This window comes from Lampetra fluviatilis, chromosome 5, assembly GCF_964198595.1.
Source record: "Lampetra fluviatilis chromosome 5, kcLamFluv1.1, whole genome shotgun sequence".
NCBI classification, from domain to species: domain Eukaryota; kingdom Metazoa; phylum Chordata; class Hyperoartia; order Petromyzontiformes; family Petromyzontidae; genus Lampetra; species Lampetra fluviatilis.
This window is the reverse complement of record NC_136279.1, coordinates 995,159-1,067,247: the sequence shown is the minus strand read 5'-3', so window position 1 is coordinate 1,067,247 and position 72,089 is coordinate 995,159. Positions and strand designations below refer to the sequence as shown.

Genomic DNA, 72,089 nt, shown 5'->3' with positions numbered 1-72,089 from the left:
GCCCGACGGCTGAGAATGAATGCGCGAATGTCTTGTGAGTTGTGACCGAGTGTGGTGGAGTTGGCTACCGTAACGCGGTAGCAGCGTGACCCCTGCTGGCCACTCGGTGGAGCCGCAGCGACTGGCCGCGGCTCGCGGTGGCGGTCGCAGGGGGCACAGTCCCGGCTCCTCCTCAGTGGAATCCACTCCGGACGTTTCCAATCGCCAGCTCCTGATCCGGTCCATAACCACCACGCGTGCATGAGCAAGACGACGCGCCACAGCTTGGAGGCTGAACATAAACAGTCGATGTCTCATTACGTTATTATAAAATGAATACTGTAATAATGTTAGCGAGTAGCACCGATTAAGACTGGCGCGGCACACGAGGGGGGATGGGTGGCCAGCACCACGCCCGGTCGCCTTTGTCTCCCCAATTCTTATGTTAAAACATACTGCACCAGGTACTAATTTAAGGTTGAGTCGACCTAGGTGATGCCCATGACCGATTGAGATGTTAATCACCGACGTTGTGCTGCGAGCGGCAATCAAACTCGGCTCGCTGGGTTCATCGCGCAGTGCGCTCACTGCCGTGCACCCATCCCCACTCGCACGGGGGGGGGGAGATCCCGTTCTCAACGTGAAGCACACACACAGAAGCGTACACATTTAAAATTGCTCAAACGGCTAAAGTCTGAGTTTCATCTTTTCCTGGAGGCGCACAAAGAGACCGTTTTTCTCGTCCCTCTCCCCCCGCAGCTGCCTTCATCACTGCCATAAAGGAGCTTTAAAATAATTATATTACCCAAGGTAAACTCGTTGTTGGTATGATTAAACATCAAAGCAGAACCTAGAGGCTTTCACTTCCTCTGGCCGACGGACGCGCTCGCTCCGCGTGCCCGTGGCATGGCGACACCACGGGCGTCGTGGACACGAACGCGTGTCCACGGCCTCTCGGCAAGTCCAGGTGCCGGGTGGGGGTTGGACCATCGCGCGGGCAGTGGGAGGTGCCAGTAGCTGGGGAGGCCTTCATCCAGCAGTGGATTGATGACGATGATATTCAAGATGAGTAGCCGGTTTATAACCCTGGGGTTAACGTGCACTGCAACACGTGTTCTGGTCAGCTTTCGGGTTCGATTATCCCATCATGCCCCTCGTTACGATGCCCAGCTCAGCTTCTGAACTAATTAAGCCTCAACAATATCGCGTTCACCCGGGAAACACGATATGCCCAGTGCCTCGTGTGCGAGCGCTAAACACCCCGCGCGCGAGATGTGCATCTCTGCTCAAGGACTCTGCTGCGCGTCCTCGTTCTCTGCGACACCGTTGTTGTTGTTGTTGTTGTTGCTGTTTGTGCTCACACACCACAGAGATGCCACCTTGTAAACTCATCTTCACGATCCATGGGCAGATTGCCCGGAGGTGTCCACTGCACATTTCGTCATTTGGAACTCCGAGACAGACACTTTCCTCTGTCTTGCAGTGCCAATATGCTCACGTAGTGGCCACATCTTGCTGGCCCCAACCTCTTATATCGTCGTCAAGCTATTCTCTGTGAGGTCTCCCTCTCTCTCCTTGTAAAATAAGCAACCGGCTAAACGGGACAATCGCTCGCGGAACAAATCAAATCAACTCAACGCTCAAACCAAGTAATTCTTCTTAGGAAGTCAAGAGTGGTTGTCCTATGTAAGTCCTTGCCATAGTAACGTGGAATTTGAACCACTCTTTCATGCTCGCCAATAAAGCCTCGGCGAGTCTTGTTGGGCCACAACACCCAGACCCTGGCATGGTGGGAGGAAGCCGCGGCACCCGCAGAGAGCGCGCTACGCATCAGAACCCCGAGCCGTCTGTACCAAGGGGCCCGTTCACCCCCTGGCCCAGTGCCGCCACCGTCGGCAGGCCGAGGCCCTCACGCGCGTGCCACGCGGCGAGAGATACACCACGCCTGGCGCTCCATGCGTATGGATGTCGTATGTGCCGCGGGTGTTGTACGTGCCGTAAGTGGAACCTCTGTCGCGCAGTGCGTAACCAACCGTGCTAATCGAAGGTGCGGGGGAAGGACAGCAAACTAAACACAAAGAGCAGCTCTAAATAAATTAGTTTTCAATGTGCATTTAAAAGTGCATTGCTCAAGTGGCTTCCTAATATCAAAATAAAGTTCCAGAGGGCTGTGGAATCGTACATGAAACGCGTGATGCAGTGACCATCTATATTTGTTCGATGGTTTGCCAAAAGCCATTGCTGAGAGGATGACCGGATTTGGCGTGATGATTTATGCTCCTTGATGAGATCAGCAAGGTACTGGTGGTTCGTGTGTAGCAAGCACCTCGTGTGTAATGAGTGGCACCTCATAACGTCTTCATGTTGCAACCGGAAGCCACTGGGTCATGGCACAGTGGCTTTGACAACAGCACGTGGCTGCGGTTTGCCATGCGTGGCTTCGGCAGCTCCGCGAGCAGGGCAGCCATCGTGGTTCTTACTACTCCGCCTGTTTGCTGTCGATTGATGGATTGACCGGTACTTTTCAGTACTGGGATGTTGGCCAATACCGGTTACATTATATGGGGTCTTTTTAATCTCTCAAAGGAAAGCTGAAAATCTTAAAGAAAACTATACAACAGAATATGGGAAGAACATACAGACGCAACACAGAATGGGGACCCGAGTCAGGAATTAAATTGCGTCCTTTCTTGCTGTAAGACACAAGCGTTACTACTGCGCCACCCTGCCCTAACTCACAAAGGGCAAACATAAAACGGGTGTATTGCTTGTTGCTAAATGTGGGCACCTATCAACGTCTGTCTAGGCAGTCGGGTTTCTGTTTCACGAAGTGATAACATCTCATTTAACTCGTGCGGGTAGGAACAACGAGCGCAAATATGTGCGTGCTTTTAAAAACTAAAACAATAACTTCAGATATCTGCCAAATATAAAGCACTGTGTGTGAGCCGTCAAGTGCTACTCACAACACTGCAGGTCACCAACATTCTCTTGCATTAAAGCAAATGTTATGTAAATACAGGTGTGTCATATTTACTAAATGTGTTTTTTTATTCTCAAAAAGTATGGCGCAATACGTAACAAAACAGATGGCAAGTCAGTTTTAACCATTTTCACTTCGATGGTTGTGTGACCTTTAAAAGCCACATTACACCCTTAACAGCCACCCACATCCGACCCAGACATGAGAACGCATCGCTGCCACCAATTCGAAACCATTTGTTGGCTCTCCTCCTCAACAGCAGAGGGCTCTCTCGTTCCAAACCTCTCTTCGAAAGCCCTCTCTCGATCAGTCAACATCGACGCCCAAAGTCTCAAATGCTGCAAGGCTCTAATTAATCAGAATTACCAACTCATCACGGACAATTACATCAGAAGGCAAAATAATAAGTTAAAATAACCATGAGCAGTCACTGCTCACCAGCACTGCTAAAGAAAATGTCAGCGGTATTGGCCAAACTTCCCAAAGCTGAAAAGGGACGTGCAAATGACTCATTTGGGATCACGCACAGCAGCAGCGGCAGCAGCGGCATTGCCTCCTATAGAATGCTGAGACTCATGTGAGGCTTTCCTGGGTAAACAAACGGTAACAATAACTCAACTATAATACTATTTTATTTTACCAGGTAGGGCCCAACTGAGCTCTGCAGCTCTTTTTCAGAAGTGACCTGCCCACAAATGATAGCTGCACGTTCCCGTGCAGAAGTGTGCACTGGCCTCCGATCATCTCCACCAGCGGCTGAGTAAATTATGGAATTACCAAGTCCATAAAATTGTCACTGTAAGCGTAACATGTAGGAAATCGCGAACAATATTAAATTACCCACGATTGATTTTTTGGGACGTGCCACGGAATGTCCAAGCAACATTTTTCGTCGTGGAACCTTCCTTCCTCCACCCGACATAGCCACACATGGTGAATGATCACGCGGTACACGGTTACTTAATGAGCCAATCGTTATCGTTTCAGCTCGCCGCTCAGTCGAAGACCAATACTCACGGCCAAATTCTTAGCGATCAGATTCAACGTTTAGCTTGCGTCAAGCATCATCAGGTCAGAGACCAGGAAGTCAGAAAATGTTTGTACACCTGGCAATTTCAAATGTTGACAGTCATTCTAGATTTGAAGCTTTCGTGACTGCAAGGAATCATCTTCTTAGGTTTTTTCGGTAAAGTCACGTAGAAAGTAAAATAAAATTAAAACAAAAATCACGACGTTTCGGAGGCAACACAAGTCTCCGTCATCAGGTGGGACCGTCACAGCCAGATTAGCTGTATCAAGTGAGGCAATGATTCAAGATGTAATCCCTTAAAAGCGAGTTGAGGGGGGAGGGAGAGGGAGGGGGGAGCTCATCAGACTATGGTAGCCAATGAAAGGAACGTATCGGGAGGGAGGGGGGGCGAGGCCAAAAGAGTGGGCGATGGACGTGGAAGCGCTTGTGCCCAAGCGGCCAATTACTGCACACGCCAACACAATGGAGCGATTGTGCGCAAGCGGCCAGCCACTGCACCCGCCAACACAATGGGCAGAGAGGAGGAGGGGGAGGTCTAATACACATGATAGACAAAAGAACGAAAATGATGATGGGTACAAACTTAGGGGGAGCTCATCAGACTATGGTAGCCAATGAATGGAACGTATCGGGAGGGAGGGGGGGGCGGGGGGGGGGGCGAGGCCAAAGGGTGGGCGACGGACGTGGAAGCGCTTGTGCGCAAGCGGCCAATTACTGCACACGCCAACACAATGGAGAGAGAGGGGGAGTGGGGGGTCTGATACACATGATAGACAAAAGAACGAAAATGCCCATGTTTATACCTATGCTGGCTGAACAATGAAGAGAGTACTGTTAAAATAACTGGGGATGTTAACACTCGGTAAAGTACAGTAAAATAGTGCCTGTCAGATAAGATGGTCCAAAAAATTTGTGATTAAGTCTTTTTTGCGTGGTTGATAACATCTTTCCAATGATTACTAAGTTTGTACCCATCATCACGGTTGAAATTATGTCTACAGAAAAGCCACCCACACAGACTCCTACTTGAAACCGGATTCCCACCACCACCCATCTCAAAAGAACTCTCTCATCAAAACGCTATACCACAGAGCACATGGCATTTCTGACAAACACCACCTGACCGGTGAATTAAGACATGTACATCGGGCCCTCAGGATGAACGGATACTCTGACCGTACTATCCGCCAAGCTGTCTCTCCCACCACACAGAAACAGCCACATGAAACTCCGACCAAAACCATCACGTTACCATACATAGCTGGCGTGACCAAAAAGATCTCCAAAATTCTAAACAAACATAAGATCCAAGTCCGATTCAGTACAGTGCATAAAATCCGTGATCTGATTCCATCTGTGAAGGATGTCGTTCCTGACTTACAGTATCCTGGAGTCTACAAATTGAGTTGCATTTGTGGTGATTGCTACATTGGAGAAACGAAACGTCATGTTTCTGATCGTGTCCGCGAGCACAAGTCAGATCTGAAACACGGCAGAACTGATTCTTCTGCCGTGGCCGATCATTGCTACAACTCGGTGGGCTCTCATGAAATTGTCTTTTCCGAGACCAAGGTTCTCTGCAAACCTCCCGGCTACCATCAAAGGTTTGTACACGAAGCCATACAAATATACAAACACAGACATAATTTCAACCGTGATGATGGGTACAAACTTAGTAATCATTGGAAAGATGTTATCAACCACGCAAAAAAGACTTAATCACAAATTTTTTGGACCATCTTATCTGACAGGCACTATTTTACTGTACTTTACCGAGTGTTAACATCCCCAGTTATTTTAACAGTACTCTCTTCATTGTTCAGCCAGCATAGGTATAAACATGGGCATTTTCGTTCTTTTGTCTATCATGTGTATCAGACCCCCCACTCCCCCTCTCTCTCCATTGTGTTGGCGTGTGCAGTAATTGGCCGCTTGCGCACAAGCGCTTCCACGTCCGTCGCCCACCCTTTGGCCTCGCCCCCCCCCCCCGCCCCCCCCCTCCCTCCCGATACGTTCCATTCATTGGCTACCATAGTCTGATGAGCTCCCCCTAAGTTTGTACCCATCATCATTTTCGTTCTTTTGTCTATCATGTGTATTAGACCTCCCCCTCCTCCTCTCTGCCCATTGTGTTGGCGGGTGCAGTGGCTGGCCGCTTGCGCACAATCGCTCCATTGTGTTGGCGTGTGCAGTAATTGGCCGCTTGGGCACAAGCGCTTCCACGTCCATCGCCCACTCTTTTGGCCTCGCCCCCCCTCCCTCCCGATACGTTCCTTTCATTGGCTACCATAGTCTGATGAGCTCCCCCCTCCCTCTCCCTCCCCCCTCAACTCGCTTTTAAGGGATTACATCTTGAATCATTGCCTCACTTGATACAGCTAATCTGGCTGTGACGGTCCCACCTGATGACGGAGACTTGTGTTGCCTCCGAAACGTCGTGATTTTTGTTTTAATTTTATTTTACTTTCTACGTGACTTTACCGAAAAAACCTAAGATGTTGACAGTCAGATGGTGGAGGGCTTCGCAAAAATGTGAGCAATCATTAAATGGCCGAACCCAAAACTCAATTATGAATCTCTACGAGTGTTCAGCTCCCACAAGGTGGTACATAATTTATAGACCCCACAGGACTGATGAGTCCAGCACTGACTCGGATTTGAACGAAACGTTTACCGTGAGTCGTGCCCTCTGACCGCGACAACTCAGCGAGACTCCACCTCGAGCTCACATTGGATGTCTGATAACATCTGTTTCCACAATACCACTACTACTAGACACACACAGACACGCGTGTAGCACAAACACGCTCCGCTGTTTACCGACAAACACGACGAGTCGTTAATAAGTCATCCTTAGCAAAAAGAACAGCCGAGTGCTCAGAAACACGACGGATCGGGATGCCCCGCTGTCACATACGGGCCGATGACGCCTCGCGCAGTAAGCACCTGTGATTGTTATTGCAATGTCTTAGTGAGAGACGATGCTGCTGTGCTGTACAGGTTAGAGCATTGGCAGGGCCGTGTGGTGGGGTAAAGTGTGGGCACCGACTGCCACCTCTTCTAAATACGTGTGGCCAGCGTGGAAGAGTAGGCCAATACCACCTGGAGGGGGGCTATCTCTAGAGCTCCCTCTCGTGGAAGCCCTCTCCACCAGCAGTGGCGTGAGATAGCACTTGCAGGGCTGCGCCTTCACCCTGCTGTTAGGTCAACTGCACGCGTGTTGGTGACTCAGTGTCTCACCACAGAGCCGCATGAGGTTGCTCAAACACTCCACGTGAGGGCGGCACGGAGCCAGCGATGACTGCGCTGGGGAGCGAGGCTCGCTCGTTCCCAATGTCTCCAACTGACCACCACGTCAATCAAACAACAATCATCATCATCATCATCAGCCTCTCCTTCATCTGTAGTCCTCTGCCCATTGGCAGGCAGGGTCTTCGGCCCAAAGTCAATCTACGCTTGAGCTGTCTCCTCGGTTTCACTGTGAAGCTCCACGCCTTCATCCAAGTTAACGCACCGCGGTGGCTAGGAGATGTTTACTACCTCGCATGGTATACAGGAGGTCGTGGGTTCGATCCCGATCCTGGCGCCTGCTGTATATTTGGAGTTTGCATGTTCTCCCCATGGTTGCGTGGATTTTTCTCCGGGTCTTCCGGTTTTTCCCTCCACATTTAAAAATCAACGTGCGTAATCGATTATTTGGCTGCTCTAAATTTCCACACGATAAGCCACTTGGTTGAGCTATCATTTGTGGCCAGGTCACTTCTGAGAAAGAGCTACAGAGCTCAGTGGGGCCTTACCTGGTACACAAACAAGAGGAAGTAGCACACCATGGCGCTTCAGTCAGAAGCGTCAGCCGCGTTCCGTCCACTCGGCGAACAAAAACACTGGGACAATTGTTTTTGTATTCCACCGAGCGATGGTCGTCACGCGTTCAATCAACTGCGTAGGGGGCAGGCGCGGCGCCAGGTTTCAGCTGAGAACGCCGTTTCAGAAATTACTTTGGCCCGTCACATCCATCACGCCCCGTTTCGGCCTCGTGGGATTATACGAATATAGGGGACAATAAATGAGAATTATTACGGATAGGCGTAGCTTGCACTCTAGTGCTAGTGCCTTACGCCGATCATCCCTTCTCTCGGCCAGTCTGGCGGCAGCATTTCAGAAATGCCCGAGTGAGATATTTAAGGAAGCCCTTTGCAGGCACCACACGCTACCTCTGAGGCACATCCCCACGCAGCAGCGAATTTCACACCCACATTCCCCCACGCACCTCCATCCAGCCCAGCCGTCACCCCCCCAACCCCTCATCCTACCCCCCATCCCCTTCTACCAACTACTGTTAGCTGCTCGCAGAGTGGTAATGATTTCATTGAGCACAGAGAGATGATGGGCTGGGGCTTCTAATTAAATGGACAATGTAAATGGATGGCCTTGACGATTTTCGTTCACTTCACACCGCTGGTGCTCACAGCGGCCTCTCGCAAGAGGCCGCTGTGGATTTGCTGGAGGGCTCACACTCACGCCAACGCGGCCGCCACGGGAGATGAAGAGCGCGGACCGTGGATGCCTGCCCACAGCATCGCCCACGGTCGTCGCCCACAGAGGGCAGTGCTCACTCAAAGGGGGTGGAACGGCCACTCCTAGGTTGCCACTTGCCCTGGGTTTTTTAAAAATAGAATCTCTCTGATCATTCTTGCTGCTGGAGAGGTTTGTTGTTATTGCTACGCTTGAGTGCCCTGGGAGGCCTCACTGAGGCTCGATGCTGTTTTTCTGGAGGGTCGTGCCGAGGTCTCGCAGTAGCCGGCGCTGTTGCTGCTGCTGCTGTGTGATCCCAGAGTGATCTCAGCGATGAAAAAACAGACTTACCGGAGCCACCACAGAACCCTCCGCTTGGCAGAAACTCTCTTCACAATCCACGCTGATGAGCTTCAACTGCGGTTGCCACCTTTCCTGGTTTTTCCGCCAAGATAAATTTTCTCAGACCATGAATAAGAGCTCGTTCTTGTTTGTTGCGCAATATTAATAGTAGTACTGTAAAGCTCACAAGACAATGCATTTACGAGATATTTTTCAACTCATGACGAGTCTGGATTTTTTTTTGTAACTAGGGAGCTGGAAACCCCAGTCAATCCTGCCCTCAGGAACCGTCTAGCCCGGTGGTCCCTGTGGTGGTCAATCCCGGTTCCAGCTGACCGGCATCAACCATCATTGCCAACGAAATGTACCGCATTGGCATCGGCCAATGGGGCGATTCCACTCGGCCAGATCGGTCCCCGTGGTGCCTCCTGATTCACCCGATTTAGACAGCGGACTCTGGGCAGCCGGTCCCCACTGTAATGCCTTGATTCTGCCCATCCCACAATCCCACGAGGAATCTTATCGAGGCAAAACAATGTAATCGCAATTCCATTTTAGGGATCTTGATAATTTCCCAGCTCTTGCCATACATCGCACACACACTCGTGCGCACTGTCGAATTAATTAATCATTCATACTTCTGCAAATGTACAGAACTCAGAGAAATTATTATTTACTATACATTGGTGGGAAGAGAGGGAACGTGCATTTCCTCTCGCTGTAACTGATCCGAATTGCCCTAGAGAACTCCAGTCTGAGACGCTGGCGCGCTAAATGTGTTAGGTCAGTAGGAGGGTGACATTTCTGAGATCAGGCGAGCACGAGGACGGAGCCGATAGGAAAAGAAATTAGAAGAGACTGGAGGCGGTGGATCGAGAGATACGCGCTGCATTCATCAACTATGAGAAGCCAAACAGCGGGGCATCACCCATCTCTATCGATGGCCCTCAGCCAGTGGTGTAAACTCCACGTTCCAATAGCAGGTGCGAGTTTGTCTATTAGGGTAGCCACATTTTATCCACGCCAGAGCCGGGCCAGAACTTTGTGGGTGTTCTTTTATCCCATACAGATTAAAGGCAGAGAATAGTTTTAATTATGCAAATGATCAAGGGTTTGTCGTAATAAAAATAGCAGCAATAAAAAACATTTATCAACACACAGTGTAAATGTTGTAATTAAGCTTTGCATTTAAATTGCAATTATCTTTTATTAACATTAAAAAGTGCCTGGGTGAGAAATTCACGAAACTTTCTTCACGGCCAAACATTTCATATTCCTCATTTTGAAAGGCTTGAGAGCGCATGCATTATCAATCTGGCAAAAAACGAGTGAATACAAAAGCCTCCTCAAATGTGCCACTAATGCCATGCTATTTAACGGTTGGAATTCCAGAATTAAGTGGCTGAGAATGCCACTTACAGCACCACTCCATCTCCAGGGTCGTACCAGTGCAGTGTGTCTACCACACTGGCTGCCTCAGATGTGCGGAGGCCACCCCCTCACGAACTCGAGTGCGGAAATCACTGCAGACAGTGGTCCAAATGTCAGTGCACAAGTGCCAGTGAGGAAACCCATTAATCCTGCAGCCCCTGTTCACTGCAACCCACGGTCTCACCTTCCCACGCACTCACACCTTCCACACACTCACACCTCCCACACACCCACCCACAGACAGCCGTATCCCCTCTACGGAAACATCGCGGTGGAGGAATAGGACCAGTCCTGACAAATGTCCCGGTGTCCTCAGCGGTGCTGGTGTGGCGTGTCGGCGTGCGCCGCCACACCTCCGCCACCGACTGCGAGCAGCACCAGTGGAGCCGCCCGAGGCAGCCAAACGACGCGTGACAATTAATCCGATTTGCCGTCACGAGGACGTGCCCGGCTGCCCGCTGCCTTGATTTCTTACGTATTTTTTTTTTGCGATTTGCTTTTCTTTCTCATACTTTGCACTGCGATCGTTTTCTGTATTTTTCGTTGTAACATTCTGACCCGCCCCACTGAACATGCGTGAAAAAGAACTGCATAGCTCATTGGGTTTGTTCAGTATGAATGAAGATAATAATTGAAGTCATGTCTCCAAACACAAAAGCTGGAGGGACTAGAGATGGCCAGGGTGTTGGTGGTGCTAGGATATTTTTGTAGGATGTCAGACTGTGCAGAGGTGAGAGAATAACGTAATAAGCACAGGTCATGGTATCGATGGCTCCGGTCGATGGCTCTCGATAATCATTTTAACGTTGATATTAAATCAGTGCCGACGCAGCACATGCGTGTTCGTTTTCATGATTATGCTGATGCAAATGTATTGCATTTCTTAAATACAGTATTTTATTTTAATAATTATTGTTACGGACCTGCATTGAGAAAACCGAGCTTGTCCTCCAAGGATCGATGGCTGTGCAACTTTAGTTATGGTGTAATTTTCCACAAGTGCTATGCACACTTGTATCGTACAGCGCTTCTCAAGATCACAATGGGATTTCATTTCATTTAAAATAAAACAACAATGGCACCGGTAATGGAAGCATACATTGGCCGAGGCCATGTTTAAAATGCCCTGTCGTGCGCGACAGTCAACACAAAGTCAGCGCCGCTCTACTACATCCGACAATGGGGTGGCTTTCATCTTCACTCGTTACCCTGCTCAGGTGGTGGACATTACACATTCCCATGGATGAAGCCAGCCTCTCCATAGATCCACTACCCCTGACTACCGTAAATGGACCACTCGGAGGTATAACGTTGTACTTTATCAGCCGTGGACTGACGATTGGCTGATCCTACTCCTCCCAGACCAGGATATGAACTTGTAACCTTCTGGGTGCGAGCTAAGGGCCCTGACCGGTGCTGCTCGTCTGTGTTTAACATTCTTCACGAGGCCAGACAAGGCAATAAATGACCCTGACTGCAGACTGCTGCTGAGGCATGGGTAGGGGAGTCACACGGCCGATTCAGCACCACGGCCAGCGATTCAGCACCACGGCCAGCGATTCAGAACCACGGCCATAGGTCACCGGCAAAGGCCACCGAGACGAGACGGTGCAGGAGCCAATCAGGAGCCGCCGTCGGGAAGATGGTTGCTAGGCAACCATCATGTGACCACGTGAAATGTAGGTGGGGGGAGGGGTGGAGCAGGGTCGTTGTTGCTAGGCAACCGTCTCGGTAATGAGGAGACGATTGATGGAGCATGAGGACCCAAAGGGTAAAGGAAGAGAGGTTGGCTTTTTATTATTTATATCTCTTTCAAATCAAAAGAAATTCTCAAAGTAACAACATTTAGGTCAATTGTCCCAAGGCCATTTCCATTTGAAATGAGGCAACGCGTGGCCACTGCAGTATTTCATCAGCGAGACTGCATAAACCATAAACACTCTGCGCTGTTTAAATGGCAGCGTTTTGAAAAAATACGAGACAAAAGAAATGGACTTCCCAATGTCAGAGACACTGCGATGGGCACGGCGAGGGCAGTGAACCCAGACCCACCGAGGCGCAAGCAACACCGAGCAAAAGCTTGGGGCCCCAAGCAGCTCAAGTGCCCTGGAATCACGAAGACAATTGTTTGATCTCACATTAAAATCCTAATAAACATAACAAGCAAATGGGCACGAACATCCAATTACTCACATTTCTATCATCTCCCCATCTCTCTTCTCGTCGCTACGTGCGTCTACAATTCTCTTCTATCTCTCTCTGTCTATATTCCTTCTCTTCTGAAATTTCACTCGGAGTTTACAAAGTGAACAGGGGGAGCCCACCAAAATGTTATTTGCACGGGGACCCACACGGGACTAGCCCCACCACCATCGACTTCAGTCGCGAACACTTGCAGACATCAACTCGTCAACGACGCACTCAGCTCCCACACAAGTGGCAGACAGCAGACAGTTCCAGCTGAGACTGCCGGGCGGAACAATGGAGCGACAGAGCCAACCGCTGCCTCGCTTTTCAAAGAATCGAACAGCAGCACCGGAGCCCTTCACCAGCTCGCAGCCAGCGTGAGCGAATGGCTCAAGAGCCCAGACATCCATTTACACAACGCGCGTCGCCGCTCTCGCAGCCGCAGGCTGATCTCTGCCACGTGCCGCATGGGAGGAGGAGAAGAGCCGGCGCTGCCTGGCGCTATCAAAAGGCAGCACTGGCGCGGCGCTTCTGAGCATCAGACAATTCCTGCCCCATCCCTCCGTGAACCCGCACTCGGTTAACGCTTCTCAACACAACAGCTGCACCGGCGGCGACACTGCCGCCGCCACAGCCCCAAGGCGTTTCTCATGTGTCGAGCCACTCGCACGTAAAGCCCCCCCCCCTTCACCCACCGCCACCTCAGCCCCCTCCCCCCAAGCCCCCCTCCCCATCGGTCGTGGCAGCCGGCAGCGAATCGCCGATATTTCCCAGGGGCTACGGCAGTCCCGAGCCGTCTGCCTCTTTCGCGCAGAAATGGGATTAACTTGTTCTACAGGAGTCCCGCAATCAGAGGCCCCGTGCTCGCTGCTAAATGTGTAATCTCCCCCAGCCGGTGGAACTTGTCACCCGGCAAAAACGCGAATGCATTCGCGGCGCGTGTCGAGCAGAGCGCCGCGTGTGCGTCCGCGCGCACGCGCGCATGCGCGCGTGCGTGCGCGCGCACCGTCGTTCCGTGCCCCCTCCGGATTGCGCACGAGTCGAGAATGAACAAACCGCGCTCGCGTTCACCGAACGCGTGTCTCGTGCACCCGGCGCTCAGACTGGCACCGCGGTGCCCGACCCGGTAGCTCGTATCGGGCGGATTTTGCCACCAATTACCGAAGGACGATTTGACGCGATTGAACAAATATAAAGAGTGTTTCACGGATCGTTTCAGGTCTGGCAGTACAATAATTTGATCGTCTTATTTTACAATTAGCAATTTAAAAATACGCATGTACACAGGTGTATTTTAACAGTTGAACAGAGATCTGTGGGGGGAGGGGAGAATGGTCGCCGACTGATGCAGCTGCATCCGCTGCGACTGTTTAAAGCCCCATTTTGTCATCACGCGGCTTTTACTCGGCCAGGATCGATCGCGCAACAGCGAGGGCTGGCGGCGGGGGGGGGGCGCTCTGAGGGGCTCCCACAGACACTGCCCCCCCCCTCATCCTCCACACCCCGCCCCCACCCCTCCTTCACAGGCCATCTCGCTCTTGGCTTTATTGATTTACGCTGCTCGCAAACACGCCTTGATTGCGACCTGCGCAGAGACGAGCAGCGGCAATTGTGGGGCCGCCAAGCGGCGCTCATTCCAACTGCCGCGACACCGCAAATGGATTTGGCTGCTTACCTCGGGAGCTGCGAAAATTGTGGCGCCCGTATTTTTTAGTTTTTGTTGACGACAACCGGACGATGTTTTAATGCTTTGTCTGATCGGATGAAAGCGTGACAAAGGTTTACCGCCACACCAGGATTATTCATTAAAGCATTGTTTACTCTTGCGATTATTCATTAAAGCCTTGTTTACTCTTGCGATTATTCATTAAAGCCTTGTTCACTCTTGCGATCTGCCTTCACGAATCTCGAGCAGCTGCGTTGCGCGTTCTTGCACTCGCCAGTCAGGTGTTAGAGGAACGCAGTCTCACGCTTGACATTTTATGCTTTTTCTTAAAACCGTATTCTAGGGGCTGACCCCGGCCTTACGTAATAGCTAATTACGCTAATGACTCTCGCTCTTAATTACCGGTATTTATCGAATGGAGGCAAATCACAATACGCTTACCCACGATGCAATTTGTTTTTTAATTACGCCATCTTTGTTTATTTCTCCCCCGTCGCAATGCTTGGCCCGGGACGCGCTAATTGCCCCGTTCGTTTGATGAACTAATTATGCTAATGTTTGTTAATTTGTTTACAAACCGTATAAGCCCTTATGTAATTTATTTTGCCGGCGGTAGGCTAAACATTCCCCTCTCTCGCTGGAGTCTCATTTCTTTAATTGATATTTATGTGTTAATTATCGTCTCGTTAATTGAAGCATCCTATGCATATTATTATTATCTTGCTCCAAACATTTTTCTCTCAATAAAATCTGAATATCTGGGCTTGCAACGAGACATCCCCCTCCCCCCCCCATCCAAGCCCCCCCTCGAGCCCCCACCGCCCGTCGACGGCTGGCCAATGGGAAGGCTCGCCGTAATTATGCGGTCTTGTCCACTGCTGGGGGAAACGATCGCCCTGGCAACCGGCAATTAAGCCCTCGGCTCCGTGACACAGAAAAAAAAATAGTTCATTTGAAACCGGCTCCTTAACGACGGCGGGGATGGGGGAGGGAGTCTGGAGGAGGGGGGGGGCGACACGCGCCCCATCGGCGGGGTCCTCGCTCCGAGCCCCACTCCGCCTCCACCGCTCGTTAAGCCCCGGCGCCAACAACGTGGCAGGTAGCGAGCGCCCTAACGAAGGTCGCCCTCCCCCTCACCTCGCTGCATCGCCACGGAGACGGCGGCGGTGCCGCGAGAGAGCCTCTCGCGCCGTCGGGGAAGCGCAAGGGGTTCACGCGCCCAACGCGCGCGGCGCGCACACTCCTCACGCGCGGGTGTAACGGGCGGGGAGGAAGTCTTTGCAGGCAAGGGTTGGTGGACCATTCGACGATCAACCCAGTGGGCTCTGCGAGACCTTCCAGCCTGATGTTGTGCTGGTCCTTTGGCATTTTTGGGCAATTCCGCCTATGCTGAGCAACCGTTAAAAACCCCAAAAAAGACCCTGCCGCGCTGCCGGTTGGCCAGAATGAGGGTGGTGCGGCAAGTAGGTTCCTGGCCTGCATGCGGATATGTTCAGCATCACCCCCCCCACCCCCCCCACCCCGGGATGGCGGGTGGGACTTCGCTGGATTACGACGGTTGCCCCTCCCGCACGACGCACTTATTCCAAATTGGATATGACAACGAGCGTGGCAATGCGGCAGCATCCTCCTGAGAGGGGCGGAGGCACTCACTGACGCTCCCTTGGATGGAGGCCTCTTGGGATGACGCTGCCCTTGGATGCGGCCCGAGGCCCGGGCGAGGTACCTGGTCCTGGCTCGGTGTCGGCTATCAGATGAGCCGGACGGGTTTGACACGCGGGGGTTGACACGCGGGGGTTGAGACGCGGGGGTTGAGACGCGGGGTTTGACACGACGGGTTGACACGCGGGGTTTGACACGCGGGGTTTGACACGCGGGGGTTGACACGCGGGGTTTGACACGCGGGGGTTGACACGCCGTGTTTGAGACGCCGTGTTTGACACGCGGGGTTTGACACGCCGTGTTTGACACGCCGTGTTTGACACGCGGGTTTGACACGCGGGGTTTGACACGCCGTGTTTGACACGACGGGTTTGACACGACGTGTTTGAGACGCCGTGTTTGACACGACGTGTTTGACACGCCGTGTTTGAGACGCCGTGTTTGACACGCGGGGTTTGACACGCCGTGTTTGACACGCCGTGTTTGACACGCGGGGTTTGACACGCGGGGTTTGACACGCGGGTCCCACTGTGGAGACCACGGGCGCAGAGCTCCATCGTCGGCACACGCGATGCAAGGGGACGGTCCTCGACGCTGACACCGAAACGACGTGTCGTTCTCTTACCTGTTCCTTAGAATAAGTGCCACCTTCATACCAACCTGTGTGTATGTGTAATGTAGTAACTCCACGGGAGACGACTTCACGGGAAACACACTCTTTATTTTATCAAACTTGGTTACAGGTGACTAACACCTACTTCGTATCTCGGGTGACAAACACCCACTTCGCTACTTGGCGACTAACGCCCACTGAGTTACTCGGATGACCAACATCCACTTAGTACTCGGGTGACAAACACCCACTTAGCTACTTGGCGACTAACGCCCACTGAGTTACTCGGATGACCAACATCCACTTAGTACTCGGGTGACAAACACCCACTTAGCTACTTGGCGACTAACGCCCACTGAGCTACTCGGATGACCAACATCCTCTTAGCTACTTGGCGACTAACGCCACTGAGCTACTCGGATGACCAACATCCACTTAGTACTCGGGTGACAAACACCCACTTAGCTACTTGGCGACTAACGCCCACTGAGCTACTCGGATGACCAACATCCACTTAGCTACTCGGCGACTAACGCCACTGAGCTACTCGGATGACCAACATCCACTTAGCTACTCGGCGACTAACGCCACTGAGCTACTCGGCTTCACTAGGTCTTCGGCTCCGTCTTCGGGTCTTCAACTGGGTAACTCTCTCCGAGTGCTCTCGCGCGTCCCCCTTTATACCCCACCTGCGGACGTCGCTGCGAGCACCCACTTATTCGACCAATCGCCGGGTGCTGGCTACGATCCTCTTTTCCCACATCTCATCGTGCCTCACCACTCACTCCGCGCCGCCTCGTCATCTGTCACTCCCGGCGCGCGCGTCCACACCACGCCCACAACGCGTGCCCAACCCCGCACCCCGCGCCGCCCCGTGATCCATCACTGTCACAGTCGGCGCACGTCAATACCACCACTACATCACCCCCTACCACATAGCTCGCAGCCGCCCCGGCTGCTACAAAAATTACAAACCCTCCCTGTGTGCCCCGTAACACAACACAACAACAAGAACAACAACTAAGCTAACAACACAACACGACGCGAACACCACCATCCGCAACCCTCAACCAATGCCACCCCGACAACAGAACAATATATACAAACCGGCGAGTGACAATAGCAATGTGTATACAAAAAAAATAAATGGAAAATTTTTTTTTTTCTTTCGACTCGTGCAGTGTCCCCTTTTCTTCCGAGCGTCCCTACAACGGGACATTATCCCGGCAGAGGGGAACACCGGGCGAGCTCGGTGTAGAGCACAAAAAAAACCCGTCCTCATGAAAATTGTTGAGACCTAGCCCGAGTCCGCCTTGCCGGTCCGTCGTACGGCACCAGACGCGGTTGAACGTCCGGTGGTGCCGGCGGTTCAGGAAGACATCGGCCAGGCATCGAGGACTCGTGCGTGCCCCGGGGTTCAGGCTCTCGATGGTCAGCAGCCGTCAAGCCCGAGGCACCTGGGGGTGGGTCAGGTGGAGACACGTGAGGATCAGCCTGCGACACCTCCCTCCCCGAGTCGACGGTCACATCACACGCCCGGTCGTCACGGCACAGAACGGGGTCACACGGTGCCGCATAGGGCTTCAGTCGGGAGGGGTGCACATACCAACGGCGTTTCCCCCATTTAATCTGTATACTCTGGGGCCGTGCAACCCGCACAATTTCCACCGGTCCCCTCCAAGGTCTCAACAACTTGGGGGACGTAGCCAACGGTGCATGTGGACAATGCAGCCAGGCCTTATCGCCTGGTTTCCAATCATGCGTATGCACCCTCCGCTCATGCAATTTCTCGTTTGCAATTTGCCGCGACCGCGAATTCAACCTTGCCCCCTCCCGCGCTTCAGTCAATTTGGCGATATTAAATTTGATGTGGTCTGCCAATTTAGATTTTGCACGTGGCTGGGAAATCCCCAGTTGGACGTCCATGGCCGGATCGGCCTCCCGCCCATACATAAGAAAAAATGGGGAAAACCCTGTCGCCGCATGAGGGGCCATTCGATAGGCCGCGAGTACCCCCGGCACCTGTAAGTCCCAATCAACCTGATCGTCGCAGACCTGTTGGCACAACATAGACGTAATCGTTCTGTTCAGACGCTCAACCATCCCGTCAGTCTGCGGGTGGTAGGGGGAAGTACGCACTTTCTTTGTACCCAACAGGTCGCACACCTCGCGCAACAAAACGCTCGAAAAATTCTTCCCTTGATCCGTCAGCAAGCGTTCGGGGGCGCCCTTGTCCAACACATAACCCTGGACAAAGGCGTCCGCCACCGCCGCAGCCGACTGGTTGGCGAGCGGCCATGCCATAGGCCATCGGGTGAAGTATTCCACGCCAACCAGCAGGAACCTATTTCCCCTTGGTGTAACCGGAAAGGGCCCCAAGATGTCCAACGCTACCAATTCGTTTATACGCGAAACCTGAATGGATTGCAGCGGTGGATTAGCCGCCAATGGTGGCGGTTTCCTTTTGGCGCACTCTACGCATCCCTTAAGAATATTCGCCACGTCGTTACCCATCCCCGGCCAATAATAGTCTCGCTGGATTAGGGCGAGCGTTTTGTGAAAACCCAGATGCATGAGCCGTTCATGAGCTGCCAGAACAATCCTACCCCGCATAGCAACAGGCACCACGAGCACGTGACGCCGGGACATGTTGTCCCACCTCATCAACAGGCCCTGTCTGCACACCCAGGAACCGACCCGCGCCTCCCCTTGTTCGGGAGCGCCAACTTTCCGACGCAGCGTAAGTAGGGAGCTGTCGGACATCTGGAGGCGGCCCCACTCAATGAGGGGCAACGACAACAGCGAATCCCTCCCCGTGGGGGCGTCCTCTCCCGGGGTGTCAGTGGCGGCGAGCGCAACTCCCGGGGCGCCGGCGACCGGGGGTTTGCACCGCGCTGATCCCAACAAACATGTGCAGTCCGTGCACGGCGGCAACCGCGACAAGGCGTCCGCGTTTGAGTGCCGCAACCCTTTTCGGTAAATCGTCGTGAATTGGTAGTCTTGAAGGACCTCCAACCATCGGGACAATTGGCCCGATGGCTGCGCCACGCGCATAGCGTATTGTAGAGCCGCATGGTCCGTCCGGACCGTAAAATGACGGCCGTAAAGATACGGCCTGAATTGCTGTGTAAAAAACACAATGGCTAACAATTCACGACGAGTTACGCAATAGCGTTGTTCTGCGGGGGAAAGAACCCTACTACCGTAGGCGACCACCCGTTCAACCCCCCCGACCAACTGTGAGAGCACCCCCCCGATACCCGTATTGCTGGCGTCCGTGTCAAGCAAAAACGGTTGTGTGAAATCGGGGTAACACAAGGGGGGAGCCTGCACCAAAGCGTCACGGAGGGAGCAGAACGCATCCTCCTCCTCTGCCCCCCAGTGAAACCTCACACCCTTAGCCGTCAAAGCGTGCAGGGGCTTGGCTATGGTGGCAAATTGCTTGACAAAACGACGGTAATAGGAGGCAAAACCAATTAAACTACGAACCTCCGTGACCGAGGTTGGCGTTGGCCATGAGCTGACGCAATGCGTCTTAGCAGGGTCCGTCGAGATCCCTGAACGACTCACGATATGGCCCAAATACCTGACAGATTCCCGAAGCAGAAAACATTTAGCCGGTTTAAATTTTAGCTTAGCGGAACGCATCCTGAGGAACACCGCTCTCAGTCGCTGGAGGTGCTCCTCGAAAGTCCGACTAAAGACGATAATATCGTCAAGATAAATCAAACAGGTATCCCATTGGAGGCCTGACAAAACCAATTCCATGAGTCTCTGGAACGTGGCGGGGGCGGAATGTAAGCCCATGGGCAAACGGTTGAATTCAAAAAGGCCCCCAGGTGTGCGGAAAGCAGTTTTAGGTTTAGACTCGTTATCGAGTGGCAATTGCCAAAATCCAGAAAGCAGATCGAGTGTGGAAAAAAACTGCGCTCCCGCCAAGGCATCCAGCGACTCATCCATCCTGGGGAGCGGATACGCATCCGCCATCGAGATTTTGTTTAAGCGGCGGAAATCGACACAAAACCGCAAGGACCCGTCCTGTTTCTTTACTAGGACAATAGGAGCACCCCACGGACTAGAAGAGGGCGAAATGATATCGGCCGCCAACATATCATTAACCGCCGATTGCACATGTTCCTTCTCGGCCGGGCTGAGCCGGAAAGGATTCTGACGAATAGGGGCCGCGTCCCCTGTAGCTATGTGGTGGCGCAACAGGTCAGTGCAGCCGATATCGTACTTATGTTTGCTGAACACGTCAGCAAACTCGATGAGCAAACCCCTCAATGCTCCCAATTGCACCCCGGACAAGTTAGCAGAACCCGCACACAGCGAGTCCAACCACTCAGTCCCCTCATCACTTTGAGGATGCGACTCGACAGTAAAATCCGCTTGAGCCACGAGCCGTTCCTCAACGGGCAGCGGCGCGGCGTGAGCCAGCACCGTTCCCTGCGCAATTACGGCCGGCCGCGACCCCGTATTCAGGACCATTACGAACGGCTCACTGTCCCCTCTCACCATGGTTTGAGCAACCGCTAAGTCGAGGCCCTTACTGGCTCTGTTTGACGGCCCCAACAGCACCCCCTGTGCCTCCGCACCCACCTCGAGTGGCTTCCTGAACCGAAGGGGTACTAACATTTGCGATCCCGGGGGTACCCGTACAGTGTGAGTCGCCAGCGCCTGCACCGTCGCACAAACCGTGCGCACTTTGATAGGGCTCGACAAGAAGGCAACCCGCCGACCTGACGGAAGCTCTATGCAGGCCTGATCAATAAGAATTTTGATGGGCATTTTTGACAAAAAGTCCGTACCTAGCAAACAGGGAACGGCCAGCGATGATGATACAAAAATAGGGCCCGCTAATTTAATGTCCCCAATGCAAATAGTCGCCCGAATCTGGCCGATGATCCCCAGGGATCCCCCATTCGCCGCATAAAATGGCACGTCTACCGGCAGAAGGGGTCTACTTTGGACGGGAAGGATGTTATAAATAAGGTCCGAGATGATGGTGGCCGACGCACCCGTGTCAACAAGCACCCGGACCTCAACCCCGTCAATGAACCCCGTTACCACGGACGACCCGGCTGACGCAGCCACGATCCTGTGGGCCAATTCGGACCACTCGACTGCTTGCGGGCCGCGTACGGACCCCCCCCGCCGAATTGAACCCCCGGCACCCAGCCGCGAACCCCCCACCGCGAAGCGGCGACCCGAATGTGCCGTGTTTGTGGACCGAACGTGTGAGGTGCCGCGACTTGCCGGGTTTTGTTGGGATGACTTGTGGCCCTGGTCGTCGTCCCGACGTGGTCCTGCGGTGCGCGGACGCGGGGCCCGGCACCCGGCTGCGACGTGACCCCGAAGGCCGCAGTTGTAGCAGACGACGGACGTCGTAGGTTTCGGTTGCTCCAGCTTGCGGGGCGAACGTGTGGGCGAACGACCTCCCGTTCTCCACTCCCCCGGACACGGTGCAGCGAAGGCCCGCTCCTGCACCGCAGCTGGCTGAGGTTCGGCGATCGTGGCGGCCAGTGCCGCATTCCCCGGCCATTTGCAGACGACCCCCGGCTTGCGTTTGAGGACCTCGTACGCGTGAATGCTCGTGGCGATCGCCAGGGAGCAGATCTCCATCTCGTCTGCCACGTTGATGGGGACCCCCAACTCGTGGGCCAACACCAGCAGCTGCTCCGTCACCATGGCGTCCTTCCCCTCCTTATCCATGCGGGGAAAAGCCGCGTCCGCCAAGGCGAGCAGTGCCGTGCGGTAGGCTAGCGTCGTTTCCCCAGCCACCTTCCGCCGATCGTAGAACTGGTGGCGGCACGTGGAGGGCGGCCCGAACACCTTCGCCATCAGGTGTAGTGCGGCCTGGAGCGTAGAGCGGGACGACCTTGCAGCAGATGTGAAGGCTGCAAGCGCGTCGTCGTCAAGCATCGCTGGCAACGCACGCAGGGCAGTGGTGTCGGACCACCCCAACATCTCCTGATGAGCGAGGAACCTTCGTTGGAAGGCTCCCCAGTCGCCCCCATCCGCCTTGAACGCCGACAGCGCGGGCAATCTTTGCTGGAGGACCCGATCGTCGTCGACGTCGGAGAGATTTTCCCGCGCTCCGCTGGAGTTGTGTAAAATGTCGGCTCGGTTGTCAGGCGCAAAATGGAGGGCTCCGGCGCGCGCCGATGACGTGGGCTGCGCTGCGCGGAGGTGTCCGGCCACGTGGCGTCCGTCTTTCCCGCCAATCGGTGGCGGCCCCCCAAAAACGGCAGCAACTTCCAGGCTTTTGGCGCGAAGCGCCCTTTGGCGGGAATCCTCCACCGTCGCTTCCTCCACGACCCCCGCAGCCGTTTTTCCGCTCGCCGGAACGGAGATGTCGGCCAAGACAGCGGCGGCGGCGAGTAGCAACTCCGCCAAGCGGGCGTGCGCGTCCTGGAGGCCGGTGTCGGAGGCAAGCGGAGCGTCGGCCATCACCGCGAAGTGCTGCATCGGCGGCAACTCCTCGTCCTCTACTCCCGAGGTCGGTGTCCCCGGTACGCAGTCGTCATCCCGACCTCGCTCGTGGGTACGGGTAGTCTTCCTTGTGTCCATACTTCTTGAAGACAGGTTTACTTCTGACGCCAGTTGTAATGTAGTAACTCCACGGGAGACGACTTCACGGGAAACACACTCTTTATTTTATCAAACTTGGTTACAGGTGACTAACACCTACTTCGTATCTCGGGTGACAAACACCCACTTCGCTACTTGGCGACTAACGCCACTGAGCTACTCGGATGACCAACATCCACTTAGCTACTCGGCGACTAACGCCACTGAGCTACTCGGCTTCACTAGGTCTTCGGCTCCGTCTTCGGGTCTTCAACTGGGTAACTCTCTCCGAGTGCTCTCGCGCGTCCCCCTTTATACCCCACCTGCGGACGTCGCTGCGAGCACCCACTTATTCGACCAATCGCCGGGTGCTGGCTACGATCCTCTTTTCCCACATCTCATCGTGCCTCACCACTCACTCCGCGCCGCCTCGTCATCTGTCACTCCCGGCGCGCGCGTCCACACCACGCCCACAACGCGTGCCCAACCCCGCACCCCGCGCCGCCCCGTGATCCATCACTGTCACAGTCGGCGCACGTCAATACCACCACTACATATGTATTGTATGAACGAAAATATTTAGATAGTTTTTTTATCTATGTCCATTCAAAATAACAAATATTGAGAATATGATTTTAAAAACTCATGTCCTGAATATTTAAATGTTTTTATTAATTTAGGGTGGTGAATTGGTATGAAAGGTGAAATCGGCTACATGTGATCGATTTCATCCATTCACAGATCGTTATAATCAGCAGGCTCCCGATACAATTGTATTTGATACTTCATGGAAACCCAGTAATCATTGCAGTGGCTGATGTGGTGAATTCCCAACAATATCGACTGGCAAACAGCTTTAAATAATTCATCATCATTAGCTGTTATGAATCCACTACCCAAGTCACCAGCAATATTCCCTCCGAATCCTGATTTAAATAATTAATTGCTGTTTGTTGGTAGCATAACTGAAATATGGAGAGAGAATTACACGAATGTTAAGTGTTTCATATCAAGCGTTGTCGCTTCTAATAATTAAAAGAAAAGCTTTCCACGGATGCGCGGCTGGGTCCGTAGATCATTCTCGCGCGTGTAATGTTAGCGAATGCGCTCTGGTTTTTAACCCAATTTTCACGAAGGCTTTGACGTTACATTCTAGAAGAGGCGCCGCCGCCGTGCTCACCAAACAACGCCAGACCGAACGCGGTTCCGCGTTCGCAAATCACTCGCGGCCGCTTTCGATCGTAATTAGCCACGCGGTTTGGTCAACACCTTCACCGACATTCTACCCGCCCGCCGACTCGGCTTTACAAAACACGAGCATCGCCATTCTTCCAGCAGATTAAACAAAGCCTTCGCCAAATTCCCCCGTTACATTTCAATTGGAATGTTCGCGTTCCGCGCGCAAGATCCGTCCGCTCGGTGCACGTCAGCTGCCTGCGTGTCTTGTCTCGCAGACTCCGCGCGAGTGAAGAGACGCCGAGGAGGAGGAGGCCTCTGCGTGCCGTTCGACATCAAACATTTCTCTCGCGCGCTCTCGGCTTGGACGTCAGCGATGCAATGGCCGCATTTTGTCAACAGAGCCACAGACTACACTGCACACGGTGTTTGAAATACATGGACCCAATTTCAAAGCAGTATATTTCACGATGTCAACATGTTACAATTACACGAAAAGTTACAAACGGTTTAACGAGTTATCACGTTTTATTAACCATTTTAAAAATGCTATATGTGCCCTCCACCTGCTGTACGCACAACATCGAGACGATAGTTGAATTCGTCCCAAGCGCCTCTCTTCTCACGTTTTCCTCTGAGGTGCGTGGTCGCCCCGTGCTCTTCCCCTTACATCAACAGCCTGTTTACTCAAATTGCCGGTACCAACGACGAACGCTCTTTGACATTGGCGGATCAATGCCAAAACGCCGTTGAAACGCACGCTGCACCGCAATTACGGATTCAGTCTTGCTGAACTGCAGAACGCAAACCGCCCCTTGTGTTGTGGGGTCACACGTTTTGCGAATGACTGAGGCTAGGGGCTGTTTGTGCGCCGGGAGAGGCATCGAGCGGTAATCATTTGAAACTCTATGCCCCGCCCCCTCTCTATGCCCCGCCCTCTCTATGCCCCGCCCCCTCTCTATGCCCCGCCCTTTCAAGTGGTAAGAGTTTCATTCAAGGGCGGTTCGTGGTTGCAGAGATATAGCGATTTCAAATCGGGTCCATCTTTTTAAACACCCTGTATAATGGTAACACTGGTTAGAGGCAAACCGATACACGTTATTTTGTAAAGGCGCTCAATTATATCAGCAGTTACAAATAAGCTCGTATCAAAACTATATTTGTTATTACGATTGAACGTCATGTTATAAAACATATATATATAAATATAACACTCATGTTCTTCTCAAGCTGCAACAACAGTTGTTGTGATTCTGAACACCTCTGCCCGAATACATTTACACAATGTCATCACGCCATTGTGGAGAATGTTTATAACAAAATACGTATGTACCTACATCCTATATATTAGTCTCCCAACAAATATTTATTTGTTTACGCTACCCATCGGTCACACAGCTTTGTGGAAGTGCATCTTTCATCGTTAGTATTGGTACAATACAATGCAAGGCTGGACCGGTTTCACCATTCAGGGTCTCATCAGCTTAAATACATTTAGATCAATTGCTTTCAGGAGCTTCAATGCCCCGCCGTGACATTTTGACAGGGGCCCACCGCAAGCGTCGATAATCGGATGAGACGGTAATCTGAGAGCCGAGAGCTCCGAGCAAAAACTCTCCTGCTCACCCTGGAGGTGACTCTTCCCTTCAGCCCTTTCAAATCGTCGCGCTCACTCCATCGGGCGAGTGCGCGCAGATTAAAATTAAACTGCGCGCCGATAAATTAAATTGCCCCGTGTTTTTTGGAAGGCGTGCCGGTGGTCACTGCGTGTACGCGACGGCGACCCCGGCGCGGTTCTCCGATGCGGCGCTCTTCATTAATTACACCGACAGAAATTCATTTTTAAAATGCGATTCGTGCCAAGTTGTTTTGACATTTTATATATACCCGTGCATTCGTGGCGACACTAATTCCATCATGGCCTATGTTTGTTTTATCGTCCCTACCCTAACTACGTGCCAACATAATTGCGGTGCGCGCAACGAATAAAATGTACGATGATTAATACCTATGAACATTTTTTTTGTCAAATAAGGGAACAATAATAACGTTTGGTTATTGCGAGCGAGTCGGGTTATAATTGTAGATTGTTAATTCCCACACAGTAATTACCAAGGGAAAACGTCACTCGCTCTCAATTGTTTCACCACGACATGAAAACAATGATTCAGCAACACGCTCGGCCTTTGCTTACACTGCGCTTACGGCCAGACTGTGTGGATCCATGGCAAGAGGCGATCCCCAGGGTGCCACGGATAACGGTCGCAGCCACAACGAAAGCAGCAAAATTTCAAAATTTCTGGAAAGCGGCTTCAGATCGGAGCGAGAGGCGATGGAGAATGCTGCACGACGCGAGATCGAGCGGAGGCCAAATGAAAAACGCGGTACGATCAGGAACATCTCCCGACCTCTCAGTTAAAACCGAGTCAACAAAACAAAAAAACGCTGCTGCGGTCACGACTGAAATGGGAGGCGAGAGGCCACGGAGACTCCCTAGCCCAGAGCGCAGGGCTTAGCACATCGCTCGCGTCCGTCTGCCCTGTCACATCGTCTCAGCCATCGCCGACGACAAACATCTGCGTCCCGACAGCCGCGATCAACGTCGTCGCCGCGGCCTGCGTCTGTCGCGTCCGAGCGCTGCGCCGCCTCGGCGGAGATCGGCCCGACAATTACAGACGAGTATCACGATGTAACAACAATAATAATCATAACACTGTGCTAACAATGGTGATGACGCGGTGTAAGCCGTGGCTTGTTGTTGTTGTTGTGTTGTTGTTGTTATACAAGCACAGTGTAGTGAAGAGCCACGTTGGAATGACGACGTCGTCAGCCCATCGTCTTCGCAGGACGCTTGGGAGGTGGAGTGGTGGCGCAGTGGTGAAGCGCACCGCGCTATGGACCCAGCAACCCGAGTGCGATTCCTGCTGCACATGGCCAATGTCAGTGGCGAATTACGTCTTTAATCCGTCCTGACCACCCCCTCACTACCCCCCCCCCCTCACCACCCCTCACTACCCCCCCTCACCCCGTGACCCCCACCACGCCCCTCGCCATGACCCCATGGAGCCACACAGATCTGTTGAGATCGCTGCATTGGGAGACCATTTCTAATTTGGAGCCTGAGATCCCAGAGTCCTTCCCTATGGCTATGACCAAGTGTCTGTTTCTTAAACCTATTTTATATATTTACACACACACCCGTTCACCCAGGAGATGGAGCGATTACATCCATTAACGTGCAGGGGCGAGGTTCATCGCAAAAGGGGGTGGTGGAGGCGGCTTGGGGGGGCCTGCATCCAGCAGTGGATTGCCCACGGCTGACGACGGCGATGATACCATTGACGTGATGCACGCCCCGACGTCTGCAGTCTACGAGATGCGGTTGAATCAAAGTGCAGGAGAATCCCAAGTCTTCTTCTTTCTATATTGCACTGAAAATTATATCCAGCGGACTTCCGGCACAAATTCGGACCAAAAAAAACGATTAAAAATCACGGGTCAGCCGACGCCGCCGACGAGGCAATTGGGACCACATCTCAGGCACTTTGAATCGCTGCTGGAAGCTCGCAACAAAAGGCTGAGAAATGAGCGCTAGGGCAGACAAACAGAGAGCCCCCCCCCCTCACTACCCCCACCCCCTCACTACCCCCCCCTCACTACCACCCCTCACTACCCCCCCTCACTACTACCCCTCACTACCCCTCCCCTCATTCCCCCCCCTCACTACCCCCCCCTCACTACCATCCCTCACTACCCCCCCCTCACTACCCCACCCCTCACTCCGCCCCCTCACTATCCCCCCCTCACTACCACCCCTCACTACCCCTCCCTCACTACCCCACCCCTCACTCCCCCCCCTCACTACCCCCCCCCCCTCACTACCATTTCTCACTACCCCCCCCTCACTACCCCTCCCCTTCACTACCCCCCCCTCACTCCCCCCCCCCCTTCACTACCCCCCCCTCACTACCATCCCTCACTACCCCCCCCTCACTACCCCCCCTCACTCCCCCACCCCTCACTACCCCCCCCCCCCTCACTACCCCCCCCCCATAACTAGGTAAAGGTGCAGCCCTGCGACTGCTTGCCGACGACGACTGCTGTGGCAGAAGCGCCTACGCTGTAGAAACCCAGGCCCTGTAGAGGGTGCTCGGCCTACTCTTCCACACTGGGCCGGACGCACGGGAGCAGGTGGCAGTCCCCACACTTTGCCCCACCACGCGTGGCGAGGCGCCGAGGGGGATGGGGAAATTAAGAAACTTGGCCGCGACGTTTCGGCTGCCGCGCCGCGAGATTTAACCGCAGGGCCGGCGTGCGAGCCCCCCCCCCCCCCCCCCGGTGTGTCACACGGCAGCTCCCCCCACAACTGCACTCCGCGAACGCGCTCAGCATGCCGCTTGAGCAACAACAACAACAACAACCTGGGCTGGCGTCAGAGGCACGCGACGCCGCAAAAGAACCTAGGGAGGAGCACTTTTACACGAGCCCTTCTGACGGATGACAGACACGTGGCTCTACACACACACACGCGCACACACACGCGCGCGCACACGCGCACACACACATGCACACACACGCACACACGCACACACACGTACACGCACGCACACACACGCACACACAGACGCGCCAACACACGCACACACACACGCACACACACGCACACACACGCACACACACACACGCGCACACACACGCACGCACACACGCGCACACACGCGCGCGTCCGAGCGCGTTGCAAAACCACCCAGAGCAGTAATCTCCGTCGCGAGTCTTCCTTGGGCCGCACTTGTGTCGGTGTCAGCTGACCAGAATCAACACGAGCGCGTTCATGATAAACAGCTGTGCCGCGTGCGCCGAGTGGCTGGTGTCGGGCCGCCTGAGAGCCTCAAGGTTAAGATGAGTGGCGCTGCGTGCGGCGTATTCGGCTTGTGCACGACGCACATGAAGGGTCCAGGTTTAGCGCGCGGCGCTGCGGTGTCCGATGGAAGTGCAGATCAAAGAGTGCGCCTGTCTGACCACGCCAAAGATGCCCCGTAAAGGCCGCGTGAGCTTTCGGGGCAAGTGCTGTGATATCGAGCTCCCATGAATGCCAGCACGACCACCTTTGTCTCCACAGTGGTCGATGTTTACACGCCGTACCAAGTATTCATTTGAGGCCTAGTCAACCTAGGGGAGGACCAAGACCGGTTCAGATAACCGTCACCGCTGTTCGCCGTGAGCGGGGATCGAACTTAAGTCTCGCCGGGTTCGCGGCGCGGACGCGCTAACCGCTGCGCCGCCGCTCCCCACGCTGCCGCCGGCAGCTGCAAGGTCTGACGGGCGCTTCCACTCATCGTCGAGATGTGCGGCAACCCGCGGTGCGCCAGCCCCGACGGGGCGAGATGGATGCGACGGTGCGCCCCGGCCAACGCCCCCCCCCCCCGGGTTTAAGGCGGGATGAGCTCACCCCGAGGCGGCGCTTCTCACTTGCAAGGGAGGACGAGGGCACAGGCGCGGTCGACTCCCTCGTCGTCCTCATCGTCGTCGTCAGTAGCAGCCATGGTCCATCTACTGCTGGATGAAGGCCCCCCCCCTTGCCTCCGCCCCAAAGTCATAGCCCTCTATCGCGGTGCCGTGATTTATCATTCCATAATTTGGCTCCGAGACTCCACACTTGCTTGGCCGCGAGGTGACCAGAAGACGGCAGCACAGCAAGTTGGTTCTCGACCAGTAGGTGAAGACTTCGTGATTGCTGAGCGCCTGTACGCGTGGCTTCGCTCGTTTCCTCCTCCACCCACAGACAAAGCAATCATTCAAGAGGGAAATGGCCAAACATCCCAACGGAGAACCCTCCCAGGAGTCGTGAGACTCAGTGACGCTTTCATGGACAAACAAAACGAGCTCTCTTGCAATCGTTGGTCAAAAGATAAAAAAGTGCAGCCCTGCAATTCCTTGCAGGGGCTCCCGCTGGAGATAAATCAGAGAGCCCCTGGAGAGGGAATGCGTCCGACTCCGCATGCTGGACAGACGTCTCGGGAGCGGTGGGTGTACCCAAACTTTACCCCCCCCACTGCGATCGACCACCACCACCACGGCCGTGCCTGGCAGGAGATCATCGCGCGCCGAGCCACGGGCACGGGATGCAGGGTGCGGGGTGCGGGGTGCAGGTCCCCTCTCCCTGCCGTCACAAGTCTCGGGGTAAACGTCGACTCCGCAAGGCGCAGCGGCGCTCAACAATGCAACAGCAACAGCAGCAGCAATTTTGATTGATAGAGAGCGTCACAATCTAAGCACATCTAGAGATGCTGTGCTACATCTGCGCTGCGAGTAAAGAGAATGGAGGTGTTTTGAATGACTCAATTTTGAATGCTTTAGTCGGCTAGACACGACGGAATCGTAGAGTTCCGTTGTGCTGCATTTGAATGAGCGACGAGGAACGTTTATAACCAGCGACGAGCCCATTGAGAGCACAAGACTTCTTCTTTACTCGCAGTAGTGATGCATAGATTACATCACAAGACAAAGCTCGCCCTTATAGCCCGACACAGACTGTAGGGGCAAGTGCTGTTGGCGAGTAGCACCACCTATGAAGGCCGGAGCGGCACACGAGGGGGTCGGTGGCCAGCACCACGCCCCTGCCACATTTGTTCTCCCAATGCGGGTGTTTACACATCGCGACAAGTGCTCATTTGATGCCGAGTCGACCTAGGGGAAGCCCAGCACCGGTTCAGATAATAAACCTCACTGGCGTTGGTGGCCGCGAGCGAGAATCGAACTGTGGTCAGCGGGTTCGTAGCGCACTGTGCTAACCCCCTCCCCCTCCCCCCCACAGTAAAATGTGGTATCTGTAAAACCAAGAGTGAAAAAAGAACCCCACATTGTGACTGCAATACAAAGGCGTCAATAACGTGGCGAGATATTGCCAAAGTTTCGAATGGGGAAATTGAATGTCTTCAACACGGTGTTACAATTGTTAACATGGCATTGTCGATTTAGAGCGATGGCCCAGAAGCGTTGGATTTATACTTAACGTGCGAATGTGAAAAGCGTTAAATTTTGGTCAGATCTGCTGTCAAATTCTGTTCACATTCTGTGTGGTTCTTTCTGCTAAACCACAAGCTGTTGATGGCTATCAATGTGGCTTCTCATGCAACACTCCCTGAGCCTCAAAGGCATCGTGGGTAGCAGGCTCACACCCACACGCGTGTGCAATACGTGGCCTCCACACACACACAGTACCACACTTACACTATCACTCGCTCACACACGCGCACGTGTGCAATACGTGGCCTCCACACACACACAGTGCCACACTCCTACACCATCACTCGCTCACACACGCGCACGTGTGATACGTGGCCTCCACACACACACAGTGCCACACTCCTACACCATCACTCGCTCACACATTAAGATAAACCCACACACCCCCTTTGTACTATCACAAGCTCACACACACATATCCATACACCACCCCCGTGTTGCCTCAACAGACTTTTGGGGCAATTGCTGTTAGCGAGCGGCACACAAGGGGGTGGGTGGTCAGCACCACGCCCGGCCGCCTTCGTCTCCCCAGCGGCGATGTTTACACACCGGCTGCTCATTGAGTCCGAGTGGAACTCGGGTCGCTGGCTTGGGAGTGCCGCGCGCTACCCGCTGCACCAGCGCTGACACACACACACTATCACAAACCCACAAATACCTTTACACCATCACAAAGCCACACGCAATCTCCTTCGCACTATCACAACAACAGACACCCAGCCCCTTACACCATCACACAATGACAAAATATCCCCCGTATAGCCTTAAAAGACTGTTGGGGCAAGTGCTGTTTCAGAGCACCTTGAAGGCCGGGTGGGTGGTCAACACCACGCCCGGCCGCCTTTGTCTCCCCGGTGTTTACACACCGCGCCAGGTACTCATTTGAAGCCGAGTCGACCTAGGGGAAGCCCCAGACCGGTTAAGATAATCGTCACCGATGGTGGTGGCCGGCAGGGTTCGTAGCGCGGCACGCGCTGACCGCGGCCTGCAACAAACAGCACCGTTGGCCTTGTAACAGTGGCATTGCTGCACTGTGTAGATCGCTCCGAGTGGAGAACGAATGGCCACGTCGACGCACGCGCACAACGAGCACCGCTCCCTGGACCCAGCTGGGTCCACGACGGCGTCGTCGTCATGGGGCCTGCACCCAGCACCATTCTTCTTCTCGACGTCACCCCCCGTGACACTCACGATACGCGCGCATCGCAGCAGCGTGCACGCCACGAAATCGACTATTATTATTTATAATCGATGCAAACGCCATGGACACACGGCGCGCGTGTCTGTGTGTGTGTAGCTGTTGTTGTTGTTAGTATCGTGTCAATGCCAATATTATTTTCCGTCAGTGGTAGTGTAGCGGTCAGCGCTACGGTGCGTGAGGAACCTCGCGACCCGGGTTTCATTCCCGCTCACGGCCAACACCAGTGACGATTATCTGAAACGGTCCTGGGCCTCCCCTAGGTCGACTCAGCCTCAAATGAGTACCTGGTACGATGTGTAAACATCGCCATGAGGGAGAAAAATGTGGCCGGGCGTGGTGGCCACCCACCCCCTCGTGTGCTGTGCCGGCTTTCATAGGCGCTCTCTAACAACACTTGCCCCAACAGTCTGCCCAGGCTATACGGGGATCTTTGTCTTTTGTCTTTGTCTTGATGCCAGTTTTGTTTTCATCACCACCCACGACGCCAAATCCTAATCCGCGTTTCAGAAATTCCGTCGGGACAAATAAAAACTAAAACTGACCCATCAATTCTGTACAGCACCTTTTTTATCATACGCAAGTCTCTACCAACCAGCAGGTCAAACGGCGGTTATCCTCTATAGCTAGATTTGGCCCCTATCCATAGTAATGTGGAATTTCCATCACTTGCTCAGAGCTATGCACAGATGAATAGCACACCACGTCCAGGCTGCTTTGAGTAGCACGAACTCACGTGGACTTTTCCTGAAACCAGATGTGGCGAACCAACGGCCTCATGGGCCTTCCCGCGACCAAGTTTTTAGCGCCGCTAATTAAAACATTCATCCGTTACTTGCTGCCGCGATGATTAGAACAATCACGCGACACGTGACGCTGATTACGGGTACAATCATTGGACACCGGTGATCTCTGCGCCACGTGACGGACACGTGCAGTGGATGTACAGTCCGATCGTTCTACGCCACATCATGTGGCTATTGTTTAGCAATCATCAGGCGTGTGCATCGCGTGACGGCTTCATTGTATTTGGGCGAAGGTTATTTGTAGACGTGGCGGCTTGCGACGACGTGGATTCATTCAGCGTCAAAGTCGGAAATCAGGCCGCGGTGGACATTACACATTCCTACGGCGGGGACGAGAACATCCATGTGACAGCACGTGGCGCTCGCCGAGCGCTCACGTGGTCACACCCCCTTTGTTCTGCCAGCGTCACGTGAGCACAACGTGCGCGTGCACGCGTCTTTTGAGTTAACACATCCAGTTACGTCCCTACACTGAGATTAAAAAGCAAAACTTCGGACAGTGACGCACGAATCCTAAGTCATATAGTCGTATGCATTGACAGTATATGGAACCTCATAATCGATGTAATCGATAGATCGTCTCGTCCTGACTACATAAACCCCAGGGCGTGAACCCCCCACCCCCTCATCCCGGTGCGCACTCCCCTCGTGATTCGATGGACGATATCGTAAGTGATAATCGATGTTCATCGACGACTCGATTAACCGTTACACCCCTGCTATTGAATCCACGCAGTACACAATGCGTCGACGTCAATCAATACAAGTCTCGTCTCTACTTGATATGAATAGATAGATGTTTAAGTCCAGTCGATTGGCTTTCCAGACCAATACTCTCCAGAAGCTGCATTGGTCTTAGCAAGCAAACTCTGGACCGGTCTTGGCCTTTCTGGGTGTCATCATCAGTCCGTTTTGGTAAACAACTGATGTTGTATTATCATACATCACTGGCAGAAGCACTCCGCATACACTATGGGACCCAGCCCAAACGAGTTTGTGTGTTTGAGCGTCGCTTTAATGGGAAGTAACGACATGTGATTGTATTAATCGGTTTATTAAACGTTAAAAGTTATTATCTGACTCTTGCAGCCGCTAGAGGCGCTACACCGTGCGCCACAACCATTGGCCTGGTGGTTGCGCGTTCGCCGCTCGATGCACGGGTTCACAGTTCGCTTCCAGCGGCCGCCCTGATCAATACTGCGGGTGTATTCGCCGTAACATTATCACTACGCGCCGTCTACTGCACCCACAGTGGACGCTAAATACCCCCTAACGTCATTCGCAAGAGTAGGACATCATGCGCCAGTCCAAATTTTCAAAATTTGAAAAATATATAAACCGTACATAACAATCATCGCCCCCTGCTGGCAGACTAATGACCGTTTGCGTGCCAGGTCCTGAATATATTTGGTGGCGCACAGGGAAAGCTGCCACTGGGGATGCCCTTTCAATTGTGTCGAGGCGACGTGTGGTATCACGCGCTCTGTGACAACCCCGGCGAGTAGGAGGAGGGCAGCTATATCACACACACACACAACTTCGTTATTTTTTTCCACGATAACTTGGCAAAACCCTGCTAAACGATAGTCATGAGATTCACCAGTGATGCTTTAAACAAGCGTAGTCCTTTTGTTATTAATAATAGAGATAATACAATAACGCCAGTGTGCTTGTCTGTGTGCCTGTCCCATCATCATCATCATCGCCGCACGCACGCCCCTCGTGATGTGACGCGCGCGCATTGGCCGCCGCGTGACTATATAAGCGCTCAGAGACACGGAGACGCGCAGAGGCGCTTACGAGCCCCGACACACACACGCGCACGCCTGCATCATCATCATCATCACCACCACCACCACACGTATACTGTAGTGTACACAGCACGTGTACGCAGCAGGGTGGACGGGCAGGGCTAGGACTCGATTGAGATTGTGTACCGCAGTCGACCCGGGGCGGTGACGCCGAATGATTATTAGCGCTCGCTGTATACGTACGTACACACACACACACACGCTGCGTACACGCATAGTAGAGGTGCGGGGCATACGACGCGGGGGTGGATACGTCGGACACACACCTAGCACAGCTGGTGCGCACGTACACGCACGACAGTTGCAGGTGTGCACGCAGAGCGCTCACGCCCAGCGAGACCTTGACGCAGCCGCGCCCAGTGTACACAGCCGTACGCCTGAGAACTCGTATCCCGGTGTGCACATGCATCGGGTACACGCGCCGACACGCATGTGCAGTGTAAACACGGATTCATAGTGCACACGTACAGCTACACGCGTACAGCTACGTACAGTATTCACGCATCTACACATTTGCACAAACGCAGCAAAGCTACGATACATAGCTACCTCAAGCACACACACAGACACAGCTCCCCCGTGTATCCTACACACGCTCGTGGGGCAAGTGCTGTTAGCGAGTATCCGCAAGCTACAATCAGACACTCACTCGCAGACACGTTACTCACCACACGCAGACACACGCGTAGCCTCACCCATCGCTCATCTCGCGCATCTCGCTCACATCTCACCACTCACCACCACTAACGCCACCACCCCCCGCGTCGCTTCGCGATGAGGGCCAACACTCCTGGCGCCGCGCGGCTGCTGCGCAAGGCCTCCCCGTGCCCGCTGCTGCTCCTGCCCGGCGCGTCGGGCCTCGGAGGCGTCTCGGCGGGCACGGCCGCGGACATGCGCGGCTGCTTCGCGCGCCTCCGCGCCCTCGTGCCCACGGTGCCCCCGGGCAAGCGCATCAGCAAGACGGAGCTGCTGCAGCACGTCATCGACTACATCGGGGACCTGCAGCTGGCGCTCGATGGGGCCCCCGAGCCGGCTGGAGAGCCCCAGCAGCAGCAGCAGCAGGAGGACGAGGAGGAGGAGGAGGAAGAGGAGCAGGAGGAGTTGCAGCAGAGGCGAAGGAGGAGGCAGCGAAGGGACGGGGGAGGCGGCCACCCCTGGGGCGAGATGATTCCTCTTCCTCCTTCTGCCGTGGGTAGCGAGCACCGTCGGCTGCCGTTGGTGCCCATCAACCAGGCGACCGGGGTCTGGGCTCCAACCGTGACCTCAAGCGCCGCGGCGGCCGTACGCAGGGCGAGCGCCGATGTCGGGGTGGAGGTGAGTGGTGGATACACGAGGGCGCACGTGGGTGGTGCATGGTTGGTACGAGCGAATGATACGTGATTGGTACCACGTTGCATGAGGGTGCACGTGGGCATGCCTGCATGCATGCTGGTACACGTGGGTACACGCTGTGGATACAAGTGTGTACGCGGGCATTGAAAAATCCACGTGAGTTCCGTAGAGAGCGATGAACACACGTGTGATGTGCATGATCGTGGGCATGCAACGCGCATGACATGTGTGTGTGTGTACACGTGTGTGTACACGTGTATGCCGTTCCAAATGGACCTTATGTAATTGTGACGTATAAAACGTCAAGTAAATTTGATCTCGTGTGTGTGTTTGATCTTACGCGAAAAATGTCAAAATTTTACTGGGTTAGTAATTTGCTATAAATGCCATGTAGTGTATTTCACATATGTGTAAAATGTGTGTATTGAATGCCAGGCTAAGTGTATCGCGTGTGGATATGTGTGTAGTACGTCACTAAATGTAGAACACGTGCAATGTCTACGTTTGCATGATACGCTTGCAATGTGGATGACAATACATGAAGAGTATTTGGTTTATGTCGCCCCACGTGGAACGCGGTTAGAGTTGAGTGCCAGAGCGCGTGTGGTGCAGCCTGGTCGAGACGGTGCATCATGCGCGTGTGGTGCAGCAGTTGGGCTGTCGTGAAGTCCGCACAGACGGGATCGCCAGTAGGCCGCGCGCAGCACTCTGTCTGCTCGTCGTGGTCCGCGGCCCGTACGCCCACGCTACGTTCGATCTTTGGAAGCCACTGGAAGCTGTGCACTTGTAAACCTAGATAAACAACAAATATGTATTTAGAACTTTTTTTCGTGTTTAGTTTGTTGTCGATTAGCACGGTTGGCTACGTACGCACAAGAAGTTCAACATACACACAAAGTTCAACATACACACAAGAAGTTCAACATACATACGTTCACTTCGGGGAGTGATTCCCTACATTTCTGCCCTCGCATTGCCCTCAGCAACTTGCCTCACCATACGTCACCATCGCCGCTCCGTGCGGGTCGATGCCCGGCACCGGTTGCCGATGTCACTCGTTCACGAACGATAGCCGTGGTCAGGTATCGAACGCGGACAACCAGCACTGCGCTAACCACCGCGCCACCGCTCGTCTTCATCCAGCAGCGTCGGTCGCGGTGAGCGAAGATGCTCGGCATTGGCGTGCCCGTGGCGGGGGGCCGTGACCTTTGAAGACCCCCGACGGAACCCCGCGTGGTGCCACTCGCGCCCCAACTCGCTGCACGCGCGAGCACCGCCTTCACGGTGTCGTCGCGATATTGACTTTCAATGAGCTCTCGACTGATTCAATTGAAAATTTTAAAAAAACACATCGATTGATGCACCACCCACCTACATACCCTACCGCAAAGCGATCGTGCACGGAAGGATTAGCCGTAGATATTACAACCAGTCTCTCTGATGGAGGCTGGTGACGTGAAACGTCGGGCAGTAATGTCTTTCGAATATTTGTATTGTCATTAGCAAATCGTTTATTCTCGGTGACTCGTGTAATACTGCACAGTCGCACGGTGACAACGTAATCATTCATCTCTGGTCGGTGCGGATACGTCCGTGACCTACCTAGGACGGTTTTGTTTTTTTTCGAAACCATAATTCTGTCGAACGCGGAGGCCGCAAACATTTCACGCCGCCACGGGATGTTGCTGCTCGGCATCGCTCGCGGGACGAGCTCGGCCGGTGAAGCTTCTTCGCCGGCCTCCGAGTCGCGCGATGATGCCCGGAACGATCCCCGTCACCCGTGAACCAAATACTCCGCCTCCCGTGGAGTGCGACGCTAAAGCCAATCGATTGTCAGCACGTGCGGCCGGCTGCCAGAGAATGTACGGGGATCCTCGTCTCCGATGTTGCAATGTCATTTCCGTACGCGCAGGGCACACGCAGGTCTTGCGTAGACGGCACACGTTGTGTGCACGTGGTGTGCACGTTGTGCGCACGTTGTGTGCACGTTGTGTGCACGTGGTGTGCACGTTGTGTGCACGTGGTGTGCACGTGGTGTGCACGTGGTGTGCACGTTGTGTGCACGTTGTGTGCACGTTGTGTGCACGTTGTGTACACGTTGTGTACACGTGCGCTAATCGCCGATCGCTCACACGGCGTGATGCACGTACCGTGTGCGCCACGTGTGTGTGCGCTACCAATCTGACTATCCATGTTCGATTACCGCTCACGGCCACCAACAACCAGTGACGATTATCTGAACCGGTCCTGAGTCTCCCATAGGTCGACTCAGCCCTAACTGCGGTGTGTAAACGTCGTCACGAGGGGGAGACAAAGACGACCGGGCGTGGTGCTGGTTACCCACCCCATCGTGTGCCGTGCCGGCCTTCATAGGGGCTCGCTAACAGCACTTGACCCAAAAGCCTGTTCACGCTCTAGGGAGATAGTTGTCTTAATTACACAAACACTCGCTTCACGTCAGACTGCTGTGTGCAGAAGTGTGCCGGCCAGCCCAAGATGCAACGTCTGTGAGTGTGAGTCGTCGAGGTGACTACAGAGTTCAGGGTCTTATTCATCTTCTCAGCTGGCATTCTGCAAAAGTACAACTTCACGAACCCTGATCCTGACTGACACTCCGGCGACATCTGTCAAGTTTGGCAGATTCAGTAGATGTGTTTGAGGCGGGATGTGTTCATCACATGCGTTGTGGCTGTACTGACGTCAGGCAGGGCTCAATTGATCACTCAATATCTGATGGGACGCTGCCGATGCGTCAGGATTATCGGCGTAAGGCACTACCACTAGCGTAGAGGAGGTACTCATTGTCCACAGGAACCCTACATTATTGTACCGCGTTATACTTCTACAAGTCACACCTGGGGATCAACATTCAGCGAGATGTTTGAGGCGGTGTCAAAGTCATTCCCGGAACAGCGCAACGGGGCTTGATGTATTTACATCTCGAGAGAGGTTAGCCACAAATCGAGGCTAAACCAAAGACACAGTTCCCCCGTATAGCCTTAACGACTTTTGGGGCAAGTGATTGTTGGACGCTAGCACCGATGAAGGCCGGCACGGCACACGACCATTTGTCCCCCGAGTGGCGACATTTACACATCGCACCAGTGACTCGTTTGAGGCCGAGTCTACCTAGGGGAGACCAAAGGACCTGTTCAGATACGCGCAGCGGCCTCGCCGCGACACGAGCTTCCCCACACAACAACAACAACAACACGCACGCATCTCTCCCACACACAACAACAACAACAACACGCACGCATCTCCCCAACTCAACAACAACACGCACGCATCTCCCACAACAACAACAACCTGCACGCATCTCCCCCACACAACAACAACAACACGCACGCATCTCCCCAACTCAACAAGAACACGCACGCATCTCCCACAACAACAACAACCTGCACGCATCTCCCCCACACAACAACAACAACACGCACGCATCTCCCCCACATAACAACAAACATGCACGCATCTCTCCCACACAACAACAACAACAACATGCACGCATCTCTCCCACACACAACAACAACAACACGCACGCATCTCCCCCACACAACAACACGCACGCATCTCTCCCACACAACAACACACACGCATCTCTCCCACAAAACAACAACAAGAACATGCACGCATCTCTCCCACACAACAACAACAACACGCACGCATCTCTCCCACACACACAACAACACGCACGCATCTCTCCCCCACACAACAACAACAACACGCATCTCTCCCCCACACAACAACAACAACACGCATCTCTCCCCCACACAACAACAACAACACGCATCTCTCCCCCACACAACAACAACAACCACACGCATCTACCCCCCCCCCTCACACAACAACAACAACACGCATCTCCCCCCCCCCCCCCGCCACACACACAACAACAACACGCATCTCCCCCCCCCACACACAACAACAACAACAACACGCATCTACCCCCCACCCCCCCCCCTACACACAACAACAACACGCATCTCCCCCCCCCCCACACACAACAACAACAACAACAACACGCATCTACCCCCACCCCCCCCCCTACACACAACAACAACAACAACACGCATCTCCCACACAACAACAACAACAACACGCATCTCCCACACAACAACAACAACAACACGCATCTCCCACACAACAACAACAACAACAACACGCATCTCCCACACAACAACAACAACAACACGCATCTCCCACACAACAACAACAACAACACGCATCTCCCACACAACAACAACAACAACGCGCATCTCCCACACAACAACAACAACAACACGCATCTCCGCAGCTCGCCCCTGCCTGGGGCCTCACGGCGGCACGAACCTCCCGCTCCGCCGCGCGGCTCATCGCGGTCTCACCTGACCCCCCCTCCACCCCCCCAACCCTCCACCCCCCTCCACCCCCCCCCTCCAACCCCCGCTCCAATTTTAGATGGAGAAAGACGACGAACGTAACTTTACATCTGGCCGATCGCTTCGAGCTAATCACGAAGAAAACGTATTTATTGCGCAAGTCGCGGCTTTGAGACGACGTTTTAACGCGCGCGTGCAATACCCCTACATGGGTGTAGCTTGCACAGTGTGCTGCGTGGAGCACACGAGGAGGCCCAGGAATATTGCATTACAGCAATGGATTCTCGAATAGATCCGCGCGGAAATGTGTCACACGCAGCCCCGCGCGGCCCTGAATGGATGCCTGGTCGGCGTGTGGTGGGAACCGCCGAACTGGGGAGACAAAGGTGGCTGCGGCGGCCAGCGCCTCGCGATCAGCACTGGCCTCAATCCGAACCAGAATAGTTGTTGACACTGGAGGAATCGATGAGCTTTAGAGATCCTGTTCACTGGTGCCCAGTCGGGGCAGGTGAGACGGTTACAACAACAACAAACAATACAAACAACGCAATCGGAGTGCACAGTACAAGCGGGGTAAACGAATCGCGCAAACACAACTACTGGGTGCTCGCTAACAGCGCCTAGCCGTGTGGTGTGCGTCCGAGGCGAGCGGGGCGAGGTCTGTCCGCGTGGAGTTCCACAGTCCTGGCACGTGTGGGTAAAGCGCAGAACCCGATCGTCGCCGTTTCTCGAACTCCACTTCACCTTTGTAAAACAACATCAATAAGATGGATGCCCACTGTTTATTTACTCAGGATAATCTCACCGTGTCTCGACTCCTTCAGAAGGGTCATGCAATGGGATGTTTGGTCAATTCCTAGTTCAAGTAAAGACTCGACAAACCTGGATAAAACCCACGCGGCAGACCAAGGTCTAACGCTCAACGCTCTGCACAGATGGATGCAATAATGCATGGCTGTACTTGTTCTGCTGGCCACCTCGCAAACCTGTCCTATACCTACAGGCAGGCCGCCATCCCAGCACTAGCCAGGCTCAAGCCCGCTTGGCCTCCGCCGTGGGATGATCGCGAGGCCAGTGCACGTGGTGTGCACGTGGTAAAACAGCGACGTCTCTCTCCGGACATATAAGTCCACACCCGGCACGCCACATCCAGTAAACACCCTGCTCTGAGGTCGTGCATGTACACACGTGTGTACACACGTGCGCACGTGGTGGTGTCTGTGCCAATCACAGAGTTCGTCACAGCCACCGACTCCCCCCGCCGCCCCTCGTCATCGCTTCCTTCCCTTTACTACACAAACCGGATCTAGGAAAACCCCCAAAAAGACCAAAACGACGCGGAACGACGCGTCTTTCGCAATTGAGGCTGGCCAGGCGGCGGCAGTGGGATTCGAGAATCCATCTGTGCGGAACGTTGAGCGTCAACCGCCTTTCACGCGTCTTGAGTCGTCTCCGGATTCTCCAGTGCTCCCCCGCACGAAGCCAAACTCCCATTGTTAATGGGATTGGCCAAACATCCCAATGTAGCAGGACCCTCCTGAAAAAGTGCCTTGAGCCTCATTGAAGCTTTCCTGGGTAAACGACATTATCATTATCACTCCTCAGATCGAGCTTGCTGGAGACATCGTGAACGGGCATGGGCTGTGTGAATGCATCGATGATTGAATGACATTCCGGTGGAGCTGAATGAATTTCGCTGGAGGGAGCCGAGTGAATGAAAGGTCCGGGTGTGCAGTGTCATCATCGTGAGTGCGAGTGACAGTGGAGTGCGCTGAATGGGTGAATCACGATGGAGTGAATCGCGGAATGGATTACACTCCTGGCGTGAGCTGAACGAATTAATGAACGACACTTGAGCGAGATTAATCAATACATGAATGACACGAGTAAGTGCGTGAAAAACCCTGGAGTGAGCCGAATGAGTTAAAGCCACCGCCATGAGTTGGATGAATGTCAGTCGTTGAATGAATGAGCCATTGACAGTGGAGTGAGCGGATTGAACGAATGTATGTGTGGAGTGAGGGAGTTGAGTCTGCATTGAATCTCCGCGTCTGCTGCTGCTGCTGTTCGTGTCCCGCAGTTTCTCCACGTGGACGCGACTGTTGACAAATCACCTCAGCTCTAAGAACACTGCATCGGAACCAGATACTGGTACGTGCTCGTCACTGGCGCGCAGACGCGTGTCTACCTGCACACCTGCATGCATAGCGACCTGCGTGCATGCATAGCGACCTGCGTGCATGCATAGCGACCTGCGTGCATGCACGACCACTCGGCCATCCACGGATAAGGCCGAGAGCTCTTGCGCAGACAATTCACGCGCGTGCGTCTTGTTAATTCCATCCATGTGCTATGTTGGGATGTAGATACACATGTATGCAATGTACACACTTAGATACATACATAGATACGTACAAGGCGCGCGTAATCCCACCTCCTTCTAGACGTCTGTAAAGCGTGGAAGATAGCCACATTTCTTCTCAAGAGGGGCTCTATCGTGCCCACCCCCTACCCTCCGAGTGAAGGTCCATTCCGCCAGCAGTGACTCGAGCGTGCAATTGCAGGGCTCCGCCTTTACCCTTGCACTGTGCGTGTGCGCGCGTGGTAACAACACCGCCGTCGCGTTTTGTGTTGCAGGTTTGCGGGCGGGCTTAGCCCCGAATACCTCCAAGCGACGAAAGCCACCATACCTCGCCCCCCTCCTCCTCCTCTCGACTCTTTCTCGATCACACGTTAGACCGTTTCGCCAGTGACCGCTGTAGAATGTTTTTTTCCCCTTATTTTGTCTCTCTCTCTCTCTCGTCCAAATCCTGCGCGACAAACGCCGCGGCGCGTCCCGTCGCGCGTGTGGGCGCGCGTTGAGCCACACGGAAACTCCGCAGACCTCGTCTCAACCAAATCAAAACTGGCACAGCCTCAAGAGTGATATCAATGCATCCTACGAGCTTTGTACATAGTGACCACGAGTAATAATTAATGATGGTAATGATGATAATTAATAATCAGTGTACACGTGCGCCGCCGATGCTGCTGCGGAGCTGAGTGTATCGGGTGAGTGCGCGTGCGTGCGTGCGTGTGCGTGCGTGTGCGTGCGTGTGCGTGCGTGTGCGTGCGTGTGCGTGCGTGTGTGTGTGTGTGCGCGCGTATTCGATGTACGTGTAAGTTACACCCAGGGGCTTCATTTCTTTACGAGATATTTTCCGGAACGCTGCTCGGAGACTAGTTGGGAGTTGCGGGATATCGGTGTGAGGAACAAGCACGCCGAAACGTCATAATCCGATATTAGTGCAGCCCACTGCCCTACAATTCCAATAAACATGTTTATATATACTAAAAAATATACAAATTAAAACAACCTGTTCATAGTGCCAGGTTCATTTGTTAAAAACCGGACGAGAACCCAAGAGACCAGGATGAGTCTCGTGTGTAAGAGTGGACCCGGGTGGGTTTGGAGAGGGCCGTGGGAATAAAACGTCACGTAGCAGCGTTCCGGACTCTTCCGGTTGAAATCAAGCACTGCTCATAAACACGTGGCGACGTGTCTGCATGTAAAATTGTACAAATGTCGGTGAATGTTATAATAAGACGAAAGGCGTGCACGGTTTTTATATATAAAATAAAATAACTCGACGAGTCGAATCGAGCCGCGTGTCCCTCCCCCCGTGTCTGCCAGTGCCCATCTTGTGCGTGACGCGAGCGGTACAGCGTGCAGACCTCTGCCCGGCACGTCCCCTCGTGTACGCGCGCCTGCCCCGCACGGCGGTCGCGTGCACGCGTTCAATCGCACTGGGTGGGGTGGGGGTGCTAGCAAGAGGAGCACGCGCGTTAGAGAAGGGACACGCGCAGGTGATATCATTCAAGCGGTTACAGGACAGTAAGTGTGGCTTGGGCAGGATACGTGACCACGGGCTCACGGCTCCAAGGGATGATCGCCGATGGTCAAGAACTGTGACGTTCACGGGGGAGAGAGACACGCAAACTCCAAATATACCGACGTCGTGGTCGGGATCGAACCCACGCCCTCCCGTATACCGGGCGGCAGCCATGCAGTAAGCCAGCGCTACCAGCAATTGCCCAAGCTCTGCAGTCCTCTATACATCAAGATTATTTCAGCTAATTACAACGAGCGTGTATGCATAATAAAGACGAGGGTATCTGTCTCTGCCCGTGTGTAGCAAAAACTAAATCCGTCAGCCACTCCCTCTGGGGCTGAGCCTACACCCTGCGGTGTGTGCGTGCCGGGTACACGTGGTGCGTACACGCCGCGTGTGCCACGGGCTGGGTACACGCCACGGGCTGGGTACACGCGACGGGCTGGATACACGCGACGGGCTGGGTACACGCCGCGGGCTGGGTACACGCCGCGGGCTGGGTACACGCCGCGGGCTGGGTACACGCCGCGGGCTGGGTACACGCCGCGGGCTGGGTACACGCAACGGGCTGGGTACACGCCACGGGCTGGGTACACGCCGCGGGCTGGGTACACGCCGCGGGCTGGGTACACGTCACGGGCTGGTCCGCCTCTCCACTGCCCCACAGGAATGCCGCGCGCTCCACGGCCAACTCATTATCCTCTCCACGCCGCCCATTGTGCGCGCGCTGATACGGAGCACGTGCTCGTTGTATTGCTTATCGCTCCCCATTGCGCATCATCCATCGCACCTGTGCCAGCGTCGCAACACACACACACATGTGTGTGTAGGAGGGCGATTACGTGTGTGTGTGTATGCCAGTGTGTGTGTGTATGCCATTGTGTGTGAAGGTGTGGGGAGCGGTTAGCGCGCTGCGCTACGATCCCGACGACCCAAGTTCGATGCCCGCTTACTGACAACACCAGTGCCGATTATCTGATCAGAGCTTGGGCCTCCCCTAGGTCGACTCGGCCTTAAATGAGTACCTTGTGCGGTATTTAAATATCGGCATTCGGGAGACAAAGGCGGCCGGGCGTGGTTCTGGCCACCCACCCCCTCGAGTGTCGTGCCGGCCTTAATAGGTGCTCGCTAACAGCAATTACCCCCAACAGCCTGTTGAGGCTACACGAGGTGATATGTGTGTGTGTGTGAATGTGTGCCTGCATTGCATGGTATTCACACACACACAGGCGGGCAGGCGCTGCAAGTTCGTTTGCTCCACACCTTCACAGGGCAGTCTCAACATCGCGTTATACCCATTGAGAGCGAATTACTATTGAATCATCACTTACCGTCGAACCACTGCTGTATGAATGAATGCTTATATCAATGCAGAATCATTGTTGTACTGCACTACGGCGCCGTGTCTATGCCCACGGCCTCCACCAACGCGCGCTGTCCAGCGTGCTGAAGTCCTATCTGGGGGTGGGAGGCCTTCATCCAGCAGTGGAGTGGCAAAACAATCTGTCCACGTACACTCCCTCTCGACTATTACCGTCCTCCCGTATACAATGAGCACTCAGGGTGTGCATTTGCCTCGCGCTTTACGTGAGCTAGGATCTAAGATTGGGGTCGCAGCGTGAACGCGATGTTGGTAAGGCACACTCCGGCAAATGTGTTCGTACACGGCACGCCACATCCAGTGTCCATCTCGCAAAGGCTGTGGATACCAGTCACGTGCCTGCTCCAGTCTACCGCCGAGCCGGAACATATTTAGTGAGAAATGAAGCCCTGGAGAGGGGCTGGGGTGGTCGATACGTCAGAACCTTGAAAACTGCCTCGAGGCAGAGCGCGCTATGCAGAGAAGCATGCCCGGTGTGACTCAAGCAGCCCACGGTCCGTTCACTGCTGGATGAAAGCCCCCTCGAAGCCGTGGCCACCTCTCACGGCCCTGCGACGCAACAATATGTCTGTACAGCGCATGTACATCCTCCCACCTATACACGCAAAGACGCGGTATATGTATACACGTGTATACACGTTTGTGAAGACACGGTATATTAACACGTATTTATACACAGACATGCATGGCCAACGCATCACGTTACACGCACAATAAAGCACAACGCACACCCCACCACTCATTGTGTATTGTAGACGTACCGCACATACATACACACACACCGACATGCCATATATACAATCCCACATATGCGTGCCACACACACCAAAGACACCCCGTGTAGCGTTTGACAGACTATTCGGGCAAGTGCTGTGAGCGAGCACCTATGAAGGCGGAAACGGCACACGAGGGGATGATGTGTTCTGTACCACGCCCGGCCGCCTTTGTCTCCCCGGTGTCGATGTTTACACGCCGCACCAGGTATGCATTTAAGGCTGAGTCGACCTAGGGAAGGCCCAGAACCGTTTCAGATATTCGCTACAGCTACGCATACAAAACAGTCCACCATATAAATTACACACAAACACACCATATACAATACACACATATCATACATAAGCAAAACGTGCTGTAAAAAATACGGCATCATACAAAAGCCATATATATCATACATAACACACGCCCTTACTGTAGACCATACGTGGAATACGTGGAATGCGTGAAATACTACTGCTCCAATTGAGATGTTATTGCCAGAATATAATTGAAGGCAACCTATCTGTACACCACCGTCCACACTCACGCACAATGCACACACACACACACCCCATATACACAATAGGCGTAAGCCTTGTACACGATACATACACACGCCACAGACACACATCGTATAGATGCGTCATGAAAATGTCACACACCACATACACACACACATACAATAAATATAAAGCCGACACTCACTATACATCATCACACACACCATAAACAAAGACAAAGACCCCCCTATAGCCTTAGCAGACTCTGGAGGCAAGTATTGTTAGCGAGTAGCACCTATGAAGACCGGCACGGCACACCAAGAGGTGGGTGAACAACACCACGCCCGACCGCCTTTGTATCCCCAGTGGCAATATTTACTACACATCGCACTAGGTACTCATTTGAGGCTGAGTCGACCTAGGGGAGGTCCAGGACCGGTTCTGCTAATCGTCACTGGTGTGACCCACATAAACACACACACACACCGTATAGACATGACGACAGGACCTACATAATATAGAAAAATGTCAGGCACCACTGCACCATACAATCACTCTACGCCACGAATCAATAATTAATATCGGTGTACACACTGCAGAAATCAACACGTGCATCAATAGCACTCCCCTAAAAGCATAATAACATCAGAGAGAATATATATTAAACAATATTTATTAGGCAACGTTTTGAGAAATGTCGCTTCTTAATAGACATGAAGCCGATGATAAAGGTCAATGCTATTATAGCAGCCACATCAAAGCAATGAATAAGGGCCAATGCTCGAAACGTCGCCTATGTGTTGTAGACGAATGTGCAAACCCATTGTCACGCATTCCAACGCAGGTTCGCAAGGAAGCATGTTCATGCATAGACCCCTACAGTTACACACATGTAGAGACACCCACAGCACACACATGTATATACCACTACAGTTACACACATGTAGACATACAGTACACACATGTAGAGACATAGAGTACACACATGTAGAGACATACAGTACACACATGTAGAGACATACAGTACATACATGTAGACATACAGTACACACATGTAGAGACATACAATACACACATGTAGAGACATACAGTACACACATGTAGACATAAAGTACACACATGTAGAGACCCCTACAGTTACACACATGTAAAGACATACAGCACACACATGTAGAGACATACAGTACACACATGTAGAGACATACAGTACACACATGTAGACATACAGTACACACATGTAGAGACATACAGTACACACATGTAGAGACCCCTACAGCACACACATGTAGACATACACATGTGTAGGCCTACAGTTGTGTCTATGCAGCATATCGACCAATCAGAGTCAACACTCACCTGAGCAATATCAATACACACACCCACACCGTACAAAGACAAAGACCCACCGTATAGCCTTTAACAGACTGTTGGGGCAAGTGCTGTTAGCGAACGCCTATGACACACGAGGGAGTGGTTTTGCCGGAACAACGCCCGGTCGCCTTTGTCTTCCCAGTGCCGATTGTTTACACACCGCAGGGGGTACCTCAGTTGAGGCTGAGACGACCTAGCGGTGGCCCCAGGATCGGCTCAAATCTTCGCCACTTTTGTTGGAATCGAATTCGTGGCGCTAACCGCTGCGCCACCGCTCCCCCGCGTGCACCCACAGCGCGCTACAAGTTCGCCAGTCGCAGCTCCGCGCTCCGCGTGCCAATTAGAAGAGGCGCTGCCTTGAGCCGGCGGTGTCTGCCTGCGTCAACGCCGACGACTCCACACGCTCACGTGGTGATGATGATGATGTTGTTGTTGTTGTTGATGCACAGCAGCGATCTGTGTGTGCAATGGGGGAGCGGTGGCGCAGTGGTTCGCGTAGTACACTATTGAGCACCGGCCACTTGAGTTCGATTTCTCGGTCGCTGATGTATGTGTGTTGGACTTTTTTCGCACCGTACGTAGCCAACCGTGCTAATCGGAGGTACGGGGAAGGACATCGAACTAAACACGACCTCAGTGGCGAGTGATATTCCAACAGGACCTGGGCAACCCTCCTCACTATCCAGCACTGACCAGCGTGGTGAAGTATGGTCAAGTATTATCAAACGACGACCCACGTGACCGACATGGCGTGGGGAGATATTCACCCGGCAATGGATTTGACGGGGAGTTGCATTTTATAATTATTGTTATTGCAGCCAATAGAGGAGCAATTCTCATTGTGGCAATTCAGCGCCTCGCGAGGCATGCAGGCGAATCGTCAAATGCCGTCTTCACACAAAAGTCAAACACGAAGGTGACCCGCGTAGCCGACGCAGATTGTTGGAGCAAGTGCCATTAAACAAGACAAAGATCCCCCGTATAGCCCGAACAAACTGTGGGGGCAAGTGCTGTTAGCGAGCACCTATGAAGGCCGGTACGGCACACGAGGGGGTGGGTGGACAACACGGCGCCCGACCGCCTTTTCCTCCCTAGTGGCGATGTTTACACAACGCAACAGGTACTAATTTGAGGCTGAGTCGACCTAGGGGAGGCCCAGGACCGGTTCAGATAATCGTCACTGGTGTTGGTCGTGAGCGTGAATCAAACCCGGATCGCCGGATTTAGGGCGCAGCGCGCTAATCGCTGCACTACCGCTCACCACTCTCACTCACACACAACAACAACACCCGCCATTCGCCACTAAGTGGCGGTGACGTCACCACGACGCTTGTGCCAGGCTATGTGCACCTTTAGGCCACGTGAAGTGTCGAACGCCCGCTGGCAGGAGGTCACGGGGCAGACCCAGGTGCCACGGGTCGACGGACTGAGATGACCGAGATGACTAGCTGATGCACCACCTGTGCCCCCTACTGTGCCAGCTTGCTGTGCTTTAGCCACCCGGCGCTCCGCTCGTTGTTGTGAGCGTCGCACCTCCGCCCTCCGTTGCTGTTGGAGGGCGACTGCCTCCAACTGCCCAGTAGCAGCGTCCTTCACGAGCCTCCTCCACAGAGGCCGATCTTGACACCGCTGGTACCAGTCATCGGCAAGTTCACTCAGCTCCACGTCCTCCTGTACCACATCACTCTCACACTCACACACCCTCTCACTCACACGCACACTCTCACACTCTCACACTCACTCACTCAGCACCGTCACCCGTGGCTGCCTCTCCCATCCCTCACTCACCACGACTCGCGTGCTTCCCGACCCTCCCTGGCAGAGCCCGCCACGAGAGGCCACGAGTTATTGATTGCACTAATTGATTGACTAATTAGCGGCTGGAATTAGCCACTTCTCCGCGCTAACACAGCGGAGAGCTCACACAGATGCAATCTCTTAATCATCGCCGTCAAACAGCCACGACCAAGCCACTGCTCGATGAAGTGCTCGCCAAGCTCTCGCCATCTCGCACGAATCCACGCGTCACCTCCACGCCAGCTCATTTCATCGCTGCAGCCTCTCCGCAGCAAAATCTCTTTACGAGTCTCAACGCTCTTCATCAGGAGGGTCCTGCATTGGGATGTCTGACCATCTCCAGGTGCGAATCCGCGCCTCCGATGAATCATCACGGTTGGCGACGTGCGGTGCGAAAGAAGTTCAACAAACAGTGCACACATCGTGAGAGACAGTGAGAGGACGCCCCGCAGACGAGGGGGTAACTTTCGAAGCTCCGCGCAGCCACAGTCGAGAATCCGCTGCCGTGCTGACATCGTCTCACCAACCTCACACGCAGCCTCCCATCCAAGCACTGCCGAGGGCTTCACTCTGCTGGGCTTCTCAGAACGGAGGAGATGGAGCCGGGTGATTTGGAATGAGCGTGGAGGATTTGACTACAAGGCAACAACGTGTGGCCCCGCCGTGCATACACCACGACTGCCGTCCCGTTACGCGACACGAACTCCGTTATTCCGTGGCGGTAATTTACCAATTCGGCGTTTTGAATCGACACCGTTGACACTCACTACGACGGCACTGATCTCAAACGCCGATTTAATCAACAACTCCCACGCCATTTCGAGGACAGGCCGGAGCAGACGTCGGGCACCCGCCACCACGCGAGGCGATGACTCGTGAGCAACTGCGGTGTCTCAGCACGGCCAGTACAAGTGTGTGAACACGTGGAGACCAGTACGAGTGTGTGAACACGTGGAGGCCAGTACGAGTGTGTGAACACGTGGAGACCAGTACGAGTGTGTGAACACGTGGAGACCAGTACGAGTGTGTGAACACGTGGAGACCAGTACGAGTGTGTGAACACGTGGAGGCCAGTACGAGTGTGTGAACACGTGAAGACCAGTACGAGTGTGTGAACACGTGGAGACCAGTACGAGTGTGTGAACACGTGGAGACCAGTACGAGTGTGTGAACACGTGGAGACCAGTACGAGTGTGTGAACACGTGGAGGCCAGTACGAGTGTGTGAACACGTGAAGACCAGTACGAGTGTGTGAACACGTAGAGACCAGTACGAGTGTGTGAACACGTTGAGACCAGTACGAGTGTGTGAACACGTGGAGACCAGTACAAGTGTGTGAACACGTGGAGACCAGTACGAGTGTGTGAACACGTGGAGACCAGTACGAGTGTGTGAACACGTGGAGACCAGTACAAGTGTGTGAACACGTGGAGGTCAGCCCAAGTGAGTGACCCCGGTCCTCCGGTTTTTCCGTCCACATTTAGAATGAACATCACGCGTTTAGAGTGTTTGACTGCTGCTATGAATTTCCACGTGATAATGATAAGCTACTTCATCGAGCTATAATTTGTGATAGCCAGATCGCTTCTGAAGAAGAGCTACATAGACAGCTCAGTGGGCCTTACCTGGTAAAATATAAATGTTTGTTAAGTTGTTTGTTTAAACTGAGGGTCCCTGCCAAATATCTCTCAACTTCAAAGCGCCGGGACCCCCTTCGGCCGATGGACCCCGGCGCATTTGCCCCCTCGTGTTACAATCGATAGCGACACGACTGATGATGATGCTGATAGCACTTGGATTTGAAGGCATCTCTCCACGTGATCACGACGGCACGCGGTGCGTGCCACGCGTACGGCACCGCCACCGTCGTCCCTGCTGCGTGAGCTGCATCCGCGCCGGGCACGCGTGTGCATAATAATTATACCCCGAGGTACACGGGCCGCGTGCAATGCGAGAGCCGCGGCTCATATACAGCCAATCAATTATTGATGGAGGTGGGCTGTGCGCGGGTCGCGGTGTTGGGTTCTCACGCGGCGCGCGCGAGAGGTCCAAGCGACAGCTGCTCACAGCTGCACGCTTTAGTCGCCGACAGCAGCAGCAGTAGCCGCCACAAGCTGCTTATGTGGGAGGGAAAGGGCAACGTGCTTAACGCAGTGTGGGGAATTCCACATTCCTATGGCAGCGAACAATGTCCACATTGCAACAAGTGTGCATGCGTGCGTGCGTCCTGCGAGTGCTCCCAGCAAGCTCGATGTCGCGTTACGCCGCTCCAGGATCCCAACCTGCACGGGGTGGCCACCGGCCTCTTGTTTGTGCCGCGCCCAGGCGCTGAAATGCCCCTCACCGCTTCGAGCGGTTGGAGCCTTCGACGTCTCGGCACCACGTGTTCATCACGGCCTCGAAAGCGCTCCAAGAGAGCTGCAGCGTGCATCGCACGTCACAGCCATATTGAGGTTACTTTAGTGTAGGCGTCTGTGTACCTTGGGCTGTGATGATCCACGCTTCTTACTACTCGGTGTGAGATGATGCAGGGCTGCTATTGTCCGGGAGAGAGATGGCTTTCGTAAACCCAAGTAAACACTACTCGAACAAAATGCAGTCGTCATTTTGTATTGGGATAGAATGGACGTAATTGTGCTATCATCTCCAAGCTGCGGCAGCTCCCTGTGTAACTCATTGTACGTGTTCCTCCCCGCCCCTACGTGAGAGCGAGCCAAACACCAAGATTGCGTTTTGTCATTCGCCAGTAATTCCACGTGGCAAAACACGCGGCCGTGTGAGCTCCGTGGCCAGGTGATGGTGGTGGTGGTGGTGATGATGTTGACGATGATGATGATGTTGATAATGGTGGTGGTGGGCGATGAGGAGGTGTTAGTTGTTTTGTCTCAGTGAACAATTGTGGTGGTTTGTGGAGTTGTTTTTTCATCTCCAATAAAAAAATATATGCTTGGAATCTCGAATGTGAACAGATACCCCCTCACTGATTCACGAAAACGAGTATTGATATTCGCGCCTGGAGGCGCCTGTGCCGTACTGCCTGTGTCTTCGAGCATCCATCTCTCGCAAAGACAAAATTCCCCCGTATAAACGTGCAGGCTACTAGGGCAAGGGCTGTTCGCGGCGAGCTCCAATTACACACCGCACCAGGTACTCGGTTCAGTCGACCGAAGAGAGGTTCGTTCAACGGTTCAGATATAAAATATTGACTTAAAGCTTTCGTGACTGTAGGAATTCATATTCTTTGGGTCTTTCGGTAAAGTCACGTAGATCGGTCATCAGGAAATTATGACGACCGCTTGTGTTGCGATCGAAACGTCGTAATTTTGGTTATTTTCTTTGAACCAATCTACGTGACTTTACCGAAAGCCCCAAAGAATATGGGTTCAGATATTCTTCAGCTACTCGTTTGAGTCTGAGTCGACCTAAGTGAGGCCTAGGACCGGTTCAGATAATCGTCACTGGGTGTTGGCCGTGGGTGGGAATCGAACTCGGGTGGCCGGGTTCGTAGCGCAGCGCTAACCGCTACACTCCCGTCACACACACACAATAACACACACTCACACACACACGTGTTACACGTGTGCGCATCGCGGCGCTGAGTGTTAAACACACAGAGGGATGGTTGCACCGAGCCCGCTGTTGTCCCGTGTATTGGGGTCTCCCTGTATATCGCGTTCTGCGACAGGAGACGTGAGCTGTGTACACCGCAATGCATTATACAGAGCCGCCTGAATTATTGAGCATAATTCAGGCAGCTCATCCTGCCTGCACACCCAACACCGCCCTCTCGCTCTCTCTCTCTCTCGCGGTGTCTCTGTGTGAAACAACACTACACACTCGGCGATGCCAATATAAGCACAACTCCATTGCGTCTCTCCACAAGTAAATAAGAATGTGCGTGCGCCCATCAGCCGACGTTGTATTGACTCGCGCTCTTCCGGCCCTGCCATAGAAATGTGGAATTTCCACCACTGGCTCAGGGCTAAAAAGAGGATATGACCACCGCCGCAATGCTCATTTGAGTCAGAACGTCACGGTTTGACGTATTGACCGGGGCGGCCTCGAATCGCCAATGTCGGCATCACGCGGCGGGCCGCGTCACGCGATCCTGAAATGCTGACGAGGAATCACTCGGCGCTCACGGGAACTTGAGCGGCGCCGTCTCGGGGCGGAAAGGAAGGCCGCGAGGAGGACTGCGCGCTCCTTAGCGGGGATCCTGCGTCGCGACCTGCAGCGTGAACTCGGCAACAGCAACGAGAGAGAGCCAGAAAGAGAGCGAGCGGGAGAGAGAGCGGGCCAGACAGAGAGAGAGCGGGAGAGAGAGCGGGAGAGAGAGCGAGCGAGAGAGCGAGCGGGCGAGTGCCGGAGCCTCCGCCCGTGATTGACAGTCGATCGCCTTACTTGCCCGTCTCGCGGCGACCGCGTCGTCGTAAATCGGCCACGGCAGCGCGGGGTATGCGAGGAATGGCTCGCGCGCACCGGCAGTCCAATCAATCACGGGGGGGGGGGGGGCGTCGCTAACGAAGCGCTATTCATCACGGGCTGTCGCTGCTGCGGCGACAACAACAACAACAACCACGGCGTGACGCAGAGGTCACCGTGAATGCGGTGGTGGTGGGGGTGCTGGTGGTGGTGCTGGTGCTGCTGCTGCTGGTGGTGCTGGTGCTGGTGGTGCTGGTGGTGCTGCTGGTGGTGGTACTGCTGCTGGTGGTGGTGCTGCTGCTGCTGGTGGTGCTGGTTGTGCTGGTGGTGATGGTGGTGGTGGTGGTGCTGCTGGTGGTGGTGCTGCTGGTGGTGCTGGTGCTGCTGCTGCTGGTGGTGCTGGTTGTGCTGGTGGTGGTGGTGCTGCTGGTGGTGATGGTGGTGGTGCTGGTGGTGGTGCTGCTGGTGGTGCTGGTTGTGCTGGTGGTGGTGGTGATGGTGGTGGTGCTGGTGCTGCTGCTGCTGGTGGTGCTGGTTGTGCTGGTGGTGGTGGTGCTGCTGGTGGTGATGGTGGTGGTGCTGGTGGTGGTGCTGCTGGTGGTGCTGGTTGTGCTGGTGGTGGTGGTGATGGTGGTGGTGCTGGTGCTGCTGCTGCTGCTGGTGGTGCTGGTGGTGGTGCTGGTGGTGGTGATGGTGGTGGTGCTGGTGGTGGTGCTGCTGGTGGTGATGGTGGTGGTGCTGGTGGTGGTGCTGCTGGTGGTGGTGGTTGTGCTGGTGGTGGTGGTGATGGTGGTGGTGCTGCTGCTGGTGGTGCTGGTGGTGGTGATGGTGGTGCTGGTGGTGGTGCTGCTGCTGGTGGTGGTGCTGGTGGTGGTGGTGGTGCTGGTGGTGGTGCTGCTGGTGGTGCTGCTGCTGCTGGTGGTGCTGCTGGTGCTGCCGGTGGTGGTGCTGGTGGTGGTGGTGCTGGTGGTGGTGGTGCTGCTGCTGCTGGTGGTGCTGCTGGTGCTGCCGGTGGTGGTGCTGGTGGTGGTGGTGGTGCTGGTGGTGGTGGTGGTGCTGCTGGGGGGCGGTAGTGCAGCGGTCAGCGCGCTGCGCTACAAACTCTGCGACGAACCGAGTTCGATTCCCGCTTACCGCCAACACCAGCGACGATTATCTGAACCGGTCCCGGGCCTCCCCTAGGTCGACTCAGCCTCAAATGAGTACCTGTTGCGTTGTGTAAACATCGCCACTGGCGAGACAAAGGTGGTCGGGCGTGGTTCTGGCCACCCACCCTCTCGTGGTGCAGTGCCGGCCTCCATAGGTGCTCGCTAACAGCACTTGCCCCAACAGTCTGTCAAGGCTATCTTGTCTTCGGTGGTGCGTATCCACTGTGTGTGGACACGAAATACAAATACCAACACGGACAAATAGCCCTTCAAGAGACTGTTTAGAGCAAGTGCTGCTAACGAGCTCATCTATTGCCGGCATGGCCCACGAAGGGATAACGTGGCCAACGCCACGGCCGACCGCCTTTGTCTCCCCGCGGCTGCTGTTTACACGCCACACATGAGTAGGTACCCACGTGTGAAGCGAAGTCGGATTAAAGGAAGCTCTCTTACCAGTTCTGATATCGCTCTCCACATGGCCGGGAATGGATCCCCGGTGACACGCACAGCGATCCCAACGCTTTGGGCGATATGGCGCTGCTCTGATGGGAGCCCCACAACTCAAGGGTCTCACGCTGCTCATTGTCCATCGGCAGCACAGCGCGCTAACCACACAAAGCGGAGCGGGTGTTGTTATTGTTGTTCGCCGTGTTTTAAGTCAACGTCTCTCCACGCGAGCGCTCTCACGCAAACAGGCGCACGCGTCTGACATTGCGTGCCATGTCCTCCTCCTCGCCCTGTGGCCTGCTCAGCCACGAGGACGCACGCACTCCGAGCAGACAACGACAAAGGTGCCCCCTGCCCCCGTGTAGCCTTCACGAGACTGTTGGGGCAAGTGCTGTTAGCGAGTTAACACCTACGAAGGACGGCACGGCACGCGATGGGGTGGGTCAGCACCACGCCCGGTCGCCTTTGTCTCCCCAGTGGCGATGTTCACACAACGCAACGGGTACTCGTTTGAGGCTGAGTCGACCTAGGGGAGGCCCAGCACCGGTTCAGATAATCGTCGCTGGTGTTGGCCGTGAGCGAGAATCGAACTCGGGTCGCCGGGTTCGCAGCGCAGCGCTTCCGCCCCCCCCTCCTCACTCGGAGCAGACACACACACAGCGCCACCGACACTGCCACGCAATCACAATCACAACAACAACAATCACAACAACAACAACAACATCGCCGCCTGTCAGTGGGGAGCGCTGGCGCAGAGGTCAGCGCGCTGCTACTCGAACCCGGCGAGCCGAGTTCGATTCCTGCTCGCGGGAAACACCGGCGACGATACATCGAACCAGTTCTGGGCTTCCCCTCGTGTTAACTCAGCCTCAGTGCCTGGTGCGATGCTAAAACGTCGCCACTGGGGAGACAAAGGCGGCTGAGCGTGGTGTTAGCCACTCACCCCCTCGTGTGCCGTGCCGGCCTTTATAGGTGCTACTCGCTAACAGCACTTGCCCCAACAGTCTGTTAGGGCTTTAGGAGGTCTTTGTGGTGGTGGTGTAGTGATGTGTGGTGGGTAGTGTGTGGTGGTGTAGTGGTGTGTGGTGAGTAGTGTGTGGTGGTGTAGTGATGTTTGGTGGGTAGTGTGTGGTGGTGTAGTGATGTGTGGTGGGTAGTGTGTGGTGGTGTAGTGGTGGGAAGTGTGTGGTGGTGTAGTGGTGGGTAGTGTGTGGTGGTGTAGTGGTGGGTAGTGTGTAGTGGTGTAGTGGTGTAGTGATATGTGGTGGGAAGTGTGTGGTGGTGTAGTGGTGGGTAGTGTGTGGTGGTGTAGTGATGGGTAGTGTGTAGTGGTGTAGTGATGTGTGGTGGGAAGTGTGTGGTGGTGTAGTGGTGGGTAGTGTGTGGTGGTGTAGTGGTGGGTAGTGTGTAGTGGTGTAGTGATGTGTGGTGGGAAGTGTGTGGTGGTGTAGTGGTGGGTAGTGTGTGGTGGTGTGTGGTTGTCGAGTACGGTGTGTGATTGGCTCAAGAGCCATCGGCCCAGACATCTCCCGTCGATGCCACCAAGCGCGACAAACGTCAACGAGGACTTCCTTGAAGCATTTCACTTCTAGATCACGACTGTGCTGGACACAAATGTCACCATCATTATTAGTCATCAAAAGCCGCGTGTGTGTGGGGGGGGGGAGCGGGTGGGGGTCACTTCCCAAGTTGTCCCCCCACCCTCTCCCCGGGTGCTCCTCTGTCCACGGCTGTGCGCCCCATTCATGAGTTTCACACTTGGGGGGGGGGGGGGTCTGGCCGCGTGCCCCCCCCCCCTCCGTGTCGAGGGCAGCAGCGCGGCTCGCGTCACGTGATCCGTGCCAACGCCCGAACGGGGCCAGCGTCTTGCTGTTGCGGGAGGGGCGTGTTCCGTTTCACCGACGCTTTTGACATCGATATTACATTTCATGAAATACATCCTCGACATCAACAGAGACATGCCCATTAATCGTATTATGATGTGCGCGGTCTCTCAGGGGTGGTGATGTCGTGAGGAGGCCTTAATCCTTACATATACAGTATATATAAAATCATGGTTATTAATTATAATGATGATCATCATCATCATCATGCTGATCACATACCCCGCCTGCAAGCATCTGCGCCTGACTGCTGTTTTGAAGGCTGCGACTTCAAATCCCGGTCACGGGTCGCATCGGCCCACCATTCTTCTGAAAGTTCGAATGGGGTACCACTTTGCGATAAGCCAACGTTGTAAGTCGAAATTGGATAAACTGGCTCCCGCCCTGATAATGTGGAATTTCCACCACCGGCTCTGAAACACCAATTGTAGATGAGCGTCCCCGATTGCTCACGTGAGCACGGCGGGGCGGGGCTGGGCGGGGTACTCAAATTGTTGATTTGATCACCGGGATATTCTCCTGTAAAAAAGACAAAACCTCAACATATCCGTGAACAACACTGCCATAGAAAGGGCAATGTAGTAGGAGGTGGTATTTGTGGCAATGGCTGATGTCGCTGCTACGAGGAAGGGCAATTCCCCGAGGCGTCACCTGACCTGTGACGATGTCCTCTTCACGGGCGGTGCTGTCGACGAATGAGTCGTGGGCTTTGTTGTTGTGTTTGTGTGTTTCCGTGTCCTTGCGCGTCACTGCCAGCGCTGCATCGCGACGATTTCTCCTATCAAAGAGACAGCGATGGGATCAGTTCGTGTGACGGTGCTGGATAGGTTGTCGCAACGCAGGATCGTGGGAAGCGGCAGCGGCTTGGGGAGGCCTTCATCCAGCAGCGGATGGATCATGGCTGACGATGGTGATGCTGATGAAAAAATGTAACCACGGCACACACAGACTCACATCCGCATCCCTAAATTTAATGCCGAGGCTCGCACGGAGATGTGAACAACACAACACACGCGTGCACGGAGGCGCCACTGGAGCTTTGGGGGGCAAAAAGGTTGCTGCCGTTATTGTAGTCTCACGTAACGGGTGCTGAGGGGGGGGGGGGGGAGCGGGGGGATGTGAACTCTTGGCAAGTGGGGGGATGTGAATCCCTGGGAAGTGGGAGATGTTAATCCCCGCGTCACCCCCCACCGCGCGCACTCGCAGGGAAGAGCACCGCAAATTGGACGCTCCCCGCCGGCGCGGCATCGCGAGCGCGTGGGGTCTCGGGAAGCCTCCTCCTGGGCGCTCAACGCAGAGTCGCAAGGCCACGTCACTTGGTAATTGTTCTCGCCGCCTCTCGCCTGCGTTTTCAGATCACAGAGGATGTTTTATCTCTCTCTCTCTCTCTAAATTCCAGATCGACGAGAATGTTATTTATTTATTTGTGCGTTTTAATTCACGGGGCGATAGAGGCACAGCGCCCCTGGGAGTTTTCCTCCCGTCGACGGAGGAATGGCGACGAAGCCGAGCTGTGAAGTGGTTCTTGGTCGCGCTCAACACAATTGGGCCGACGGGAGTCGCCGCTCGTCGGTGACAACGTAAATCTTCGCGCGATCCGCGTGCCGCGAGAGGAGGAGGCGGAGGCCGACACGAAGGAGGCGACGGCGCTGTGCAAACTCGCGTCGCTTAAACGTCCAAGTTGTGGACTCTGACGCAGATCGCTACCTTGGCTTTAGAATCGCAACTGAAACAATTGCGCGAAAGCGTGAAGACTCCACGTGGACGGTGTGGGGTGCGTCTGCCACGGCGAGGGGGAGGAGGAGTGTTTGACCAAACTTCACCACGCAGCGCGAGTCCGTGCCCGGAGCACATGTTTAGAGTGAGAGCTCGGGGCGGTTTGGTGACGCCTTCACCCAGCAGAAGATTGATCACGGCTCGTGATGATGATGATGGCGATGACGACGATGATGATTGTCTTTAGAAAGCATTGACAGTGTGTGGACACAGGTCACAACCAATGCCGCCACACATCGCCATCGCTTCCTTCCTTCTGCTAGATCCCACATCCGTTGCACAGCCGACACCCGACCTGCACGAGCGCTGCGCGGTCAGTGTCCGAGCAGCCTCTCCGCCAACGCGTGAGCTCCGACGGTGAGGACCGTCGGACTATTCACGAGGACTCGATCGTAGAGGGTGGCCCTGTCCGTGTGACAGCTCTGCCCGGGGAGTAGCCAAACCGACAGCCTCAAGGGAGCCCGCGATTCAAGGGAGCCCAGAAGTTTGGACGGGAAGTTTGCGTAGCGCCCGCGAGGGGCCAGCTTCTCCGAGACTCGCCGTCTGTCCGTGTGCTCACGTTCCTCTTCTCATTCTCAAACACTCACACGTGCTGCGTCTTGATCCGTAGACCGCAGAGAGACCCATCGACTTGCATAAAGACCCACAGACACGTGTACACTTTAATAATCCAAAGACTGGCATGCATTTTCGTAATCCATAGACGGGAATACAGACCCGTAGAGTTACATAGAAACCCTTAGACTAATGTACACTGTGTGAGTTTGTGGGTTTTTGCACAAGTCTATGGGTCTCTGTGAGTATGTAGGTGTCTGTGTGAGTCTATGGGTCTCTGTGCGTCTGTAGGTGTCTGTGTGAGTCTATGGTGTGTGAGTCTGTAGGTGTCTGGGTGAGTCTATGGTGTGAGTCTGTAGGTGTCTGTGTGAGTCTATGGGTCTCTGTGTGAGTCTGTAGGTGTCTGTGTGAGTCTATGGGTCTCTGTGTGTCTGTATGTGTCTGTGTGAGTCTATGGGTCTCTGTGAGTCTGTAGGTGTCTGTGTGAGTCTATGGGTCTCTGTGAGTCTGTAGGTGTCTGTGTGAGTCTATGGGTCTCTGTGTGAGTCTGTAGGTGTCTGTGTGAGTCTATGGGTCTCTGTGTGAGTCTGTAGGTGTCTGTGTGAGTCTATGGTGTGTGAGTCTGTAGGTGTCTGGGTGAGTCTATGGTGTGTGAGTCTGTAGGTGTCTGTGTGAGTCTATGGGTCTCTGTGTGAGTCTGTATGTGTCTGTGTGAGTCTATGGTGTGTGAGTCTGTAGGTGTCTGTGTGGCATCGCTTTGTCTCCTCTCAACACGTGCCGGAACACGTCTCGCCTCCTCCTCCCTCGCCTTCTCGGAGAGTAATATTCCTCATCCTGGCCGAGCCTCCAACTTCTTAATTCCTCATCATTTCCCTTTATATTTATTAATGTATTTTTTTGCTCTTTAGAATGCACAGGTGGTGCATCAGCCAGTCATCTCGGTCATCTCAGTCAGTCGACCCGTGGCACCTGGGTCTGCCCCGTGACCTCCTGCCAGCGGGCGTTCGACACTTCACGCGGCCTCAAGGTGCACATGGCCTGGCACAAGCGTCGTGGTGACGTCACCGCCACTTAGTGGCGAATGGCGGTTGTTGTTGTTGTGTGTGCGTGTGTGTGCGTGTGTGTGTCTGTGTGTGTCTGTGTGTGTGTGTGTGCGTGTGTGCGCGCGTGTCGGTATGCGTGTTTAGGGGAGCAGTAGTGTAGTGGTTAGCGCTGAGCAGCGCTACGAACCTGGCAACCCGGGTTCGATTCCCGCTCACGGCCAACACCGGTTCTGAGCCTCCCCTAGGTCGACTCAGCCTCAAATGAGTACCTGGTGTTGTGTGCAATAAACTTCGCCACTGGGGAGACAAAGGCGGTCGGGCGTGGTGCTGGCCACCCACCCCCTCGTGTACCGTTCCGGCCTTCATAGGTGCTCGCTAACAGCACTTAACAGTCTGTTAAGGCGATACGCGGGATCTTTGTCTTTGTGTCCCCCACCCCTCCCCACGACACGCCTGCCAAAAAATTCGTCGGCCCACCCCGTGCCGGCGAGAGGAGGACGACGACGACGAGGAGGAGGAGCGGTGGAGCGCGCACGCGGTTTCTTCTTTGCGCCTCCGCACGTGCGGCGGCGGCGGCTTCGTGCGGGGGCGGAGGAGGCAGCTGCCGGTGCCCACGCATCGCGCGGCGCCTCCGTCGCGCGGAGGCTGCGGCGCGCGAATCAAACGGCGCCTTCGACAAAGCGCCGTTAGGGTTTGAGGGGGGGGGAGTTGTTCCGTGCGATTTTTGTTTTCCCCCTGAATACGAAGCGAAATAAATGAAGGGATAAATGACGCGCGCCCGGCACCTAACGCGAGGTGGCTGCTACAGAGCCATTAATGAGCAGGTGCACGTGGCGGCCGTGGAGGGGCACGCGGAGGAGGAGCAGCAGGAGGAGGATGGCTTTTGTTTTCCCACCGCAGATGGAAGCTCCGGTCGCGTTTCGAGTCACAAGCGGTGACCTTTGACCCGCACGCTGCCAGGTGGCCTGGGACGAGGCAGTGGCGAAACAGCGTGGCGGCGCGAAAACACACACACACACAAAAACCCACGCACACACACACAGAGTCATCCTCCTTCCTTCCTCTCCGGTCATTCACGCACCTCGTGGCGGGGGCCAGTCTCCCCCCCCCTCGCCCGCCCCCATTCACGACAGCGGCGCTTGCGAAAGCTTCCTTCCTGCCAGCTGGCGCCGAGCAGCGTGTGAGAACGGAGACGCGGCGCACACGAGGAACGCCGGGGAGGTTGACGTTTGTCCGAAATCTGAAGAAGAAAACAAAGAGAGAAAATAACAATCGTTGGTGTGCGTCGACATTTGGGACGAGTGGCAAGTGCCGGCGTGTGGCTTGAGGGACAGCGAGCAGGACAACCACGGAGTCGTCCCACCCATAGCACGAGTCGCGAGCCAACTGGCCAACAACCACTGACCATGAGCCTCGACCGGCTAACCACCTACCAGCACGAGCCGTGCCGCTGACCCTCCTCTGCCGCAGCACGACGTAGCCCCGCAAGCTGCCGATGGCACCCTCTGTGTGTGTGTGTGCATTCTGGTCGACCATCCAAAACACTCTCCAGACTGGAGCCTGCTCATCTTCCGAGATTTGACCAAATCGGGCGCATTCCTCACGAGTGATTCGGTCATAGGCACACACACGCGCACGGCCATCGCCATCCTTAACATTACCATCATCGGCCATGTTCGATCCACTGCTGGATGAAGGCTTCTCCAAGCCGCTGTCACCTCGTGGAAAACGTTGCCGCCTCATCGATCGAGTGGAAGTACCGATGTGAAAAGAGGAAATCTTGTTCTTGTTGAGAGGACAGATGAGTCTGGCTGTTTTGGCCGTTTCCGCCGGCTGTAAAATGTCTTTATCGCTTCCTCTCGAATTCGAGATTAGGCGAGGATATTTAGATGCCGAGTCTAATCCGCGTGCAGCGTGCACACGCCTGTGAGTGATGTGGTGCACGCGCTCGTCTCGATGTCCGCTCCTTCTGTTCTACCCTCGAGTGTGTTCGTGTCGTGCTACAGCACACAACCCGCTGTGGCATAAACACGCTGGGGTCACAAGGTCACAAGGTCACAGGTTCGCCGCTCGGCTGCGCTCTCCCGGCGCGGCAGGTGAAGTGATTTGCCAAACTTCTTAACCACGCCCCCTCCCCTCCTCCTTGCGCCGCACCCAGCAGACGAAGAGGGTCCAGCACAGTTGGTCAATGACAGGTCACGTGTGATGGGGTGACGCGTGGGGGCTGCCACCTCTTCCAGGACGGCTGCCGGCTCTCTAGGGCTCCAGGAGTGGAGGATATCCCGCCAGCAGCGGCGTGGTCAAGCAGCTGCAGGTCTGCACCTTGACCTTTGCCATCGAGGTTAACATTCATTATCAATTAAATAATTCACTACTCATATTCACACAACAGTTTGAACTGAAATGTCTCAACCGACAGACAGGCGTGAGTGGTCTGGTCTCCACAGCACATCACAGAAGCATTTAAAAATCACCTTGGAGGCCACGTGGAGGCTGATAAGAGTGAGACTCAGATGACATCTTCCCGCCACAGATACTGTGTTGCGTGTGGCGTGTGTAGTCTGTGTGTAGTGTGTGTGGTGCCTGTGGTCTGTGTGTAGTGTGTGTGGTGCCTGTGGTCTGTGTGTAGTGTGTGTAGTGTGTAGTGTGTGTGTAGTGTGTGTGATGTGTAGTGTGTGTGGTGTGTGTGGTGTGTAGTCTGCGTGTAGTGTGTGTGGTGTCTGTGATGTGTGTGTGTAGTCTGTGTGTAGTGTGTGTGTGTAGTGTGTAGTCTGTGTGTGGTGTGTGTGGTGTGTGTAGTGTGTGTGTAGTGTGTGTAGTGTGTGTTGTGTGTATTGTGTGTGTAGTGTGTGTAGTGTGTGTGGTGTCTGTAGTCTGTGTGTAGTGTGTGTAGTGCGATGTGTGGTCTGTGTGTAGTGTGTGTGGTGCCTGTGGTCTGTGTGTAGTGTGTGGTGTGTATAGTGTGTGGTGTGTGTCTGTGTGATGTGTGTAGTGTGTGTGGTATGTGTCTGTGTGATGTGTGTGAAAGAACCGGATATAAAGAGAAAGCAGCTGTTGTAAGATTATGATATTGCAGCACAGCTACTAAAGGCCCTCAAATCAACACGCTCGCCTCTCTAGAGGGGAGCTGCTCGTCTCCGTTCATAATCCAGGGAATTCCACATTCATATGCCAGGAACCAGTCTCCTCGCATAACCATTAGTGTGCGTACTGTCTCCATTGTTTGCTTTGTCTCGTTTGAACAATGTTGTTCTCTCCGTGAACCCGAAAATAGCATCTCATTTGAATTCGATTTCCATACGCATCGTAAATAATTGATTCTCGCACGCACAATTCCGCGGGCGTAATTGTGAGTGTGCGGATTGACGCCAATCGACGCGATCGCTGCACGCCTCTGCTCTCACTCACGTGCGCATGGGGTCACGTTGACCTCGAGAAGGTCAGCGTGACGCGGAAAAGTATGTCTGCAGGTGTGTCTGCAGGTGTGGCTTTGTCTCAGAATCAGACGTTTTTAATTATCCTGGAATAATCCACCAGAGCGATGAAGCTCCTTTTCACAGGTGGCCTTTGCAATCAAGAGGTTTTATTTTAAATGGCCCGGGCGATGACGCGTGGCGTCAACAAGTTTTACCCAATAAAGTGTTGTGGGCTGCTGCACAGTGCGAGTGCTTTCGTGTAAACCACCGACGGAGGCCATTGTAAATGAGCGTGGTTGTTGGTAAGGGGTGGCCTTGGGGATCGCGTTAACGCGGACTCTGAAGTAGCGAAGCAGGCGCACGCGCCGAGGGGCAGCCCTTCACTCGGCTCTGCTGCGACGTGCGAAGCCTCGAGCACCGACGGGATCGCTGGGCCGCGTGGAACCGCGCGGAGCCCGCGAACCGCCCGCTTCGTTTCTGCCTCCTTTGGTTCCTGAAACGCGCGGCGACGCGGCCACTCGACGCGAGACTCCCTCGGGGGATGTGCGGCAAGGACGCGAGGCAGGGGGGGGGGGCGTCACGTGGCGAGCTCACGCCTCGCCGACACGCGGTGAGGGGTGCGAGTCGGGGGGGAAGGACGGTGGGGGGTCGGGATGCGCCGGAATAACCACGGCACCTCGGGCTGGCTTCAGCACCGCGGGGGCTGCCTGAGTGTCCACGGGCCGTGGACTTGACCTCCTGGATCGCTGAGCAAGCCGTGCGCTTGAAAGCCTGGAGTCTGCAATACAAATGAACGATTCAGGTCAGTTGCACGCGACCGAAGAAAGAGGTTGCAGCGCGTCTGCTCGCTGTAGGCAGCCCGTGTGCTCAGGAGCTGCTCTGGCAAAAGCGATCGCCTTGGCTGCAGTCGCCGTGGCGTTGCGGAGCCCGCGGGGAGGGCCCGGCGTGACCCCAACGCGCGTCTGACAATTAAAGTGTCTCCCCTCCCACCCCCTCCACCATGGCTGCATCTCTCAGCCGGCCTCATTAGCGGCCGAGAGTCAAAGTCAGAGTCTCCGCCCCCCCCCCTTCCCCGCTAAAAACTGACTCAGTGGCCCTGTCTGCTATCTGGGGGATGCTGAGCCAGTGTTCGGAATTCCATGTTTCTATGACGAGGACAATGCCAATGGAGACCTGGTGATTCCGTCTGAATGCGCCTAATACTTGTGGGTCATGGAACAGCCTGGTTCGGGCTTCGGTCGGAAGATTGCCTGTCAATTCCAGGTATTTGTACACTTTTGGGTGCGATTTTCCAGGATTTAGCATGACGAACACAGATTATCGAATCTATCTGTGTGGATCTTTGAGTGTATTCCTCCTTGCGATAGCTTGGGTTTCATCCAGCATGAAGTCCAGCGCTCATTCATGGAATCTGCCAAGCATCCAAATGTAGCCGGATCCTCCTGAAATGAATATAAATGAGACTCATTGAGGCTGCCCTGGGTTAATAGACCTTGCTGTGTGAACAGGTGCGTCACCCTGCGACCCACCCCAGTGTTTCACGATCTGCTTGTTCCGCACCTAAACCTCGTTTGTGAGCCGGCTATAACGCAGCAGTAAAAGTGACACCCGGGTTGTGGAGAGGGGACGCTCTGCGTAGAGACTGGGCGTGGTGGCACAAGTCTGCAAAGTCGGGACTTTGGAGACACCTCGAGCGAATCACGCACCAGATACTCGTGGCATGGAGCTTCCACAACTGCTGAGCTGTGGCGTTGCCAGTACGCAGAGATGGCGGTGACAGCGAGTAGGCAATCGGCATAGCTATTCGATTACAACATTCTTCTTCTTATTGCGTGGGGTTTTTTCGACCTAGCAACTCTAATTTCCTTCCACATTTAAAAATAAAGTCATTGTCTACAATTCCGTGCCCTAATAAAAACCATGAATTATTCCGTTACACTACATTGGCAGTGGTGCACAAGCACAAACAACAACAACTCCACACAGCTGAGCCGCTGTTCACGCCCCGTGGTGCAGGATGTAATCTCCGTAGATACGTCCTGTACAATTGTCAAATCGTCGCTTGCTTTTCGACATTCTGGTTTACCTGAAAAAACAAGTCATTGGCTAGATGTGCCCATGGCGTGACAACTCGATTTGATTTGACTCTGTCGGGTGCTGGAGGGTATGGCTAAAACATTCACGGACTTCCAACAAAAAGGTACTCACGTGATCGACCCGAGAGGAATAATGATGGGCTTCGTTAACCTCCGATTGCGCAACATCACATAGAGTGTCATTGCCTATGAGACACATGAACCTCGTGCGGTGGTGCTGGGGGTGGCGATGATATTGCGGTCGTGGTTGTGGCGGTGGTAGCCTAGTGGTTAGCGCACTGCGCTGTGAACACGGACATTCATTTCCGCTCGTGACCAATATCGGTGATGAATATCTAAACCAGCCCCGGGCCTCCCGAGCTCGACTCAGTGTCAACTGAGTACAGGGGTTCACGTGAACCAATTGGAGCACGTGACGTGACAGTGCTCCCAACGTCCCATGCTCTCCGCCTTCACCTGCCCACGCCGACGAGTGCGGTGAAGTGAGGCACTCGCCCAGCAGTGGATTGACAAGCGGCTGTCCGTGTGTGCACGCGCGCACGCATCCGAAATGATCGTTCCTCTACACGGGGTTATCCTCCGCATCCAGACACGACTTGAGTGTCGACATCGACAGATGTCTCGTCCCATCGTGTGCTGCGCAAGTGATCCTTGTAATCGATTATTAATTCTGTTCATGGCTGACCGCAATTCTTTTTGGTCGCAGTGCGCGTGAGCAGCCTCTGAGGAAGTTTCAACGTTGGCTGCACCTGTGAGCTTTGTACAGTAGTGAGTTCGCTGGGTTATACAACGCCCAGACTGATGCGTTGCCAAACCATGGGTTTGAGGCATAAAAGCGACCACAAAAGAAATATAATTTGAAAAAGTTTACAGAGTCATATTTTACTTATATATGCATTGAAATTCAGCTTCAGATACATCTTGTTGACTTAAAGCTTTCGTGACTGCAGGAATTCATATTATTTTGATTTTTCGGTAAAGTCACATAGATAGGTTCAAAGAAAATAACCAAAAACTACGACGTTTGCCTTTAGAGGCTAACCCCCTTTCCTGATGACGACTGCTTGTGTTGCGACCGAAACGTCGCAGTTTTTGGTTATTTTCTTTGAACCTATCTACGTGACTTTACCAAAAGACCCAAAGAATATACATCTTGTTTCAAATATTTCTACCTGGATGAGAATAATATTCGTAACAATCTGCGTGGTGATATGAAGGGAATCAACACTCAGTGAGACCAGATTTGTACGAGGACTTTATTGACGCCGGGCACACTTTCCGGAGCGTCTTATAATCCGGAACAATGTCAGCGAAGACATTCACGAGTCCCGATTGTATATCAAGAGCCTCAATCTCCCAACCCAACCGCCGTGCCGGTGATGGCAGAGGGCTGTCCTCGGTTGATTGAATCAGCCCCGCAGATCGCCTGCGCGGTGGAATGAATGTTGTTGATGATGTTGATGATGACTCAAAGGCAGATCCCACCCCCGCCGCCTCCCCCAGTGCCGAAGCACAGAGAGAGAGAGACACGCACGACGCCCCGGGGCATGCACCTGCGGAGGGAGAGGGGAGGGGCCCGTGGGACAGCGCCACGTGGCCCAGATGTGTGGATAACAAAGCACGCGTGGCTCGCCTGCCACCAACGCGACACATTCCGCCTCGTTTATCTTCTTGGGTGGGGTTTTTTTGGGTAATTTTTTGTATATTTTTTGTATGATTTTTTGTATGATGTTTTTTGTATGATTTTTTGTATGATTTTTCGTATGATTTTTTGTATGATTTTTTCGTATGATTTTTTTTTCTCGAGCCGTGTGCCACGTAGTTTCCCCCAAAGTTGTCTTGTTTGAGAAAGTGCCATTTGTTGAAATAAAATTGCCCGGCAGATTGGTTAATGTGATTATACATATACATGGTATTGTCTGTTCTGCCAAAAATATAAATTATGTTTGTTCCGCAGGGAGTTGGGGGTTTCTATCGGGAATTCGCGAGGTGCGAAATTCCATATCATCACGGACAGGTTTTAATCGGCGACAAACTCTGAAATAAGCCAATGTGATAGATTCCATCCGATTGCGTGCAGTTATAATCAGGAACAAAACTACGAAACAAGGCGTAAATCAGAGCGCAGGGCGCTACAGAGAAACAGCCTGTAAGTATGAAGCTATCCGTGACGCGATTTATCCGAGTAAAGTTGTTGCTGCCACGTGCTGACAGAATGGCCGCGCGTCGATGACACGGTGAAGACGTCATTCAGTGGCGAAGCCACGCTGGGAGCCTTCCTGAGCATCTCGCCGATTGGGGGAATAAAACATATTAACGATCAATGAAATCCGAGTTGCGTAAGTCGCGAGTAGGCGAGAGAGTAATCAGGGAAATACAGCCGTAAAATTCAGTAACAAACGGTTGATGCTCGAACATAACCAAATACATAACTAGGGACGTAAAACAAACGTCCTCCATGTGGAGAGAGCGCGCGCAAACCAACCACCGCACTAAACTCTTGACCGACCGAGTGCGCAAACAGCGTCGTCATTGTAACGAAATGCTATTCAGCAAATACTCAACTCAAACTGCGGTGGAGCGTTGTTGGTCCGCGTACCGCGCTATGCAGCGGGCAACCCTCAGTTCGATTACCCCTCAGTTCGATTACCCCTCAGTTCGATTACCCCTCAGTTCGATTACCCCTCAGTTCGATTACCCCTCAGTTCGATTACCCCTCAGTTCGATTACCCCTCAGTTCGATTACCCAGCCGTGGAGAACATCAGCGGGGACGTCACCAACCGTCCCCATGTCACGAACTCAGCCACAGGCACACAGCGCTTCTGAGCTCGGTGGGCCTCGACTCAGAATGAGCGGCTGACTGACCACCAGAGCGTGGACTGTCTTCATCCCGCACTGCATTGGACGTCTGATGTCCTAATGGACATCCGTGACAAAGAGCTTCCGAGCTACTCGGATTCCTCCAGTGCGAAATCCAGATTCTGATTGCCGAAGGGGTGTACAGTTAAAATCTCGGAGTTGTGATTTGTTTTTGTATATTTCACAGGGCTGGTAATCCATGACGGAGAGTGAAGAAGAATGCGCAGTCAACCAAAGACAGACATCTATTCACAAACGTAATCTGTCGCCTAAATCTAACCAATGAGAACGGACTGCCATGTCTGATGAATCAGTCTAAACGAATTAAACCCTGTGAAGTATACAATACAAATAACCAGATACATGTGTGTGTATGTACGTGTGTGTCTGTGACCTCGTGGCAGCGGACGTTCGAAACTTCACGTGGCCGTAACGCGCACATAGCCTGGCACAAGCGCCGTGGTGACGTCACCGCCACTTAGTAGCGAATGGCGGTTATTGTTGTTGCTGTTATTGTGTGTACGTGTGTACGTGCGGTCTTCAACATAATTGTCATATTTACTCTCGACTTGAATGAAGATGAACAGCTCGTAGTGCACGCCAGTGCTGGGTGTATGTGTGACCTTTTTTCGCACCGTACGTAGCCAACCGTGATAATCGCAGGTGCCGGGTGGATCATTCCATTGCAGGATCGCAGTGGATCTGACGATGAATAATACAACTGAACCATTGCTTATTGCTGTGGCGAATAAAGCCGCTTGGTTATTCGAGTATGCACTGTAAACGTTTTGACATTTACTTATGCCCTCTAGCTCCGTGCAGAATATCAAGGTGTGGTCGCAATCTGACGCCTCACGAAGCCACTCAGCGTCGTGCGGGCGCGAGTTTCTCTGCGCGGCAGTTCGCACCACAGCGCTCGGCACGAGAGGCGCCCACAGCTCTGTGGGTGGTGAGGCCGGCGTGGGTGGTGAGGCAGGCGGGGGTGGTGAGGCCGTCGTGGGTGGTGAGGCCGACGTGGGTGGTGAGGCAGTCGTGGGTGGTGAGGCCGGAGTGGGTGGTGAGGCCGGGGTGGGTAGTGAGGCAGGCGTGGGTGGTGAGGCCGGAGTGGGTGGTGAGGCCGGAGTGGGTGGTGAGGCCGGCGTGGGTGGTGAGGCCGAGGTGGGTGGTGAGGCCGACGTGGGTGGTGAGGCTGGCGTGGGTGGTGAGGCCGGAGTGGGTGGTGAGGCCGGGGTGGGTAGTGAGGCAGGCGTGGGTGGTGAGGCCGGAGTGGGTGGTGAGGCCGGGGTGGGTGGTGAGGCCGACGTGGGTGGTGAGGCAGGCGTGGGTGGTGAGGCCGACGTGGGTGGTGAGGCCGAAGTGGGTGGTGAGGCAGGCGTGGGTGGTGAGACCGGCGTGGGTGGTGAGGCAGGCGGGGGTGGTGAGACCGGCGTGGGTGGTGAGACCGGCGTGGGTGGTGAGACCGGCGTGGGTGGTGAGACCGGCGTGGGTGGTGAGGCCGGCGTGGGTGGTGAGACCGGCGTGGGTGGTGAGGCAGGCGGGGGTGGTGAGACCGGCGTGGGTGGTGAGACCGGCGTGGGTGGTGAGGCAGGCGAGGGTGGTGAGGCTAGCGTGGGTGGTGAGGCCGAAGTGGGTGGTGAGGCCGGGGTGGGTAGTGAGGCAGGCGTGGGTGGTGAGGCCGGAGTGGGTGGTGAGGCCGGGGTGGGTGGTGAGGCCGACGTGGGTGGTGAGGCTGGCGTGGGTGGTGAGGCCGGAGTGGGTGGTGAGGCCGGGGTGGGTGGTGAGGCAGACGTGGGTGGTGAGGCCGGAGTGGGTGGTGAGGCCGGGGTGGGTGGTGAGGCCGACGTGGGTGGTGAGGCAGGCGTGGGTGGTGAGGCCGACGTGGGTGGTGAGGCCGAAGTGGGTGGTGAGGCAGGCGTGGGTGGTGAGACCGGCGTGGGTGGTGAGGCAGGCGGGGGTGGTGAGACCGGCGTGGGTGGTGAGACCGGCGTGGGTGGTGAGGCCGGCGTGGGTGGTGAGACCGGCGTGGGTGGTGAGGCAGGCGGGGGTGGTGAGACCGGCGTGGGTGGTGAGACCGGCGT

At 54.3% G+C, this 72,089-nt stretch overlaps 1 protein-coding gene across 2 annotated transcripts; it reads left to right on the top strand.

Moving 5' to 3' along the window:
* The first annotated feature begins 34,639 nt into the window (after positions 1-34,639).
* LOC144932368 (uncharacterized) lies at positions 34,640-61,599 on the top strand. 2 transcript variants are annotated; one of them, XM_078856342.1, is made up of 3 exons: positions 34,791-36,309; positions 42,769-42,839; positions 43,326-44,373. In XM_078856342.1, exons 1-2 carry the CDS (start codon positions 35,770-35,772, stop codon positions 42,811-42,813), a joined length of 585 nt encoding a protein of 194 aa, XP_078712468.1. In that variant the 5' UTR covers positions 34,791-35,769; the 3' UTR covers positions 42,814-42,839; positions 43,326-44,373. The 2 variants fall into 2 exon arrangements, with proteins under 2 accessions (XP_078712467.1, XP_078712468.1); XM_078856341.1 differs by lacking the exons at positions 42,769-42,839; positions 43,326-44,373 and adding an exon at positions 61,505-61,599 and having other exon boundaries at positions 34,640-36,309.
* Positions 61,600-72,089: the final 10,490 nt, after the last annotated feature.

What these genes read in the sequence shown, in the direction of transcription:
- LOC144932368 (XM_078856341.1), top strand. Translation starts at nt 35,770, where the DNA reads ATGAGGGCCAACACTCCTGGCGCCGCGCGGCTGCTGCGCAAGGCCTCC. An exon ending in GCGCCGATGTCGGGGTGGAG is followed by an intron (nt 36,310 to 61,504) that starts GTGAGTGGTGGA and finishes TTTGCTCTTTAG; the next exon opens with AATGCACAGGTGGTGCATCA.